This window comes from Anguilla anguilla, chromosome 10 (genome assembly GCF_013347855.1).
Source record: "Anguilla anguilla isolate fAngAng1 chromosome 10, fAngAng1.pri, whole genome shotgun sequence".
NCBI lineage: Eukaryota > Metazoa > Chordata > Actinopteri > Anguilliformes > Anguillidae > Anguilla > Anguilla anguilla.
The window spans coordinates 24,172,848-24,244,936 of record NC_049210.1 but is presented as its reverse complement, the minus strand read 5'-3'; the positions used below and the strand labels follow the sequence as shown (position 1 = coordinate 24,244,936).

The 72,089-nt window shown below is 41.7% G+C and overlaps 1 protein-coding gene across 3 annotated transcripts; it reads left to right on the top strand.

Moving 5' to 3' along the window:
* The first annotated feature begins 39,286 nt into the window (after positions 1 to 39,286).
* On the top strand, positions 39,287 to 42,300 carry LOC118237502. Of its 3 annotated transcripts, none has more exons than XM_035436265.1 (4): positions 39,287 to 39,537; positions 39,746 to 40,024; positions 40,162 to 40,657; positions 40,797 to 42,300. In XM_035436265.1, the coding sequence occupies exons 1-4, from the start codon at positions 39,427 to 39,429 to the stop codon at positions 40,904 to 40,906; spliced, it is 996 nt and encodes a 331-aa protein (XP_035292156.1). In that variant the 5' UTR covers positions 39,287 to 39,426; the 3' UTR covers positions 40,907 to 42,300. The 3 variants fall into 3 exon arrangements, with proteins under 3 accessions (XP_035292156.1, XP_035292157.1, XP_035292155.1); XM_035436266.1 differs by lacking the exon at positions 40,797 to 42,300 and having other exon boundaries at positions 40,162 to 40,260; positions 40,416 to 40,460; XM_035436264.1 differs by having other exon boundaries at positions 40,162 to 42,300.
* Positions 42,301 to 72,089: the final 29,789 nt, after the last annotated feature.

Genomic DNA, 72,089 nt, shown 5'->3' with positions numbered 1-72,089 from the left:
CCAGGTATAACAGCACGTCTATTTTTGTTTTTTTAATATCGTTTTTTTAGGTCAACCGAAAGCTATGTCATCATGTCATAGAACGTATTCGCTCTTTGTTAGCACTAGCATGCAAATACGCAAAGTCTGGCTTGTTTGAAAATTCGTTTATTCAGTAGCTGAGAGCATAAGCCTTCTAACCAGGTATAACAGCACGTCTATTTTTGTTTTTTTAATATCGTTTTTTTAGGTCAACCGAAAGCTATGTCATCATGTCATAGAACGTATTCGCTCTTTGTTAGCACTAGCATGCAAATACGCAAAGTCTGGCTTGTTTGAAAATTCGTTTAATCAGTAGCTGAGAGCATAAGCCTTCTAACCAGGTATAACAGCACGTCTATTTTTGTTTTTTTAATATCGTTTTTTTAGGTCAACCGAAAGCTATGTCATCATGTCATAGAACGTATTCGCTCTTTGTTAGCACTAGCATGCAAATACGCAAAGTCTGGCTTGTTTGAAAATTCGTTTATTCAGTAGCTGAGAGCATAAGCTTTCTAACCAGGTATAACAGCACGTATATTGTTGGTTTTTTAATATCGTTTTTTTAGGTCAACCGAAAGTGCTCTCATTATCGCATGAAAGCCATTCACTGTTTGTTAGCACTAGCATTCTAAGACGCTGCATGTGACGAAACGTCGTCAACGAATTAGCGTAATGTCTCGTGAAATACTATTATTATTGAGGACTTCTGGGTATGCCTAACCCATATGTTTGTTGATATACCTAGCTGACAGCGTTTTCATTTGTAATTTTTCAGTTGTAATACCGTTTTACCCTTCACTTCCGAAATCAGCTATTTCCTATCCTGCCCGCTGAGACCACAGATCTGACCGCATCACGTGCGCAAAGCCGACCAATGCTGTAACTTCACCGTTCGCATATGAATGACGTCACCTTCTCCATTCATCTCTATGGGGAAAAATTGGGCATAAAAATTAATATTTCTCAAAAACCGTACAGCGAAACTTTCCACAAAGTAATAGCACACGATTCCCAAAGAAGCCGGTCATTTTGACATATGGCACGTGTATGTGGTGTGAAAACTCTGGGAGGAGTAGCGGTCCAAAAAATGGGTGGAATAATAATAATAATAATAAATATGTGCGATAATAATAGTGTAGTTGCCCTAAGGCAACCACACTAATAATATGTGCAATAATAATAGTGTAGTTGCCCTAAGGCAACCACACTAACTAGACAATTCCTGCAGAAATTGTGATGTGTGGTTGCCGCCAACGCAAAGTCAACTTTGTGCTGAACGGAGCGAACAGTTTCTGTAGCATGAGCAGAGACATAGTATGGTATACATGATATAACATCACGGCAACGAGTTCATTTGCAACACACGTATTCAGAGCTAAATTAACCCTTCATCAATACTTGAGATCAGCGATTTACTCACGGTATGCTGTGACGAGTGACGGCGAATCATAAAGCTAGCTGGCCACTTCAGAGGGTCTTGGAAAAACGTTATATCTGCACTGCACAACCGCTCCATTTTAAAAAGCAAGACAGGGCTAGGGAGATTAATGTGATTGATTTATGGTTTTACGTTAAGTTCAGCTCATTTTTACCATTCAAATAAAAACATTTAACTGTGCTGCAATTCAGAGTTTAATCTGTTACCTTAGATACGAACTCACAGACACAGGATAGCCTACTACGTGTTAGCCGACCCAAATTTCTGGAGTTAGACCGGACCTGAAGCTGCTGCACACGTGCTGTTGACGGCGTTGTTGTACTTTTTAGTAAAGTCTGGCTTGTTCGAAAATTCGTTTATTCAGTAGCTGAGAGCACAAGCTTTCTAACCAGGTATAACAGCACGTCTATTTTTGCTTTTTTAATATCGTTTTTTTAGGTCAACCGAAAGCTATGTCATCATGTCATAGAACGTATTCGCTCTTTGTTAGCACTAGCATGCAAATACGCAAAGTCTGGCTTGTTTGAAAATTAGTTTATTCAGTAGCTGAGAGCATAAGCTTTCTAACCAGGTATAACAGCACGTCTATTTTTGTTTTTTTAATATCGTTTTTTTAGGTCAACCGAAAGCTATGTCATCATGTCATAGAACGTATTCGCTCTTTGTTAGCACTAGCATGCAAATACGCAAAGTCTGGCTTGTTTGAAAATTCGTTTATTCAGTAGCTGAGAGCATAAGCTTTCTAACCAGGTAGAACAGCACGTCTATTTTTGTTTTTTTAATATCGTTTTTTTAGGTCAACCGAAAGTGCTCTCATTATCGCATTAAAGCCATGACTGTTTGTTAGCACTAGCATTCTAAGACGCTGCTCCATAGACAGTGAATGAGGCTCTGACTTTGTGAGGCCATACAATGTCTATGTGAGCTCTAATACCCAAAATACATTTATAATCTAGCATTGCTAGAAGGTCTGAACCAGAATTGAATCCTCATTTGGGTGCAAGAGCTCACAAACATTTTATAGCCTCATAAACTCAGAGCCCCATTCATTGTCTATAGAGCAGCTCCAGATTTTACATCCCAATGACATCACCAATTGGAGGGTTGTCTCTCCAATTTCTAGTTTTAGGAGAGAGTGGTGGGTGTTCACATACTGACTGAACTGTCCTGGGGCACAGTAACACATGTGAATTCTTAAAATGGGTAACATTCACCTTTAAAATAATTCAACAAATCTAATATAGTGAATCTCTATAAGATAGCTATGGTAAGGACGTTGACTTATATCCAGTTATAATTTTTGCTATCTAGCTAGCCAAGTTAAGATAAAAGCACAACTATAACGTCCTCATAAAAGCAAACTAGCAAGCTAATGTTATCGATAACATTGCCTTATGAAAGCAAACCTCCTAGCTAGCTAACGTTACCTAGCTAGCTAAATGAATATAACCAGACATAATCTAAAGGCACTCTAATTTAAGTGAACCTAACGTTAGTCAAATATTTGTAATGTCTGAACAGCAGGACAGTGTGTCCTGTCATATTTCTTTGCGGGGCGTGGAAATAGGAGTGGTTACTGTATTCGTGACGTAGCAAAATGACAACTTTCTCAACCGGTTGAAAATAGGACGATGAATTTAAAACGCATGTTTCTCCAAAAATACAGAACGGACATATTTAATACATTGCTCATTGTGTTTCTTCAATGCCTCTTGTGCAAATAGCACGTAAAACCGAGAAAGTGTGAAAATCACCATGGTACTCCTTTAATTAAATGATTTTAACTGAAAATAATATAATGAATCCGCTCGATCGCCGCCGTAGAAACATCCAGTTAAATGAATTCACACAATAAAATTAACCATAATATAATTAACACGGGCTTACATTTTCTGAACCTCGGTGATATAGTGGTGTAAGTAGACTTCTAGCGTTAACCAGCGGTACGTTTCTATCAACACAACGGGCAGCACGCTGATATGCACTTACAGCTAGCCACCGCTACAGCATTTATGTATGAAAACGAAAGTCTTAGCAAACCTTCTGCCAAAGGACACATCTCTAATCACTACGAATAAATTAGTTGTTCAGTCCAGTTGTTCGCCGGGCGTTAGCCAGAACGTTAGCTAACGTAGCTAGCTAATAGGTAGAGCTAACGTGGGCTACCTAGTTAGCTAGCGTTAGCTAACGCAGCACCGGGAGTCTGCCAACTAACGTTACCACCGTCTTTTCTGTCTTACCTCGACAATATTAAATGTATGTATGAAAACGAAAATCTTACCAAATCTTCTGCCGAAGGACAATATGAAATACGAGCAAAATAGATTAAAATATAAAGATTTGTATCGTAGGCTTTTGGTTACACAACCGTCTCTCCTGGAATACCAAGTGAATTGGTGACCTGATATTGAACTCTCAGAGTTTTTGTACATTGCGGCACTTCGATGAGAGATCAAGGTGATTCCGTTTGTTTTGACTGGCGCGGTTTTTATTTTTTAACTGGACTCAACTTTTGTTTGGACTGTAGCCTATATTCCACTTCTGTGTGGTGGACTACATTGCAAAAAAAAAATGTAAGAAATTATTTTATGGAAAGAATAATAAAATTCATTTTCCGTCTTCAAGAAATTGTCAGGTGTTACAGGAGGATTCCGACCAAGGCGCGAGAGAGAGAGCGAACACAGCTGGCAGTAGCTAGCAGTGCGTGCCTCTGTTCCAGCGAGAGGAGGCACTGGCAAGCCAGGGAGACGCTAGGCTACTTGCGGTGCATCGGTGCATGATTAGTGATTAATAAATAGACAAAAACAACAAGAATTCATACAGGCTATTTAACATGTTTAACTACGAGTTTATTGAAATGCCTGGTAAAATGTATAATTATTCACAATTACATGAAAGTTCAGATTGTTGAGGCACATGATTTACTTTTCACACTGAAAATATCACTGTCTGTAGACTACTTCATAATTACATTAACATGCGCGCTTTTTTATGTGTGTGCCATTTTCTCCCCCAATTTACTTCTTATGCCAATTCTCCGTGTGTATCACAGTCCTGGTCGATGCACTGTCCTCTGTCAGTCTGGGGACTTTCACTGGTAGAGCGTAACGCGTGCGGAGGTTCACGATATCTCCCCCAGATCCCCTCCCTACTGAACAGGCGCCCCGATCAACCAGTAGGCTAATGCAACGATCAGGACTCATACCCTCACCGGCTTCCCACTGCCAACTGTGTTCGTAGGGACGTCTGATCAAGCCGGAAGTACCGCTGCCGGGGATTGAACCCGTGTCTCTGCAGTGGTAGGCGAGTGCTTATACCTATGCACCTTCCCAGACCAGCGGTACGTTTTTATCAACACAACGGACAGCACGCTGATATGTACTTACAGCTAGCCACCGCTACAGAATTTACGTATGAAAACGAAAGTCTTAGCAAACCTTCTGCCAAAGGACACATTTCTAATCACTACGAATAAATTAGTTATTTAGAACATTTGTTCGCCGGGCGTTAGCCAGAACGTTAGCTAACGTAGCTAGCTAATAGGTAGAGCTAACGTAGGCTACCTAGTTAGCTAGCGTTAGCTAACGCAGCACCGGGAGTCTACATGCGCGCCGTTTACAGGAATAATGCTATTTTTTAAAAAGTGGGTGGCTCTTAAAAGAGCCTTTGGGGCGTTACAATAAGACCATCATCAGAGCGCTAAGGCCAGGGCTTTGCTAATGTTTTTCAGAAGCAACCGGTTACCCTCTAAATTTAGATGTGTCCCATCCCTGTCTAAATGATTTAAGCGAATGTTGGGATGCATAATGCAACCCATACCCATGTCTGACATAAAGCCAAACATGGCCCCGTTTAGCCTTCGTCTGGTCCTTTCAAGGCCATATCCGCTAGGCGCGGTCTGGCCCCGCCAGTTCCAGCGAGGGAGGATGTCGGAAAACATCAATTTAGTATTGGGAAATAGCAAATTGATTTCCCTGATATCTGCCTTCATTTGTCGCAACAGAGTAATCCTCGAATTTCCATATGTTCCAATACTGTTCCCACCGAGGTGAATCACCATCACATCTGGGTCGTCGCGGGTGGCAGCCCGTTTCGAGCGGAGAAGAGGCATTAAGTGCTCCCACCTTCTGCCCCCTCTGCCATCCCAGGTGATCTGGCAATTTAGCCCCAAGTTCGGGTCCAGTCCAAAAGCTCCTAAATGAGCCTGCAGCCTGGCGATCAGCGAGCTGCCGATGATCCAAACGCGTGGTGACGAATCAGTCATAATGCCGACAGGAATACAAAACTATAAATGGCGCAAATAGGCTACCTGTCTTAATTTATAGCCTATACCTACTAAGCATATAGTTTACACAAACAACGCAACATTATTGGCAAATGATCCGTCGCATGATTCCGCCCTCTAGTTGTGAATGGCCGACAGCATTTCACGAACAAAAGCCAATAGGATTTAATCAAATGTATTAAATACCCCCGACAAATTTAAAATAAGTGAGAAGTATTAGCAATCGTGTAATAAATTTTGATGCCGCCGGACCGCATGGTTTGGAACTGAGACGTTTTGGCAGGTGTAGGCTAGTGTTTTGGCAGCACACATTTTTTCAATTCCGCATCGTAGCCTATAACAATAAATATGAGTAAATACGTTCAGTATATTAGTTTTACTGTACGAATACCACAAAATATTGGTTCACGTTGTTGGATTAAAAAAAAAAAACCCACCTTCAAAGTCGCACAGGCGACGATGCGTTTCCCACCAACGCGAGTGATTAGCTAGCTACACAGAAAAGCGGCTAATTTAAAAAAATCTTAGAGAGTAAACAACCGTTATTTTCTGGCAGGTTAGCGATTTATGTGTTATTATTTCATTATACGGTAGCACGTATGACCTTACATATGAAAAATAAACTGTCAAAATATGTTTTTAGAAAAATCGCCAAAACGGGTTTGACCTCCCTATCCCTGGTCCCCTGGTAGGCCTACGATCTGGGAGCTGAGCTGGAATCAGCGAGCGGCGAGGTGCGAATCTCTTTGGTGAGAGCAGGGACGAGCGAGCAACGAGCAGAGGTGGGTAACCAGGCTTCAAAGAGTAAAAAGAGTGACCATGTATTTGCTCCACCACCATGCACTAAACCAGCTGATTCTAATTAGCATAACTCTTCAGCATGATAGGAGAACTAATTATTGTAATCAGCTGGTTTAGTGCATGGTGGTGGAGCAAATACATGGTCAGTCTTTTTACTCTTTGAAGCCGGGTTACCCACCTCTGGCAACGAGGTGGGACGTCCGAGTTCAAGCTGCGATGTGCGACCCCGGATCAGCAAGCTGGGAGCTTGGAGCTACGAGCACACAGTTCACAATTGAGGATTGAACTTTTACTGCCCTGCGGTAAAATCAAAAGACGCAGCAACAAGAGCTGGAAGCATTGGCGATTTTAGACTCTTTTTAGGGGTGCTCAAGCACACCTACATTTCATCTCAGCACCCCTAAAATAAAAATAATAATAATAATTATTATTATTTTCTGAAATCATTTTTAGCCCTCTCTAACGTTAAATTTTGCGAATTTGTATGAGGGCTTAAATGCTTGTAAAATCACTGATTTAATCAGCACCATTCTACACTTCCTACGCACCCCACCCCTAGCTAACAGCTAACGTTAGATCATCTCTGAGCTAACTTGCTTGTAAATTAATTACAGATTTTAAATATGGCAGTGCGTGAATGTCATTTGCGTTGGTACTGTTAAAGTTAGTTAACGTTGTTATGTTATAGCAAAGTCGATTTAATACTTAGAAAGTCTCTGGTTATAGTTCCATGGTGTGAATAGTGTCAAAGAATGTTAGCTGACGTTGTTCGCTAGCTAGCTAACTCAAAGATTTTCGGCTAATGTTAGCTATCTGAGTTAGTCCTTATGGTACATTTACAGTACAGGTTTGCCAAAGTGAAAAGGGTTGTTGAATACTTTCTGGTAGAATACTCATATAGTAATTCATTAAAAGTATTGTTGTAAATATCATGTTGTGACGATCCTTGGTCACACATGAGGCAGAGACAAGATTTTCGTGCTCGAATCGCTCCAGCCGAGCTTCGTTTTATTCGTCAAAATTAAGCAAGCAAGCAATGTACAGTACCATGTATTCAGCTCTTCTCTCTTCATTTAGCAGATTCACTCTCCCTCTCCCACACTCAAAAACAGTTTTATTCCCTCCCCGTATGCAAGTTACACACGACTTCCCCATCATGCATACGTCACAGTCAACCAATCAGACAACGGACATCGAGCAAGCAGTGACAGAAGGGGCGGGTGACAACACAGCACGGACACAGAGAGGGAGGGGGAGCCTTAGCCGCAAGCTAACACAGACACTCATTCATGCTACAGTGGCTATCTACAAGTGCGTTTGAACACGATTATTTACATGACTACTCTACAAAATCCCACTGACTGTTTGCAGTTAAGCACCGCTATGTACACGCTAACAGTTTGACTATTTACAACAATTATAGACATTTTATAACCCCCCCCCCCCCCCCGACTTAAGCGACAGCCCCACTAGCCAGCTAGCTAGTCTTTGCCAGGATCGCCACAATATATAGAGAAATATTGATGTATTCATTGTTATTCAATGAAATTAGTGATTTAGCAGAGGGGTTAAACACTTTTGCAAGGCACTGTATGCATGTCACATTCTCATTCTGAGCATTCTGAGCCCCCCTAAACGTCTGATCCTGGAATTGCCCTTGGCTGGAAGGCAGGCCCCCTGCTTCAGTCACACAGCACCGTTTTTTTGTTGTTGTCATCCAGACTACTAAAACCGTTTCCGATGCTGTTTCGATGTAAATACGACCAATAAACAGTAATAAGACTATTCATGTGTATGGTTTGGGGGTGTTTGGCATGATGTGAAACAGATCATGCAACACTGTTGGGCATTGGTAGCTAGCTAGTGAATCTGTCGCAAATCAACTTGTTGCCGTGATGTTATAGCACATACACTACTCTGTCTCTGGTCACGGTTCACTCTGTTCATCACAAAGTCAACTTTGCATTGCCCGCAACCACACTTCACAATTTCTGCAGGAATTGTCCAGATATGAAGTAGTCTACAGACAATTATGTTTTTTTCAGTGTAAACATTTGTTTTGTGATTACTGCCATCTAGTGGATTGTGTCCTGAACTCATACCATATTCTTGACCAGAAAACAGATGAAAAGGTAAATGATGTGCCTCATAATATGAACTTTCATGTAATTGTTAATAATGATACATTTTACAACTTAAACTATATTAAAATCATAATCAACAATATGATTCAAAAGCTAGGGTGTTGCTAGGGTGTTGTATGCGGTAGCTACGTTGTTCTAGGTGGTTTCTAGAGTGTAGCTAAGTAGTTGCTATGGTGTTCTACACGGTTGTTAGGGTGATACTAGGTATGGTGTTTTACATGGTTGCTAGGGTATTCTAGGTGGTAGCTAGGGTGTTGCTTTAGCATTCTAGGCAGTTGCTAGGGTGTTACTATGTAGTTGATATGGTGTTCTATGCAGTTGCTAGGGTGTTGCTAGATGGTTGCTATGGAGTTCTAGGCAGTTGCTAGAGTGTTGTAGGTGGTTGCTAGGTGGTTGCTAGGGTGTTGCTAGGTGGTTGCTATGGAGTTCTAGGCAGTTGCTAGCAGGTTCTAGGTGGTTGCTATGGAGTTTTAGGTGGTTGCTAAGGTATTCTAGGTGGTTGCTATGGAGTGCTATGCGATTGCTATGGTGTGGCTAGGTGGTTGCTATGGAGTTCTAGGTGGTTGCTATGGTGTTGCTAGGTGGTTGCTATGGAATTCTAGGCGGTTGCTATGGTGTTGCTAGGTGGTTGCTATGGAGTTCTAGGCGGTTGCTAGGGTGTTGCTAGGTGGTTGCTATGGAGTTCTAGGTGGTTGCTAGGGTGTTGCTAGGTGGTTGCTATGGAGTTCTAGGCGGTTGCTATGGTGTTGCTAGGTGGTTGCTATGGAGTTCTAGGCGGTTGCTAGGGTGTTGCTAGGTGGTTGCTATGGAGTTCTAGGTGGTTGCTAGGGTGTTGCTAGGGGGTTGCTAGGGTATTCGAAGTGGTTGCTAGGATGTTGCTAGGTGGTTGCTATGGAGTTCTAGGTGGTTGCTCTGGTGTTGCTAGGTGGTTGCTATGGAGTTCTAGGCCGTTTCTAGGGTGTTGATAGGTGGTTGCTATGGAGTTCTAGGCGGTTGCTAGGGTGTTGCTAGGTGGTTGCTATGGAGTTCTAGGCGGTTGCTAGGGTGTTGCTAGGTGGTTGCTATGGAGTTCTAGGTGGATGCTAGGGTGTTGCTAGGGGGTTGCTAGGGTATTCTAAGTGGTTGCTAGGATGTTGCTAGGTGGTTGCTAAGGTGTTGCTATGGAGTTCTAGGCGGTTGCTAGGGTGTTGCTAGGTGGTTGCTATGGAGTTCTAGGCCGTTGCTAGGTGGTTGCTATGGAGTTATAGGCGGTTGCTAGGGTGTTGCTAGGCATTTGCTATGGTGTTCCAGGTGGTTGCTAGGGTGTTGCTAGGTGGTTGCTAGGGTATTCTAAATGGTTGCTAGGATGTTGCTAGGTGGTTGCTAAGGTGGTTGCTATGGAGTTCTAGGCCGTTGCTAGGGTGTTGCTAGGTGGTTGCTATGGAGTTCTAGGTGGTTGCTAGGGTGTTGCTAGGTGGTTGCTATGGAGTTCTAGGCGGTTGCTATGGTGTTGCTAGGTGGTTGCTATGGAGTTCTAGGCGGTTGCTATGGTGTTGCTAGGTGGTTGCTATGGTGTTCTAGGCCATTGCTAGGGTGTTGCTAGGTGGTTGCTATGGAGTTCTAGGTGGTTGCCAGGGTGTTGCTAGGGTGTTGCTAGGTGGTTGCTATGGAGTTCTAGGCAGTTGCTAGGGTTTTGCTAGGTGGTTGCAATGGAGTTCTAGGTGGTTGCCATGGTGTTGCTAGTGTGTTGCTAGGTGGTTGCTATGGAGTTCTAGGCGGTTGCTATGGTGTTGCTAGGTGGTTGCTATGGAGTTCTAGGTGGTTGCCATGGTGTTGCTAGTGTGTTGCTAGGTGGTTGCTATGGAGTTCTAGGCGGTTGCTATGGTGTTGCTAGGTGGTTGCTATGGAATTCTAGGCGGTTGCTATAGTGTTGCTAGGTGGTTGCTATGGAGTTCTAGGCGGTTGCTAGGGTTTTGCTAGGTGGTTGCAATGGAGTTCTAGGTGGTTGCCATGGTGTTGCTATGGTGTTGCTAGGTGGTTGCTATGGAATTCTAGGCGGTTGCTATAGTGTTGCTAGGTGGTTGCTATGGAGTTCTAGGCGGTTGCTAGGGTTTTGCTAGGTGGTTGCAATGGAGTTCTAGGTGGTTGCCATGGTGTTGCTAGTGTGTTGCTAGGTGGTTGCTATGGAGTTCTAGGCGGTTGCCATGGTGTTGCTAGTGTGTTGCTAGGTGGTTGCTATGGTGTTCCAGGTGGTTGCTAGGGTGTTGCTAGGCGGTTGCTAGGGTATTCCAGGTGGTTGCTAGGGTGTTGCAAGGTCGTTGCTAAGGTGTTCCATGTAGTTGCTAGGGTGTTGCTAGGCAGTTGTTATGGTGTTCCAGATTGTTGCTAGGGTGTTGCTAGCTGGTTGCTATGGTATTCCAGGTGGTTGCTAGGGTGTTGCTAAGTGGTTGCTATGGTGTTCTAGGTGGTTACTATGGTGTTGCTAGGTGGTTGCTATGGCGTTATACCCAGTTGCTAGGGTGTTGCCAGGCATTTGCTATGGTGTTCCAGGTGTTTGCTAGTGTGTTGTTAGGTGGTTGCTATGGAGTTCTAGGCCGTTGCTAGGGTGTTCTCGGGTGTTGCTAGGGGGTTGCTAGGGGGTTGCTATTGAGTTCTAGGCGGTTGCTACGTCTTTACTGAGTCCAATGACGCGACCCATAGTTCTCTATGACAAACGGATCAAAAGATATGGAATATCAAACATCGGCCAATCAGGAAGGGGGGCGAGGCTGATCTACACCAATGGACATGGGACTCTCTACCATGGCCAATGAGGCATTGCACAATTTGTGGACATTTTTTCCCTATAGAGATGAATGGCAGAATGTTCAAATCTAGAGAGAGACCAGAGTACTGCTGCTAGAAGACAGACCATTGTGACATCACAAGGGTGAGAAGACAGAGCATTGTGACATCACAAAGGTGAACATTCCGCCATTCATTCTCTATGGGAAAAATTGCCCACAAAAATTCAAATTTTTCAAAAACCGTCCACTCAAACTTTCCAAAAAGTAATAGCACACCATTCCCGATCAGGCCGCTCGATTTGACATATTGCACGTGTATGTGGTGCGAAAACTCTGGGAGGAGTAGCGGTCCAAAAAATGGGTGGAATAATAATAATAATAAATATGTGCAATAATAATAGTGTAGTTGCCCTAAGGCAACCACACTAATAAAGAATATGTGCAATAATAATAGTGTAGTTGCCCTAAGGCAACCACACTAATAATAATAAAGAATATGTGCAATAATAATAGTGTAGTTGCCCTAAGGCAACCACACTAATAATAATAATAATAATAACTAGACAATTCCTGCAGAAATTGTGAAGTGTGGTTGCCGCCAACGCAAAGTCGACTTTGTGCTCAACGGAGCGAACAGTTTCTGTAGTATAAGCAGAGACAGAGTATGCTATACATGCTGTAACATCACGGCAACCAGTTTATTTGCAACACACATATTCAGAGCTAAATTAACCCTTCATCAATACTTGAGATCAGCGATTTACTCACGGTATGCTGACGAGTGACGGCGAATCATAAAGCTAGCTGGCCACTTCAGAGGGTCTTGGAAAAACGTTATATCTGCACTGCACAACCGCTCCATTTTAAAAAGCAAGTCAGGTCTAGGGAGATTAATTTGATTGATTGATGGTTTTACATTAAGTTCAGCTCATTTTTACCATTCAACTAAAAACATTTAACTGGGCTGCAATTCAGAGTTTAATCTGTTACCTTAGATACCAACTCATAGACAGAGGATAGTCTATTACCTGTTAGCCTCAATGCAGTTATAAAGAGACCAAAGTTTCCAACTCGCTGGAATATAAAACGGTACTACAAAAGTAAAATGTGACATATTATACATAGTTAGAAAGCTTATTCTATCACCTGTTGGATCGATGAAGTGTAGATAAAGGCAGTTTGTACTACAAAGTTACAGAACACTCAATGCAGTATGTGTGGTATTACAAGCTGACGTCTTTTTCTGGAGTAAGACCGGACCTGAAGCTGCTGCACACGTTTTGTTGACGGCGTTGTTGCACTTTTTAGTGAAGTCGGGCTTGTTTGAAAATTCGTTTATTCAGTAGCTGAGAGCATAAGCTTTCTAACCAGGTATAACAGCACGTCTATTTTTGTTTTTTTAATATCGTTTTTTTAGGTCAACCGAAAGCTATGTCATCATGTCATAGAACGTATTCGCTCTTTGTTAGCACTAGCATGCAAATACGCAAAGTCTGGCTTGTTTGAAAATTCGTTTATTCAGTAGCTGAGAGCATAAGCCTTCTAACCAGGTATAACAGCACGTCTATTTTTGTTTTTTTAATATCGTTTTTTTAGGTCAACCGAAAGCTATGTCATCATGTCATAGAACGTATTCGCTCTTTGTTAGCACTAGCATGCAAATACGCAAAGTCTGGCTTGTTTGAAAATTCGTTTAATCAGTAGCTGAGAGCATAAGCCTTCTAACCAGGTATAACAGCACGTCTATTTTTGTTTTTTTAATATCGTTTTTTTAGGTCAACCGAAAGCTATGTCATCATGTCATAGAACGTATTCGCTCTTTGTTAGCACTAGCATGCAAATACGCAAAGTCTGGCTTGTTTGAAAATTCGTTTATTCAGTAGCTGAGAGCATAAGCTTTCTAACCAGGTATAACAGCACGTATATTGTTGGTTTTTTAATATCGTTTTTTTAGGTCAACCGAAAGTGCTCTCATTATCGCATGAAAGCCATTCACTGTTTGTTAGCACTAGCAGTCTAAGACGCTGCATGTGACGAAACGTCGTCAACGAATTAGCGTAATGTCTCGTGAAATACTATTATTATTGAGGACTTCTGGGTATGCCTAACCCATATGTTTGTTGATATACCTAGCTGACAGCGTTTTCATTTGTAATTTTTCAGTTGTAATACCGTTTTACCCTTCACTTCCGAAATCAGCTATTTCCTATCCTGCCCGCTGAGACCACAGATCTGACCGCATCACGTGCGCAAAGCCGACCAATGCTGTAACTTCACCGTTCGCATATGAATGACGTCACCTTCTCCATTCATCTCTATGGGGAAAAATTGGGCATAAAAATTAATATTTCTCAAAAACCGTACAGCGAAACTTTCCACAAAGTAATAGCACACGATTCCCAAAGAAGCCGGTCATTTTGACATATGGCACGTGTATGTGGTGTGAAAACTCTGGGAGGAGTAGCGGTCCAAAAAATGGGTGGAATAATAATAATAATAAATATGTGCGATAATAATAGTGTAGTTGCCCTAAGGCAACCACACTAACTAGACAATTCCTGCAGAAATTGTGAAGTGTGGTTGCCGCCAACGCAAAGTCGACTTTGTGCTGAACGGAGTGAACAGTGGTAGGTAGTTGCTATGATGTCTGAGGCAGTTGCTAGGGTGTTGCTAGGTGGTTCTATGGAGTTCTAAGTGGTTTCATGGAATTCTAGGCGGTCGCTAGGGTGGTGCTAGGTGGTTGCTATGGAGTTTCAGGTGGTTGCTATAGAGCTCCAGGTGGTTGCTAGGGCATTGCTAGGTGGTTGCTAGGGTATGCTAAGTGGTTGGTAGGTGGTTGCTATGGAGTTCTAGGCGGTTGCTAGGGTGTTGCTAGGCAGTTGTTATGGTGTTCCAGGTGGTTGCTAGGGTGTTGCTAGGTGGTTGCTATGGATTTATAGCCGGTTGCTAGGGTGTTGCTAGGCATTTGCTATGGAGTTATAGGCAGTTGCTAGGGTGTTGCTAGGGTATTCTAGGTGGCTGCTAGGATGTTGCTAGGTGGTTGCTATGGAGTTATAGGTGGTTGCTAGGGTGTTGCTAGGGTGTTGCTAGGTGGTTGCTAGCATGTTGCTAGGTTGTTTCTATAGTGTTGCTAGGCAGTTGTTATGGTGTTACAGGTGGTTGCTAGGGTGTTGCTAGGTGGTTGCTATGGTGTTCCAGGTGGTTGCTTAGGGTGTTGCTAGGTGGTTGCTATGGAGTTCTAGGTGGTTGCTATAGTGTTGCTAGGTGGTTGCTTTGGAGTTATAGCTGGTTGCTAGGGTGTTGCTAGGCATTTGCTATGGTGTTCCAGGTTATTGCTAGTGTGTTGTTGGGTGGTTGTTATGGAGTTCCAGGTGGTTGCTTGGGGGTTGCTAGGGTATTCTAGGTGGTTGCTATGAAGTTATAGGCGGTTGCTAGGGTGTTGCTAGGCAGTTGTTATGGTGTTCCAAGTGGTTGCTAGGGTGTTGCTAGGCAGTTGTTATGGTGTTCCAAGTGGTTGCTAGGGTGTTGCTAGGTGGTTGCTATGGAGTTCTAGGCAGTTGCTATGGTGTTGCTAGGTGGTTGCTAGGGTGTTGCTAGGTGGTTGCTATGGAGTTTTAGGCGGTTGCTATGGTGTTGCTAGGTGGTTGCTAAGGAGTTCTAGGCCGTTGCTAGGGTGTTGCTAGGTGGTTGCTATGGAGTTCTAGGTGGTTGCTAGGGTGTTGCTAGGTGGTTGCTTTGGAGTTCTAGGTGGTTGCTAGGGTGTTGCTAGGTGGTTGCTATGGTGTTCCAAGTGGTTGCTAGGGTGTTGCTAGGCAGTTATGGTGTTCCAAGTGGTTGCTAGGGTGTTGCTAGGTGGTTGCTATGGTGTTCCAGGTGGTTGCTTGGGTGTTGCTAGGTGGTTGCTATGGAGTTCTAGGCGGTTGCTATGGTGTTGCTAGGTGGTTGCTATGGAGTTCTAGGCCGTTGCTATGGTGTTGCTAGGTGGTTGCTATGGAGTTCTAGGTGGTTGCTAGGGTGTTGCTAGGTGGTTGCTATGGAGTTCTAGGCGGTTGCTATGGTGTTGCTAGGTGGTTGCTATGGAGTTCTAGGTGGTTGCTATGGAGTTCTAGGCAGTTGCTATGGTGTTGCTAGGTGGTTGCTATGGAGTTCTAGGCAGTTGCTATGGTGTTGCTAGGTGGTTGCTATGGAGTTCTAGGCCGTTGCTAGGGTGTTGCTAGGTGGTTGCTATGGAGTTCTAGGTGGTTGCTAGGGTGTTGCTAGGTGGTTGCTATGGAGTTCTAGGCGGTTGCTATGGTGTTGCTAGGTGGTTGCTATGGAGTTCTAGGCGGTTGCTAGGGTGTTGCTAGGTGGTTGCTATGGAGTTCTAGGCGCTATGATGTTGCTAGGTGGTTGCTAGGGTGTTGCTAGGTGGTTGCTATGGAGTTCTAGGTGGTTGCTAGGGTGTTGCTAGGTTGTTGCTATGGTGTTCCATGTGGTTGCTAGGGTGTTGCTAGGCAGTTGTTATGGTGTTCCAGATTGTTGCTAGGGTGTTACTAGGTGGTTGCTATGGTGTTCCAGGTGGTTGCTAGGGTGTTGCTAGGTGGTTGCTAGGGTATTCTAAGTGGTTGCTAGGATGTTGCTAGGTGGTTGCTATGGGGTTATAGGCGGTTGCTAGGGTGTTGCTAGGGTGTTGCTAGGTGGTTGCTATGGAGTTCTAGGCGGTTGCTAGGCCGTTGCTAGGTGGTTGCTATGGAGTTCTAGGTGGTTGCTAGGGTGTTGCTAGGGGGTTGCTAGGGTATTCTAAGTGGTTTCTAGGATGTTGCTAGGTGGTTGCTATGGAGTTCTAGGCGGTTGCTATGGTGTTGCTAGGTGGTTGCTATGGAGTTCTAGGCCGTTGCTAGGGTGTTGCTAGGTGGTTGCTATGGAGTTCTAGGTGGTTGTTAGGGTGTTGCTAGGCGGTTGCTATGGAGTTCTAGGCGGTTGCTAGGGTGTTGCTAGGTGGTTGCTATGGAGTTCTAGGTGGTTGCTAGGGTGTTGCTAGGTGGTTGCTATGGAGTTCTAGGCCGTTGCTAGGGTGTTGCTAGGTGGTTGCTATGGAGTTCTAGGTGGTTGCTAGGGTGTTGCTATGGTGTTGCTAGGTGGTTGCTATGGAGTTCTAGGCAGTTGCTAGGGTGTTGCTAGGTGGTTGCTATAGAGTTCTAGGTGGTTGCTAGGGTGTTGCTAGGCGGTTGCTATGGAGTTATAGGTGGTTGCTAGTGTGTTGTTAGGTGGTTGCTATGGAGTTCTAGGCCGTTGCTATGGTGTTTTAGGTGGTTGCTATGGTGTTGCTAGGCGGTTGCTATGGAGTTCTAGGCGGTTGCTAGGGTGTTGCTAGGTGGTTGCTATGGAGTTCTAGGTGGTTGCTAGGCTGTTGCTAGGGGGTTGCTAGGGTATTCGAAGTGGTTGCTAGGATGTTGCTAGGTGGTTGCTATGGAGTTCTAGGTGGTTGCTATGGTGTTGCTAGGTGGTTGCTATGGAGTTCTAGGCGGTTGCTAGGTCTTTACTGAGTCCAATGACGCGACCCATAGTTCTCTATGACAAACGGTTCAAAAGTTATGAAATATCAAACATCGGCCAATCAGGAAGGGGGGCGAGGCTGATCTCCACCAATGGACAAAGAACTCTCTACCATGTCCAATGAGGCATTGCACAATTTGTGGGCAATTTTTCCCCATAGAGATGAATGGCCGAATGTTCAAATCTAGAGAGAGACCAGAGTACTGCTGCCAGAAGACAGGGCATTGTGACATCACAAGGGTGAGAAGACAGAGCATTGTGACATCACAAAGGTGAACATTCCGCCATTCATTCTCTATGGGAAAAATTGCCCACAAAAATTCAAATTTTTCAAAAACCGTGCAACCAATCTTTCCACAAAGTAATAGCACACCATTCCCGATCAAGCCGCTCGATTTGACATATTGTACGTGTATGTAGCGCGAAAACTGTGGGAGGAGTAGCGGTCCAAAAAATGGGTGGAATAAATAAATAATAATAATAATAATAACTAGACAATTCCTGCAGAAATTGTGAAGTGTGGTTGCCGCCAACGCAAAGTCGACTTTGTGCTGAACGGAGTGAACAGTGGTAGATTGTTGCTATGATGTCTGAGGCAGTTGCTAGGGTGTTGCTAGGTGGTTCTATGGAGTTCTAAGTGGTTTCATGGAATTCTAGGCGGTCGCTAAGGTGGTGCTAGGTGGTTGCTATGGAGTTTCAGGTGGTTGCTATTGAGCTCCAGGAGGTTGCTAGGGCATTGCTAGGTGGTTGCTAGGGTATGCTAAGTGGTTGGTAGGTGGTTGCTATGGAGTTCTAGGCGGTTGCTAGGGTGTTGCTAGGCAGTTGTTATGGTGTTCCAGGTGGTTGCTAGGGTGTTGCTAGATGGTTGCTATGGAGTTATAGCCGGTTGCTAGGGTGTTGCTAGGCATTTGCTATGGAGTTATAGGCAGTTGCTAGGGTGTTGCTAGGGTATTCTAGGTGGCTGCTAGGATGTTGCTAGGTGGTTGCTATGGTGTTATAGGCGGTTGCTAGGGTGTTGCTAGGGTGTTGCTAGGTGGTTGCTATGGAGTTCTAGGCGGTTGCTAGGCCGTTGCTAGGTGGTTGCTATGGAGTTCTAGGTGGTTGCAAGGGTGTTGCTAGGTGCTTGCTATGGAGTTCTAGGCGGTTGCTATGGTGTTGCTAGGTGGTTTTTATGGAGTTCTAGGCGGTTGCTAGGGTGTTGCTAGGTGGTTGCTTTTTAGTACTAGGTGGTTGCTAGGGTGTTGCTAGGGGGTTGCTAGGGTATTCTAAGTGGTTTCTAGGATGTTGCTAGGTGGTTGCTATGGAGTTCTAGGCGGTTGCTATGGTGTTGCTAGGTGGTTGCTATGGAGTTCTAGGCCGTTGCTAGGGTGTTGCTAGGTGGTTGCTATGGAGTTCTAGGTTGTTGCCAGGGTGTTGCTAGGGTGTTGCTAGGTGGTTGCTATGGAGTTCAAGGTGGTTGCTATGGTGTTGCTAGGTGGTTGCTATGGAGTTCTAGGCGGTTGCTATGGAGTTCTAGGCCGTTGCTAGGGTGTTGCTAGGTGGTTGCTATGGAGTTCTAGGCCGTTGCTAGGGTGTTGCTAGGTGGTTGCTATGGAGTTCTAGGTGGTTGATAGGGTGTTGCTAGGCGGTTGCTAGGATGTTTCTAGGGTATTCTAGGTGGTTGCTAGGATGTTGCTAGGTGGTTACTATGGAGTTATAGGTGGTTGCTAGGGTGTTTCTAGGGGGTTGCTAGGTTATTCTAAGTGGTTGTTAGGGTGTTGCTAGGTGGTTGCTATGGAGTTCTAGGTGGTTGCTAGGGTGTTGCTAGGTGGTTGCTATGGAGTTCTAGGCCGTTGCTAGGGTGTTGCTAAGTGGTTGCTATGGAGTTCTAGGCGGTTGCTAGGGTGTTGCTAGGTGGTTGCTATGGAGTTCGAGGTGGTTGCTAGGGTGTTGCTAGGTCGTTGCTATGGTGTTCCATGTGGTTGCTAGGGTGTTGCTAGGCAGTTGTCATGGTGTTCCAGATTGTTGCTAGGGTGTTCCAGGTGGTTGCTAGGGTGTTGCTAGGTGGTTGCTAGGGTATTCTAAATGGTTGCTAGGATGTTGCTAGGTGGTTGCTATGGAGTTATAGGCGGTTGCTAGGGTGTTGCTAGGCATTTGCTATGGTGTTCCAGGTGGTTGCTATGGAATTCTAGATGGTTGCTAGGGTTTTCTAGCTGGTTGTTATGGGTTGCTAGGTCGTTGCTATGGAGTTAGAGCTGGTTGCTAGGGTGTTGCTAGGGGGTTGCTATGGAGTTCTAGGCGGTTGCTAGGTCTTTACTGAGTCCAATGACGCGACCCATAGTTCTCTATGACAAACGGTTCAAAAGTTATGAAATATCAAACATCGGCCAATCAGGAAGGGGGGCGAGGCTGATCTCCACCAATGGACAAAGGACTCTCTACCATGTCCAATGAGGCATTGCACAATTTGTGGGCAATTTTTTCCCCATAGAGATCAATGGCCGAATGTTCAAATCTAGAGAGAGACCAGAGTACTGCTGCCAGAAGACAGGGCATTGTGACATCACAAGGGTGAGAAGACAGAGCATTGTGACATCACAAAGGTGAACATTCCGCCATTCATTCTCTATGGGAAAAATTGCCCACAAAAATTCAAATTTTTCAAAAACCGTGCAACCAATCTTTCCACAAAGTAATAGCACACCATTCCCGATCAAGCCGCTCGATTTGACATATTGCACGTGTATGTGGTGCAAAAACTCTGGGAGGAGTAGCGGTCCAAAAAATGGGCGGAATAAATAATAATAATAATAATAATATGTGCAATAATAATAGTGTAGTTGCCCTAAGGCAACCACACTAATAATAATATGTGCAATAATAATAGTGTAGTTGCCCTAAGGCAACCACACTAATAAATAATATGTGCAATAATAATAGTGTAGTTGCCCTAAGGCAACCACACTAATAATAATATGTGCAATAATAATAGTGTAGTTGCCCTAAGGCAACCACACTAATAATAATATGTGCAATAATAATAGTGTAGTTGCCCTAAGGCAACCACACTAATAATAATAAATATGTGCAATAATAATAGTGTAGTTGCCCTAAGGCAACCACACTAATAAAGAATATGTGCAATAATAATAGTGTAGTTGCCCTAAGGCAACCACACTAATAATAATATGTGCAATAATAATAGTGTAGTTGCCCTAAGGCAACCACACTAATAATAATATGTGCAATAATAATAGTGTAGTTGCCCTAAGGCAACCACACTAATAATATGTGCAATAATAATAGTGTAGTTGCCCTAAGGCAACCACACTAATAATAATAATAATATGTGCAATAATAATAGTGTAGTTGCCCTAAGGCAACCACACTAATAATATGTGCAATAATAATAGTGTAGTTGCCCTAAGGCAACCACACTAACTAGACAATTCCTGCAGAAATTGTGAAGTGTGGTTGCCGCCAACGCAGTCAACTTTGTGCACAACGGAGTGAACAGTTTCTGTAGTATAAGCAGAGACAGAGTATGCTGTACATGCTATAACATCACGGCAACGAGTTCATTTGCAACACACATATTCAGAGCTAAATTAACCCTTCATCAATACTTGAGATCAGCGATTTACTCACGGTATGCTGTGACGAGTGACGGCGAATCATAAAGCTAGCTGACCACTTCAGAGGGTCTTGGAAAAACGTTATATCTGCACTGCACAACCGCTCCATTTTAAAAAGCAAGACAGGGCTAGGGAGATTAATGTGATTGATTTATGGTTTTACGTTAAGTTCAGCTCATTTTTACCATTCAAATAAAAACATTTAACTGTGCTGCAATTCAGAGTTTAATCTGTTACCTTAGATACGAACTCATAGCCACAGGATAGCCTACTACGCGTTAGCTGACCCAAATTTCTGGAGTTAGACCGGACCTGAAGCTGCTGCACACGTGCTGTTGACGGCGTTGTTCCAGTTTTCAGTACAGTCTGGCTTGTTTGAGAATTCGTTTATTCAGTAGCTGAGAGCATAAGCTTTCTAACCAGGTATAACAGCACGTCTATTTTTGTTTTTTTAATATCGTTTTTTTAGGTCAACCGAAAGCTATGTCATCATGTCATAGAACGTATTCGCTCTTTGTTAGCACTAGCATGCAAATACGCAAAGTCTGGCTTGTTTGAAAATTCGTTTATTCAGTAGCTGAGAGCATAAGCTTTCTAACCAGGTATAACAGCACGTCTATTTTGTTTTTTTTTATATCGTTTTTTTAGGTCAACCGAAAGCTATGTCATCATGTCATAGGACGTATTCGCTCTTTGTTAGCACTAGCATGCAAATACGCAAAGTCTGGCTTGTTTGAAAATTCGTTTATTCAGTAGCTGAGAGCATAAGCTTTCTAACCAGGTATAACAGCACGTCTATTTTTGGTTTTTTAATATCGTTTTTTTAGGTCAACCGAAAGTGCTCTCATTATCGCATTAAAGCCGTTCACTGTTTGTTAGCACTAGCATTCTAAGACGCTGCATGTGACGAAACGTCGTCAACAAATTTGCGTAATATCTCGTGAAATACTATTATTATTGAGGACTTCTGGGTATGCCTAAGCCATATGTTTGTTGATATACCTAGCTGACAGCGTTTTCATTTGTAATTTTTCAGTTGGAATACCGTTTTACCCTTCACTTCCGCATTCAGCTATGTCCTATCCTGGCAGCTGAGACCGTAGAGCTGACCGCATCACGTGTGCAAAGCCGACCAATGCTGTAACTTCACCGTTCGCATGTGAATGACGTCATCTTCTCCATTCATCTCTATGGGAAAAAATTGGGCATTAAAAGTCATATTTCTCAAAAATCGTGCAGCGAAACTTTCCACAAAGTAATAGCACACGATTCCCAAAGAAGCCGGTCATTTTGACATATGGCACGTGTATGTGGTGCGAAAACTCTGGGAGGAGTAGCGGTCCAAAAAATGGGTGGAAAGAATAATAATATGTGCGATAATAGTAGTGTGGTTGCCTTAAAGCAACCACACTAACTAGACAATTCCTGCAGAAATTGTGAAGTGTGGTTGCCGCCAACGCAAAGTCGACTTTGTGCTGAACGGAGTGAACAGTTTCTGTAGTATAAGCAGAGACAGAGTATGGTATGCTATAACATCACGGCAACGAGTTGATATGCAACACACATATTCAGAGCTAAATTAACCCTTCATCAATACTTCAGATCAGCGATTTACTCACGGTATGCTGTGACGAGTGGCGGCGAATCATAAAGCTAGCTGGCCAGTTCAGACGGTCTTGGAAAAACCTTTATATTTACACTGCACAACCGCACAATTTTAAAAAGCAAGACAGGGCTAGGGAGATTAATTTGATTGATTTATGGTTTTACGTTAAGTTTTGCTCATTTGTACCATTCAAATAAAAACATTTAACTGTGCTGCAATTCAGAGTTTAATCTGTTACCTTAGATACGAACTCATAGACACAGGATAGCCTATTACATGTTAGCCGACCCAAATTTCTGGAGTTAGACCGGACCAGAAGCTGCTGCACACGTGTTGTTGACGGCGTTGTAGCACTTTTTAGTACAGTCTGGCTTGGTTGAGAACTCGTTTATTCAGTAGGTAAGAGCATAAGCTTTCTAACCAGGTATAACAGCACGTCTATTTTTGGTTTTTTAATATCGTTTTTTTAGGTCAACCGAAAGTGTTCGCATTAGCGCAATACATGCATGTGCTCTTTGTTAGCACTAGCATGCAAAGATGCTGGACCTGACGAAACGTCGTCAACGAATTTGCGTAATATCTTGTGAAATACTATTATTATTTAGGACTTCTGGGTATGCCTAAGCCATATGTTTGTTGATATACCTAGCTGACAGCGTTTTCATTTGGAATACCGTTTTTTGTCGTGTTTACTTCCGCATTCCCCTATATGCTTAGTGATGGCTGGTGAGGACGAACAGCGGTCCGCATCACGTGTGCAAAGCCGACCAATGCTGTAACTTCACCGTTCGCATGTGAATGACGTCACCTTCTCCATTCATCTCTATGGGAAAAAATTGGGCATAAAAAGTCATATTTCTCAAAAACCGTGCAGCGAAACTTTCCACAAAGTAATAGCACACGATTCCCAAAGAAGCCGGTCATTTTGACGTATGGCACGTGTATGTGGTGCGAAAACTCTGGGAGGAGTAGCGGTCCAAAAAATGGGTGGAAAGAATAATAATATGTGCGATAATAGTAGTGTGGTTGCCTTAAAGCAACCACACTAATAACTAGACAATTCCTGCAGAAATTGTGAAGTGTGGTTGCCGCCAATGCAAAGTCGACTTTCTGCTGAACAAAGTGAACAGTGGTAGGTAGTTGCTATGATGTTTGAGGCAGTTGCTAGGGTGTTGCTTGGTGGTTCTATGGAGTTCTAGGTGGTTTCATGAAATTCTAGGCGGTTGCTAGGGTGGTGCTAGGTGGTTGCTATGGAGCTCCAGGTGGTTGCTAGGGCATTGCTAGGTGGTTGCTAAGGTATTCTATGTGGTTGCTAGGATGTTGCTAGGTGGTTACTATGGAGTTATAGGCGGTTGCTACGGTGTTGCTAGGGTATTCTAAGTGGTTGCTAGGGTGTTGCTAGGGTATTCTATGTGGTTGCTAGGGTGTTGCTAGGAATTTGCTATGGTGTTCCAGGTGCTTGCTAGTGTGTTGTTAGGTGGTTGCTATGGAGTTCTAGGTGGTTGCTAGGGTGTTGCTAGGGTATTCTAAGTGGTTGCTATGGTGTTGCTAGGGGTTTGCTATGGAGTTCTAGGCGGTTGCTAGGTCTTTACTGAGTCCAATGACGCGACCCATAGTTCTCTATGACAAACGGTTCAAAAGTTATGAAATATCAAACATCGGCCAATCAGGAAGGGGGGCAAGGCTGATCTACACCAATGGACAAAGGACTCTCTACCATATCCAATGTGGCATTGTACAATTTGTGGGCAATTTTTCCCCATAGAGATGCATGGAGAAGGTGACGTCATTCATATGCGAACGGTGAAGTTACAGCATTGGTCAGCTTTGCACACGTGATGCGGTCCGCTCTACCCTAATGCAACCACACTAAAAATATGTGGGATAATAGTAGTGTGATTGCCTAAGGCAACCACACTAAAAATAAAAATAATAATACCAATACACCGCACTGACTTGGACCAGTCTGCACCCAACAACCAACCAACCCATAATGATGGTGGTAGCCGAGCTTAAATAGCTTCTCCTCCCTTGGACCCTACCAATTACCAAGAATTAAATACAATTCTACCACAGCTTAAAATTACCCATAACAAATACAATCAATAATTAACACATGTAAATAATCAATATATTTCATTTAAGTAATTCAGTACATCATAGACCACATTATTTACCATGGACTACACAACCCCGGGAATACTAGACTGTCCCAATCAACCTGGCGGCAACTAAAAACTACAAAAACTAGTAGGAAGTTGCGTCCTTTTGTCCCAGCGTGATGATGCAACCGGGAAGCCTGCTACACCACGCGGTATATGTATATATTGGCTGCATTAGATATATATATATATATATATCAATCAATTTTATTTGTATAGCGCTTTTAACAAAGGAGCTTTTTCACAAAGCAGCTTTACAGAGAACCGGTCCCCAAAGAGTAAGCCTAGGGCAACAGTGGCAAGGGAAAACTCCCTGACTGATAACAGGAAGAAACCTTGAGCAGAACCGGACTCAGAGGGGGAACCCATCTGCTGCGGGCAGGCACCGGTTTGTTATGGAAAATAAACAGTGGCAGGAGGCGGAGGTGCCCAGCTGGTCTAGGGCTGGAGCTATATATACACAGTGGCTTCAGAAAGTATTCAGACCCCTTCACTTTTTGCACACTTTGTGTTGTAGATTAAATTTTAAATGGATAAAATAAAATTTTTTGCCCATTACAATTTTTGCCCATAAATCTACACTCAATAACCCATAATGACAAAGTGAAAACGTTTTTAGAAATTTTTGCAAATTTATTAAAAATCAAATACTGAAATCTCATTTATATAAGTATTCATATCCTTAATTAAGTACTTTGTAGAAGCCCCTTTGGCAGCAATTACAGCTTCGAGTCTTCTTGGGTAAGTCTCTACAAGCTTTGCACACCTGGATTTGGGCAGTTTATCCCATTCTTCCTGGCAGATCCTCTCAAGCTCTGTCAGATTGGATGGTGTCTGTGAACTGCCATCTTCAGGTCTCTCCATAGATGTTCTATGGGGTTTAAGCCCTGATATATTATTGAAGCTGCACTTCCCTGGCATATTGTCGGGACAGTAGGGCTTACGTTTACTAACTGTTACATTAGCAGAAGCGTGCCTGTTGGGCGTGCCTGTAAACAGACTGAGCCAGACCGAATTAACTTCTCACACCACCAAAATACCGCGAAGGTTATGTGCCAATTTACGTTTTATTACTATACATACTATTTTTATGATTGGATTAATTAATAATTATATTTGACGCAACTTTAGCTGTGTTTCCATTACTTTTCCAAAACTTTTCAAAAAATATTATTTTCCATAACTTTTCCAGGGCCTGGAAATTGCATTTTAAATTTCAATGACTTTTCCAGGTTTTTCATGACGGTACGAACCTTGTCTTTTTATATTTTTCCTTGCTCCTTCTTTCCTTTTGTAGCATTTCTTTCAGTTTATCAATTTCTCTCCTGAACTTATTCATAGACTGTCTGACCCTCCTCTGACCTTACACTCTGAAACAAAGTTAGCAAGCAACATACTGTTGTAATGACCTGTCAATTTACAAATTTAAAGGTTCCTCTCTGCCTGTTTAATTATTCACACTGCTGCTCGTTCATTGGTTTTGGGGGGACAGGAAGTTAGAAAGAAATGCTCAAATCGCTTACAGCACCTTTAACACGCTGACAATTATTATTTATAAACTAAATGACATCTTGGACTTGCAATTTAACTCAAGTTCTGTATTATGACTGTCTATAGCATCAAAGCACCCTTATTTAAATGAACCTTGATGGCCCTGCCATTGGAGCATCTTGAAGTAATTAGGGTGGGAGGTGGGGTAATAGCTGCACCTTCAGCTGCCCTAGCTTTGATTCTCCTTTTACTCTCTCTCCATTTCTTCCTTTGGGCATGCTTCTTTCTCTCACTTAAATCACCTATTTTCTTTTTCCCCCCCCAACTCTGTCTCTTCTCCATTTTTCTTTCTCCTTTTCCAGATATTTTTGCTGTCTCTCTGGATCGGCATCTTGGTGCACTCTGTATCGCCACTGCATTTCAGCAGCTGTCAATGGTGGCGCCATTCCCTAAACGCACAGAAAATATGTTCAGTTTCCTTTAAAATACACAGTATATGCTGTTTTGTTAGATGTACATATTTTTTACTTGCAGATGAATTACATATATTTTTAAGCAGTGAATTTAAAGAGGCACTCCAGCAGTTTACTAGCATTTTCCACCCTGTTAGGATGAAGCTATCTAACAGGGTGGAACCTAACAGGGTGGAAACATGGAGGCTGAATTAGCCATACATCTGTGTCATTGTGCTAAGCATGCTAACTCAATGAGTACCTTGAAGCTCTATATGAATATTGTGCTCCATATTAATAAAAAAATGTATGTATATATATGTATATATATACATTGATTTCCCATGTAATTGTGCTAACAGGGTAGAATGTACATGAGTACAAGACGGCTATGATGATAAAACATAAAATATCTCAAATTAAGAAGAGTGATAAGACTTACCAGGCTGTCCCAGCTGAATTTCCCTCCAAATGTGATGTCCCATACAAAAAGTGATGTCATAGGGGGTTTGGCTAATTTCTTAAATAGGTTAGTGGTATTATATAATGTGGATACACACTGTAGTGTTTTTGTGATGCAGCAGTGATGACGAGAGTGGTGGAACATTGCCAAAACGTGGTTGACAGTTGAAAATTGTTTTCATATAGTCCCATCCCCATCCGCCATTATTCTGAGATACAGCTAATCCATTTATATTGATAATATTTGAGTTTCTCTACAAACGCGCGAAAACACGCTGGTATAATAAAACAATGACGGTCAATATAGCCTATATATATAGTCCGCTTCGTTCCGTTGCTACCATAATATAAAAAACTTTCTTGTGTAGCTGCAGTTTCTCGCTGCAATTACTAATATTGAATATAAACAAAAGATGCAATTTATGCTGTAGTCTGCCAATGTCTAAATAAATGATAAGGTAGGCTACTCTGCCCGCAGCTCACAGGGATGGCTAGTTGATATTTCGTTTTTTGTTTCGTTTTTTTTTCAATGTCGTATTTATTATTTGAAATATGTATTATTATTCTGTCTCTGAGGCGCTCTGAAGTGTGCATTCTCTGCTATTCTGAGCAATGGATTGGAATATGTGTCTGACGTAGTGTTGCACAGTATACTGAAACTTCAGCACTTTTTTGGTACTTCAAAAAAAAAAAAAGAAAAGGTTCGGTATTAGAATTTTCCGACGTTCGGTAGTTTTGTGTCAAATATAAAAGCCAGGGAAATGTGTCTTCCACATTACTGATTGAGAGGATGAAAAGTGTAATTTGTCAGAATCTTCACTAGATGGCAGTAGCAACTAAGGTTGCCAAGTGAGGTGACGTTGCGCTTGTGCACTCACTCCTTGACACAGCGTAAGCTTCGACTCAGTTCACTTCAGTAGTAATAGGTGTTCTAATTTGTAAATATTTTATTATAGGAAGATGCTGTATTGTTATTAAAATATGCTGTTTTTAGATCTATTTAAAAGTGAAAGACCTGTTTAAAGATTATTTAGTTTACAATTGTTTAATTTTTAAAATATATTTAATATATTTTTCTATTGTTTAGTGTTGTAACACTATAGGCCTATGCTTATTAATATGTTGAGCAGGCTTCAACTTAAAGATTGTTAATAAACCTCGAAATTCAAAAATACGGTCAACACTTGTGGACATTATGTTTTTGTTCTCTTAAGGTGATTTAAGTTTCGTTAGGTACCGAGTATCGAATCAGTATCATTTAAGTTTCAAGTATCATTTCAGTATCGAGTATTGTGATACTAAACCTGGTATCGGTATCAAAGTCAAAATTTTGGGATTGTGACAACAATAGTCTAATGCCTTTTTTAGTTGCGGTGCGGAAGCACTGCAGCTCTACATACACGCCAGGCCATCTAAGTGTTACGACATGCCATCTAAGTGCTACGACGTAGTAAAGGCCTTTACGGCAAGCGGCCAGGACACATCCATGGCGAAGCAACTAAGTATTCCGACAGCGTCTCTTAGCACAAAATTGGCCATAAGTCATCAATATTTTATACAATCATCATGATATTCAGTAGATATGTTGGGTGAAGGTATATGATCATGAAGGCAAAACCATTTTAAAATTGCTCCATTGGGGGCGCAATAGTACCAGTGCTTGGACCCCTCCCAACACCGCTTGCGGCTTTAATTAGGGGTCCAAGCAGCAAAGCTGGTGGAACCCTATTGTATCTGTTAGGATTATTAGGGGTCCAAGCAGCGAAGCTGGTGGAACCCTATTGTATTTGTTAGGATTATTATTATTAGGGGTCCAAGCAGCGAAGCTGGTGGAACCCTTTTGTATCTGTTCGGATTATTATTATTATTAGGGGTCCAAGCAGCGAAGCTAGTGGAACCCTATTGTATCTGTTAGGATTATTATTATTAGGGGTCCAAGCAGCGAAGCTGGTGGAACCCTATTGTATCTGTTCGGATTACTATTATTATTATTAGGGGTCCAAGCAGCGAAGCTGGTGGAACCCTATTGTATTTGTTAGGATTATTAGGGGTCCAAGCAGCGAAGCTTGTGGAACCCTATTGTATCTGTTAGGATTATTATTATTATTAGGGGTCCAAGCAGCAAAGCTGGTGGAACCCTATTGTATCTGTTCGGATTATTAGGGGTCCAAGCAGCGAAGCTGGTGGAACCCTATTGTATCTGTTTGGATTATTATTAGGGGTCCAAGCAGCGAAGCTAGTGGAACCCTATTGTATCTGTTAGGATTATTATTATTAGGGGTCCAAGCAGCGAAGCTGGTGGAACCCTATTGTATTTGTTAGGATTATTATTAGGGGTCCAAGCAGCGAAGCTGGTGGAACCCTATTGTATTTGTTCGGATTATTAGGGGTCCAAGCAGCGAAGCTGGTGGAACCCTATTGTATTTGTTAGGATTATTAGGGGTCCAAGCAGCGAAGCTGGTGGAACCCTATTGTATCTGTTAGGATTATTATTAGGGGTCCAAGCAGTGAAGCTGGTGGAACCCTATTGTATTTGTTAGGATTATTAGGGGTCCAAGCAGCAAAGCTGGTGGAACCCTATTGTATCTGTTAGGATTATTAGGGGTCCAAGCAGCGAAGCTGGTGGAACCCTATTGTATTTGTTAGGATTATTAGGGGTCCAAGCAGTGAAGCTTGTGGAACCCTATTGTATCTGTTAGGATTATTATTATTATTAGGGGTCCAAGCAGCAAAGCTGGTGGAACCCTATTGTATTTGTTAGGATTATTAGGGGTCCAAGCAGCAAAGCTGGTGGAACCCCATTGTATCTGTTAGGATTATTATTAGGGGTCCAAGCAGCGAAGCTGGTGGAACCCTATTGTATCTGTTAGGATTATTATTAGGGGTCCAAGCAGCGAAACTGGTGGAACCCTATTGTATTTGTTAGGATTATTATTAGGGGTCCAAGCAGCGAAGCTGGTGGAACCCTATTGTATTTGTTCAGATTATTAGGGGTCCAAGCAGCGAAGCTGGTGGAACCCTATTGTATTTGTTAGGATTATTAGGGGTCCAAGCAGCGAAGCTGGTGGAACCCTATTGTATCTGTTAGGATTATTATTAGGGGTCCAAGCAGTGAAGCTGGTGGAACCCTATTGTATTTGTTAGGATTATTAGGGGTCCAAGCAGCAAAGCTGGTGGAACCCTATTGTATCTGTTAGGATTATTAGGGGTCCAAGCAGCGAAGCTGGTGGAACCCTATTGTATTTGTTAGGATTATTATTATTAGGGGTCCAAGCAGCGAAGCTGGTGGAACCCTATTATATTTGTTAGGATTATTATTAGGGGTCCAAGCAGCGAAGCTGGTGGAACCCTATTGTATCTGTTAGGATTATTATTAGGGGTCCAAGCAGCGAAACTGGTGGAACCCTATTGTATTTGTTAGGATTATTATTATGGGTCCAAGCAGCGAAGCTGGTGGAACCCTATTGTATTTGTTAGGATTATTAGGGGTCCAAGCAGCGAAGCTGGTGGAACCCTATTGTATCTGTTAGGATTATTAGGGGTCCAAGCAGCTAAACTGGTGGGACCCTATTGTATTTGTTAGGATTATTATTAGGGGTCTAAGCAGCGAAGCTGGTGGAACCCTATTGTATTTGTTAGGATCACCTATGTCGGCGGTAAAAGGCCATAACGGTCCTGCGTAAAAGGCCATAACGCCCACACCGTAAGTCAGATCAACACAAAACTTAATCGACCGATGCATCTGAATGTGCTGTACAACTTTGCTATTGGGACCACCTATGTCCACCATATTGTTTGCCCGCCATTTGGACTTTTTTTATTAGTTGGGGTGCGGAAGAGCTTGAGCTCCAAATCTAAGTGTTACGACATCTAGTAAACTTCTTTATGGCAAGCGGCTAGAAGACATCCATGGCGACGCAACTAAGTAATCCGACACCGTAGGGTCTAGTTTTTATCAGTGAGGGGAGGGTCTGAACTTCATAATGGACAATATTATCAATGTGGGCATTCATAAAAATATTCTTTCACCACTCAAAAATTGTATTCCCTCATAGCAACAAGATAAACCCGATAATAGCCCTAAGATATGCCAATACAGCAGTGAAAACGCTGCTCACTGAGTAACAAAATAAACGAGACAACGTGCATTTGTGATGCCTGAGTTCCAAAATAGCTGTGCGTAATACCACACCTGCTGTTTATGGTGTTGTCGCCCTTTTTATTCAGTAGGTGAGAGTATAAGCTTTCTAACGATGCATAACATGTCTGATGTTGCTTTTGGAATAGCGTTTTATATGTGAGCGTAACCGAAAATTTTCTTATCATCGCATTCACTTGGGCATTCAGTCTGTTTGAGTCTGTGGTAGCAGTATAGAGGCTGCGACTAACGAAACGTTGTCAACGATATTGCGTAATTTCTTGGGAAGTACTATTATCATTGAGGACTTCTGGGCATAGCTAAACCATATCTTTCCTTATCTGACATCGTTTTTTGGAGATAAACAAGCGGCCATGACTCTTTCATTGATTTACTGTCTCTGTGTCTATCTGCTGAACACAGGTAAAATGGCATCATTGCTATGTATTACTGCTCAAAACATTTCGGTTATATACGTCATTTTTGAAATTGAGTTTCTTTAAATACGTTAATGGTATTATATAATGTGGATATTTCACACTAATGTAGGCTACGCGTTAGTTAGTTGTGTAATTGCTTACTTTTTGTGACGCATTGGCAAAACGTGTACAGAATTTTGTGACAATATTTCGAATTATTTTAAATTCTGATAGCGATGTTCCATGTTAAACCTTCATGGGGGACTTATTTATATGCTTTACAGTGGACAACAAGTGTTATATTACTTTTTGGACAGATTTTGGAGTTCATATCCCTCTGAATGTACATGCTCCGCTAAGCTGTAAGCGAAAACCCGAGATATAGACAGCTGCTACTCAGAAAAGTATAAACAAAGCATACTGGTAGATGTAAAACAAAGTGAAAGGCAACGGTGGGTATGGGCGTAAATGCACATGCATTGCTTCCCACAAACTTATGCCTTCCATATTAATGCAACAAATAAAAGTATCGGAATGATGCTGAAGAAAAGATGGTATGCAGCAGCATAGACTAGCTTCATAGTTCGGCTATAGGTTTTGGCATCGGTTAGCAATTTTCATTGCTCGCGTGTCTGAAAACTATGGGATAAATGGGAGTGAATACATCTGGCCGTGCAGTTATGAAAAGTCGATACTCAGGAAACGCAGGAGATATTTACACAGTTTGGAGGAGAGACTCACACGATTGAAAAGAAACGTGGGACAAATAATTTAATTGTTATTAACATAATGTGCACGCACATATGTACACGAAATGAGTGCTGCGGCTTCACCAAATGGTGCTTGCTTGGTTGGGGGCACATAGGAATACAGTCCGTATTTGTATTTTGTGGCCTCCGTCATTCTGGCAGTTGGTTGTAAGTAGGCTCGCTGTCTGCGCTTGCATCAGCTTCTTCTTCTACATATGCACAACCCGTGGTCGCCATTCTGCGATCTAAAGGAATACATTAATTGAACCGTTATTTATTGTCAGGCGATCGGTGTTTGCTTTAACATGACAAATACGTGATTTCTCCTTCAGAGTAGCAACGTACCATCAAGCTGCAAAGCCACGGTCGCTTGGAGCTTTGTTACTTCCAACTCAGAGGCCTGTAGCTTGTGCTGCGCATTGACCAGTCGCTTGTGCAGATGGCGACTTCGTTGGTTGGCGGCGCGGTTCTGCCGCTCCAATCTCACTATAGTGGCCGTGTGGCCGACTTTAAGGCCTCTGCTGCAAATTCGTCCCGACTGGCAGACTCGTCTCGGCAGGCGTACTGTAATATGACATCAAAATATAAACCGTCACTGTACACCCTGATTGAAGTATTGGTTTGTGTTATTTATACCGCCACCTATATGCCATTCAACAGTTGTATACTCTTAATGTAGCCTACTGCTGATTTTAGTATATAGGCTTGCACTTACAATAAGTAGCTGGAATTTTTCCCGCAGCTGTTTCCCCTCTTCGCTGTGTACCGTTGGTAACTTGGATGGTGATGCATGTTGAGGTGCTCCTTCAGCCATTGTATTATTTGTGTGGCCCAGCTCCTCGCGCTCATTATTAAGTACTCTGCGACCTTTTGCCATTTGTAATGTCATCAGGTAGTCTCGTCACCTTAGAACCATTGCTGACACCTAACAGCCACTGGCGTCGGATTCTACCACGTAGTGGGGGGACACGAAGGGAAAATAAAAAACCAGGCTTTTACGCCGTGAAACTGTATATACATTGTTTTAACATCAATGCAAAATGTTTGTATTACTCATAAACTGTTCATTTATTTAACTGTTTTTGGATTATGCGCCAACAGCGTTTCATATCTGTCATCCTCAGTCAGACAGGAGAGCACAGTGGCCAGCATCATTACTTTACATAAGATTCAACTTTATTGTCATTGCACAGAATACAAGTACTGGGAGAACGAAATGCAGTAAGCATGTCACCTGAAGTGCAAAAGAAGCAGTAAAGTCCAATGCAGTGTATGTACATATGTATTATATATATAGCCTATATAGAATATGAAAGGTATGAAAAGGAAAGGTATATACAATATGAACAATATTGACAGGATGTACAGTATAAACAGAGTGAGTATAAACGCTCAAACAGAATGACAACAACTGAGTAAAGTAAAAGGCAATGTTGAGTATCTCCGTAAATGCGCGTGCATTGCCTTGTACAAACTTATGCCTTCCCTATCAATCCAACAAATAAAAGTATCGGAATGATGTTGAAGAAAAGATGGTATGCAGCAGCATAGACTATATAATAGCTTCATAGTTAGGCAGCTTGCCACTGAGCGGTGGTACCCAGACGTGTCAATGTCTGTCCTCCGGAGCGGCCAGACGTGTGAATGGCTGTCGTGTGGAGCGGAGATCTGGCGCGTTCATGCATTCACACGCAACGATGACCACTTTGCATTAAAAGCGCCCACTTATATTAACAATAGTGTGATGATGAATATGTCTTTAAAACAGCAGCGCCAATATACATTAGGACGCAGGATGAACAATCAAATGCTTGTCCTCACATTATTCTCAGAGACAAGCAGCCACACTTACTACGCAACAACAAATAGGCTGGAAATGTTCACACATGTCAGAGACTGTAGTTCTTATGTGCACAATGTCGGTGGATACAAGCGTATCTCACGCTTCTATATGTCTGCGCGAATCATTTGTGGGGGAAAACCGAGATATATACACCTGATACTCTGAAAAGTATAAGCAAAGCATACTGGTAGCTGTAAAACAAAGCGAAAGGCAACGGCGGGTATCTGCGTAAATGCGCGTGCGTTGCTTTCCACAGATATATGCCTTCCCCGTGAAACCCGCAAATAGAAGTATCGGAATGATCTTGAAGAAGAGATAGTATGCAGCAGCATAGACTATATAATTGCTTCATAGTTAGGGTATAGGTTTTGCCATCGCTTAGCATTTTTAATTGGAAAAATGGGAGTGAATACATCTGGGCGTCCAGTTATGTTAAATCGGTACTCTGAGAAAAAGCATCAGATATTTACACAGTTTGGAAAAGAGACTTATACGATTATAATAAATGTGGGACAAATGCTATTTTATTGTCATTAACACAATGTGCAGACACATATGTAAACGAAATGAGTGCTGCGGCTTCACCAAACGGTGCAGGGGGGGGGGGCACATAGAGACATATATAGCATAAAATACATAGGTTTACAGATAAAAATACAAGAATATGAATATATTTACCAACTTGCATTGAATGAGGTAGTACAGATGTATGGACACATGGAGGACAACAAATAACGTTGCAGAGGTGAGGACATTCCATAGCTAGGTAGCTATGAGTGAAATGGAGAGGATTTGATGACATCTATAGGGTGAAGTGCGTGAAGATTATTTCTACAATCAGCTTCTACCTTTTCCTAGTTTGCTAGTCAGTGGCGTCTGGGGAAAAAATCCCAGCATTCTCAGCGTCGATAAAAGCCCAAAGGCTTCCTGGCCGCCATTTCACTTTTGCGTAGCTATTTAGCAAGCGCCTTCGTTTGAGGTAGTTTTTATTATGAAACCATTATATCGCTCATCGTTGAATTAAAAAGGAAATAATAAACATTGATAGTCTAATTTATATTAAAACATTTGTTTATTGAGGCAATTGGAATCGGCACGTTAACAAACGACCACAGTTTTAATTGAAGACCAGCGTTGACAATCCAGGCCTGGGGTAAGTTTCTCTTCTTCATTGTTTGCCGAATAGCTTGCTACCTTGGCTACGTGTTTTGCAACGAATGTGCTAAAACTCACTGTAATGAACTGTTTATGCAGCTATCTTTGCGCCGTTCGCTAATGTACTCTTTCAGATCATATAAAATTGTTGGTTAATGTTAACTTGGCTGCTAGGCCCCGTCCAGACGTATCATTACACCGCCGCCCGCAGGCAAACAAATATATTGCGCCCAACAGTGTAATTCACCTCTCAGTACACGGTTCAAAGTGCTGACTTTAGCCGCGTTTCCACCGCACAAACTTCCCCTGGGAACTAGGAACCTTTTGAGGAACTCAGTGCATTTCCACCGCAGGGACCACGGTCTAAATTCAGTTCCGGGCACATTATTTTACCCCCCAAAAAGTCCCTGCTCGGCGGGTAATACTTTCCAAAAGAACAGGAATGTTGGCGGTGGGCCTTAAAGAGCTGAACATTTCTGACTTTTTGTTATAGCCTGCCAACTTCTTGGAACAGATTAGAAATTAAGATTGAGGATTATAACATGTATGCTGTTCTGTTTTTTTCTTGCTTTAGCATTAAGTCTGTTTTATAAAATATTAAGCATTCGTGCTCGGACAGCATATTACGTACCAAAACGTTTTAATTCAGTTGCTGAATATTTCCATCCGGATTTTCTTTGTTAGCCCATTATAATTGACTGAAAACGTTTCAGGTATGCGGTAGTTCTGCGTAATTTACATTGGGGATACAGTAAATGCAAACAGGTAAAAATCGCCTTCCGCACTTTTTGTCAGGGTAAAATAACAGGTTAATTCTAGTAATCGTCCCTTTTGCTTTTTCAAACTACCATAATTTAACTCTGTGATTCTTCAATTCCACAAAAAGTCCGGTAAGACGACTCTAATTTATGCTGCATGGTTCGCATCTGTATTTAACTGCTCTGCTAGCAAGTATTTAGCTGCTCCGCTAGCAGTAACTTTGAAGGAATCTAGAAGATGAAAGCAAACGGTGGCTGTACCACTGCAATATTAATTAAAAATGTCACGCAATTTCGAGTTTTCATTGTATTTATTCTTGTCATTTTGCGATTATATGGAAATGACGATGAGAGTCAAATTACTCAATTCAACAGCAAATTGTTTATGACGTGTTCATGTTTTCTGCTATAAATGTTGTTGCCAGTTATTTGTGGAATGTGAATGCATTCAGTCGCCTCGGATGTCAAGACATCAAAGTGAATGTTCGCATAAAAACATAATGTGTTTGAGGGGATATATAAAACAGTTACAATCTATTAGCCTGTTATATCATGCTTGTTGTTCTTGTCAGGGTAAATCAGTTCAGATACAAGTCTTATCACTTATAACTAAGGTTGGGTACCGAAAACCGGTACCTTAATGGCACCAGTTGCTCTATGGTCAGCACCGACCAGACCGAATCACTGCACAAATTTCGGTGCCACTTTTTAGTCCCTCCACGAAATCGCGATCTTGCTATGCTATAGGCCAATTCATGCAAATTCAACCAACGAGACAACGTTTTAAGAAATTATACTATGCCATTCTATAGTCAATATCTGCGACTAAATATTGAATGCACATTGGTTTTACGCATAGAGATGTCCCTTTTGAGTCTGAATGGTCATATATTGTGTTGGACAATCCGTTTGTGAAATATACGCGCATTTGTGATGCCTGGGTACCTTCCAAAATAGCTGTGCATAATGCCACATGTGTTCTTTACGGCATTGTCACCCTTTTTAGTACAGTCTGGTCGATTGACAATTTGTTTCTTCAGTAGGACAGTATAAGCTTTCTAACGATGTATAACATGTCTAATTTTGCTTTTGGAATAGCGTTTTATAGGTCAGCGTACTCAACAATTTTCTTATCGCATTCACATGCACATTTACTCTGTGGTGGAAGTAAATACCTTGCATCCAACGAAACGTTGTCAACGATATTGTGTAATTTCTTGGAAAGTAGGCTACTTATTATTGAGGCGTTCGGGGCATAGCTAAGTCATATGTTTGCTGATACAACTATCTGAAATCGTTTTCTGGAGAAAACCGAACCGGATAGAACTGTCATTGATTTACTGTCTCTGTCTCTATCTACTGAACACATTATTGCTATGTAAGTATTACTGCTGAGAATATTTCGGGTATGTACGTTATTTTTGAAATTAAGTGTGTTTAAATAGGTTAGTGGTATTACATAATGTGGATATTTCACACTGTAATGTAAGCGTTACTTAGTACTGTAATCGTTTTTGTGACGCATACAACAGTGATGAGGAGAGTATTGGAACATTGCCAAAACGTGGTGGTGTTGTAGTCTGTATTCCCGGTCACTTGTCTCCCCAGTACTGTCTCTGTGTCTGTGTTCCCTGAGCTGCTTCACTCCCCTGTACTTGTGTGATTTCACTATTCGGGTGGTTCCGGGTTTTCGTGGTTTCCCCCCTTCTTTCCAGTCTCGCTTTACTTACTTCCTGCTTATTTCTAGTTTTACTAATTTCTACTAATCCCTACTAATTTATAGATTGTAAAGTACTAACCTCACTAATATACTAACATGTGAATATTACTAATGGACTAACACACACTAGTTTTGGGTTTTTGATAGTTTAGATCACTATACTAATACATTAACCAGTCTCCCCTTTTTCCATGCTGTGCTGTAGCTCCGCCCCTTTTCTTTCTAGCCTGCTCTAACGCTGAGTTCTGCAATTGCCTGCACCTGTCTCTTGCTCTGACTGCACCTCTCTCTCTCTGCACGTGTTTTACCTGCTTCACCCAGGCCGTCTATTATCATTGTTGTCTATGTGATTCCAGTCCGCGTTTTGTCAGTCCCCTGTCATTGAATTAGTTTTCCTAATGTTCTTCACCTGGATGTTGTTTGTTACTCCTCCCTCACTCACTTAACCCCTCCTTGATTGTTATCTTCCCCAGTGTATAAATGTCAGTCTTTTCCACCTGTTCAGTGTCAGAACGTTGATCGAATTCATTGTGCCGATTGTTAGTAAGCCTTTGTCTATCGAGATTCCTGCGACACCCCTTTGTACGACTTCGAGTTTGCCTGCCCCTTTTGGTTTTGTTTGCTTCTGGTTTGACCTTCGCTTTGCCTTGACTTCTCTTTTGCCTGTCCCTTTGTACCTTCGCCATTCTGATCTCCTAGTTTTTGATTTTTTGCCTGTTTTTTCACTATTCTTTTGGAAACTCGATTCGGCACCGTCCTCTCTCTGATTACCTGGCTTCGAACCTCGGACTGAATAAAGACAACGTTTTTTGGATTTCCCTGGTCTGCGTGTGGGTCCTTACACAGAACATATCAGGTGGACGGTTGAAAATGGTTTTCATATCGTCCCATCCCCATACAAGAAAACATACGAGAGTAGAGTACAGAAACACATACAAGAGTTAATTATTACACATATGGGTACTGTTCAGCATTGTGTGACAATATTTGTGCATTATGTTTAAATCTGATATCAATGTTTCATCTTAAAGCTTCATAAGGTTTTTTTTTTTCATTATATTCCTTTTTGGAGAGGTTTTGGATTTGTTTCTGGACCCCTAGCTATTTTAGACCATTGTACTGACAGAAAGCTTGTAATTACCACTTGAAAATGATGCACATTGAGTTCCTTCAGTAAAACAGTTGATTTGTAGTGAAATATGTGAATTTGTTGTGATTTACAGCAATGCATAGTTCAGACATTTTGTGTAGATTTGTCTGACGCTGGGTACACTGCTTAGTTTTTGCTTCTTAGATCTGTAGTACTTCTACATATGCACCTTTACATTTTATGAACTTGTGGTCAAGAACTTTTTGGTATACTTTAACCTGCTGCATATATGCAATCTCCCAGTATTTCATTGCGAACTAAAAAAAGAGCAAATTAATTTTAGATTTTTTGCCTAGACAGTTGCATTTGTGCCACTTTATTTCTTCCAAAATTATGAATATAAAGTCATCTAAGCTAGTATTGTAGATGGTACAAATGTCTTGCTTCATTTAAACCTTTTTTCAAGTGTCTGTGGTGTTCAAATCTGGGGTTACAAAGCTTTAAATAAGGTACCCCTAAATGGCCAAGGATTGGCCAGATTTGGCATGTGCGCCAAGTGGTGAAAGTTGTTTGCTCTTTATTTTAAAGAAGCTATAAAGCAGATTATGAGATGAATTGAAGGTCTAAGTGGCCTCCATGTTCATGGCAAAAAGATCATCACAGTGTGAACATGTAACAACTAGGTGTGAATGACTTTGACGTGCAAACAACAAGTAGCAGCAGTAATGCTATGTTTTTTTTTGTGGCATCAAGTTAATATAGTTCTTCCTGTTAAGCCATGGCAGGGTGTGGCTCACGTCATAAAGTCCGTCAATGGCCTGTGTCAGACATCAGTGGGCATCAGCACAAGACTGTGTTTCCTGACAAATGTCACACCAATGAGAAAGAGGTGATGTATGCAAAAGTGCCTTATGTAGTCTATAGCATCTAATACTGTGTTATGTACTGTATAGCATGTCATACAATATAATTGGATACATGCAAGGTTGTTACATCGCTTAGTGTTGTAACAACATTCACTAGCGTATTTATTAACATATTTGATTTATCTTTTGCTTTCTGTAGTAACATGTTTGATTTGTGTTTTCTTTATGTAGTTTGTGTTCGTTGTTGGCGATTCACATCTCAGATCTTTTGCTGATGGAGTTGTAAACATGCCAGAGGGTCGGCTGTCCTTTGGTTTTATGGCCACACCTGGAGGAGATGCAACAGCGTTGCGTTTGGAGATCTCCCATCTTGGTGATACTCCACGTACTCCAGATGCAGTGTGCCTGCTTGCTCCGGGGAACAACATGACCTCAAGTCGCACTATTGAGGAGGCTGCCAGGGCCTTTGGGACTCTCCTCAGTGTTGCATTGCAACACTGGCCGAACAAGGTATGTGTCAAATCATAAACACACTCAGACAAAGGCAATAATGTCCTTTAGTAGAATGTGTTCACAAAGGGAGTAGTAATAGTCACAGAAATTAAGTAGGTTTTATTTTAGTGCTAATAGCAATTTGTTATTTCTAGGTGTTTGTGGTGGATTTCCCCATACGACATGTACATGCAACACTGGAGTACCAGCTTCTGCTAAAGCAGGAATATCACCGAGTTGCAGCAAAGATGGGGGTGCGGTACTTCTCAACAGACAATGTTTTCCAGCCATCCAAAAGGTATATTCCAAGAAGTTGTGGATACAACATCACTGTTCTTGGAGTACATAGTACATTCTTATGCATGTTTCTCTGGGACTTAATTATTATTGTCATTACTTTTTGTTTAAGGCATCTGTGGTGTCAGGATTTGGTACACCTAAGTGATGACGAAGGTATGCCTCTCCTTGCTGACTTCATTTGGAACACTTCATACAGCATCCTGCACATCCCTGTCAATCCTGTACCACTTAGAGTGCATCCTACACTCAAACGATGCTTTCACAAAAACAAGAAGGAGCATGGTACTTCATCACAGCCACAGCGTGTTGATCGATCTCAACGCTTAGCAACATCCTATCGGCCCTTTCCAGGTAATAACTGCTCTGTGTGTTACATAAAATTGTCCATTGTTAGTGGTGTCCAATGTTTGAACAATGTTCTGTCTCTGTTTTTTTCTTCTTTTTTTTTTGGTTTTTTTAAACCCATACGTCTGTATATTCTTGTGTGCAGCTGTTAAAATGAAGTATGTTGACCATGACCAATGGACACATCTGGTGCCTACTGTTCCAGGTAATTCTTGCATGCCAATGTGTCTGTGTCCCGATGTGTTACTGTTATAGTGGAGACCCATATTTAATTTAAGTCATGTTGTTTGTGCTTGTTTCTAGATGTGAGGATGCAGGTTCGGGACCGGCGTCATTGTATATGTCAGCATGCTGCCAAAGGATTGTTTGTTGACATACAGCAAGTACGTTTCTGTAGATGTATACACTTTGTTGAACTGTTCAATTACGTTTTCTAAAAAGTATTCTGTAAGTATTTAACGTAATTAACACCTAACATCAACTTGTGTTTACAGCGAATTGTCAGCGGGGGTAGGATGGAACGCATCTTTGACACATACGTCCTATGTTACCCTTCGGCCTAACGCCAGAACGCTAAGCCTGTCCATGACCCAGCACCTCAGTCAGTGGCTGAGAAGAAATCCCTGCACATCAAAAAGCTAAGTGCTGCTGGTTCAGGGCATGTGGGTCGTAGGCCTTTGGTAGTAGTTGACAGGGTCAAAGAAGTTTTAGGACAGGAAGATGTTAGGGACAAGGTAGTAAGGAGGAGAAAGATGGGAAACATACACACCAGTGTTACACAGACAGAACAGAAGCAGGAGTTGCCTACTGAGAGAGCACTGAAACAGGAGTTGGGTAGTCAAACAGTACAGAAACAGAAGTTTGGTAGGGATGAAGGAAGTGTTGTTGGTCAGGGGCAAGGGGGTCACATACCTTCAGAAGTAGGCAAACGGCACGGGGTATATAGCTGGGTGATGGTATCTAATTTCTGTGTTCCCTTCCAGCCAACTTTTGAATGTCCCAAAAAGTTTAGTATTGCAGAAGTGCGTGATGACAACACATTGCCAATAGCTTGTAAGCCAAATGGGGTGAAATCATTCGCAAGTAAGACACCAAATACACTGGACAACAAAGGGGGGATGCCTTCTGTGCATGACACAAGTGGGGGAGATTCAGACCATAACAAGACAGTGTGCTTACAGACAGTAGCTCATGCTGATATTGAAAACAAACAAAAGGAAATAAACAGCAGACTAGCTGCAGTACTTGCCATTAAAAAGGGCAAGAACCACATAAGAGGAGGTATAGGTGAAGGCAACTCAATATTTCAGACGGCAATTAGCATAGCAGAGCAGCATGGTATCCAACTTAGAAGTGGCAATCCAAACAAGGCCAATGGTAATTGCTTGTATGAATCCATTATTGATAACATAAATGCAAGAGAATGTTTTCCAGAACATTTGACAGAAAGGCCTGAGCACTATAGAAAGGTCTGGAATACTGTAGGTGAACAGAAAATTAAGGCATCTCCACACTATCCAAACGGATATACAGAACAGCAGTGGAGAGAAGCATGGCAAACTTTGCAAACAACTAACCAATATGACCTTGACTATTTTGGTGATATGGCTATCCTTAGTTGTGCTCATACTACTAAGAAAGATATCCTTGTTTTCAACACACTTTGGAAAACAACGAATGCTCAAGCTCATAGTCCAATATATGTTATATCTGCAGATGCAACAGATCCAGCAAATGCAAGAGATACTCATGTTCCATTGGTGTTGGCATACAGTGGCCATCATTTTGAAAGCCTCATTCCTGTTTCTAATGTTGATGTTGACAAAACAATTGTTTTGGTGGATGCATACAAGACTGGCACCTATAAGACTCCTAGGTCTTTAGCACAAATGTTTGAGCTCATTGGAAATGATTTACACAACACAGAAAGCAATTGTCCCACAACAAATAAAACCATATGTACACAGGCCACAGAAAACCAGAAAAGAACAGAGCTTACAGCTACCACCAGTAATGTCCAGATTCAAAATTACGCTCCTAAATCCCACAGTTTAGATGAAGGCAATAATACCAGTGATACCATAGCAATAACTTTGCCAGATGTATGCAACAGTTGTCAAAAGCCATTTCAAAGTCTGCTGGCACATTTGCGCAGGTCAAAACAATGTCAATTACATTACAACATGCAATCTTCATATCAAGAAGTCATTGTGAAAGACGCACACCAAAAACCTCTATGGCAAACTGCCAAACGTCAAAAACTGCAAAAACAAAAGCAAAGTGAGGTCAATGTAGGCCTAAACCATGTTGACCAACAACCTCTACCATGTCAGAAAGAGAAAGAATCTACTACAATTGAAGCCAGTGCAATACACATGAAAGTTACAAGGAAAAGACAGTTGCAGGGTAATTCTGTAGATGTCATAGGAAAAAATGTTTCACCATGTAATGTAAGTAAAAGCACAGAAAGAGATTGTCCCAGAACAAATGACACAATATGTAAGCAGGCCAAAGAAAACCAGAAAAGAACAGATCTTGCAGCTATCACCAGTAATCTCCAGATTCAATATATAGGTCCTAAATCCCAGAATTTACATGAAGCCAATAATACCAGTGATACCGTAACAATAACTTCCCTAGATGTATGCAAGGGCTGTCAAAAGCCATTTCAAAGGCTGATGGTACATTTGAGCAGATCAAAACAATGTCAATTACATTATGACATGAAATCTAAGAGCAATCCAACAATGCCAAATCCAAGTGCAGATGAAGTTGTTTTCATCAATGAAATGGAAAGCCCATGTCTCACATTCTCTCCTTTCACTGTGCAGCAAAAAAAACCACTTTGTTCAAAAATTAACATCATCCACAACTCACCTGAATATGTTGATACACAAGAACCAGTTCCAATGAATGTCCCAATGAATGATCCTTGTGAGACAAAGGCTATTGTAGATGATGGTAACTGCTTTTTCAGAGCTTTGTCATTTTCTATTAGTGGAAGTGAAGGTCATCACAGAAAAATCTGACTAGCTGTGGTTAAATATATGGAAATAAACGCATCACAGTATGCTCCTATTCTCAGAGATGGATATTTTTCTGTTGAAAACTATTTGAAAGCATCATGCATGAAATATGTTCAAACTTGGGCAACTGAGGTGGAAATACAAGCAGCTGCTGATCTCTTTGGAGTTGATGTTTTCACATACAGTCGCAACAATTGGTTCAAGTATTCCACATCAAATGGAAAGACAATTCACACAGCTATATACCTAAAACACTGCAACGCATCTCATTACGAAGTAGTTACATGCGTGAAGCAACACAATTCTGACCAATGCACTAAACTCTGCAACAAATCCAATGAATGGCCACAGTCACATCAGATAAGGAGTTCTTCAAGTCGACGTGAGCTTGACAGAAAAAACAAGCAATATGAAATAAACAAACAATTTCAAGATGCAAAAAATAAAAGAGGAATTAAAAGATACAATGAAGATGAAAACTACAAGAAAACCGTCAAAGAAGCCAGCATAAACAAATACGGCACTGATGCCCAACACCGAACAAATGTGAAACAATACAGTGCACACAAATATGCCACTAATGAACAACACCGTGCAAATAAGAAAAAGTGCAGCATAGAAAAATATGCCACTGATGCACAACACCGTGCAAGTACGAAACAATACAGCATAGACAAATATGCCACTGATGCACAACACCGTGCAAGTACGAAACAATACAGCATAGACAAATATGCCACTTATGAACAACACCGTGCAAGTACGAAACAATACAGCATAGACAAATATGCCACTTATGAACAACACCGTGCAAGTACAAAACAATACAGCATAGACAAATATGCCACTGATCAACAACACAAGGAAAATCTGAAACAGTACAATATTACCAGAAGGATTGAATCAAAGAAACAAAGACAACAAATGGACTACATTGTTCAGGAATTCAAAGACAAGGTTAGCACTGGTCCCCAATATGTATGCTCCGTATGCCATCGACAGCTGTTTAAACATCAAGTCATACAATGTAAAAAAGACACATATGGAAAAAGAGGGAATGCTATAGCTTCATTAGCCAGTAAATGCATTACTGAAACGTACCTTCACAAATGCGAAAGCACCTCTGTAAAACACTGTACAGATCCTAATAGTACACTGTGGATTTGTTACACATGTCACAGAAAACTTCTTCATGGCAGAATGCCTCCAGAAAGTGTTGCAAATAATTTGGTTTTGGATCCCATTCCACCACAGCTGAAGAACTTAAATTCGTTGGAACAACATTTGATTGCAATAAACATTCCTTTTATAAAGATGCTTGCTTTACCAAAAGGGGGACAAAATGGTGTTCATGGACCTGTCACGTGTGTACCATCTAATGTCTCTCAGATTGCAAGTATACTTCCAAGACAAGAGCATGATGATTTAATGATCCGTGTGAAATTAAAGAGAAAGTTAACATACAAAGGCCACTATGAATATCAATATGTAAACACTGCTGCTATTCATAAAGCTTTCTCGTACTTGAAACAACATAACCCATGGTATAAAGATATTACCTTCAACAACAAATGGATTAATCCACTGAACAAAATTCAACAACCCAATGAAAATGATGACATAAATCAGCACACATCTGAACCTCTGTCTTTTGACAATGAAACCTGTGTTGAGATTAATCCAGAAAACGCTAATGATGAAGCATCCACTGAAACAACACCAGATGATGAACACATTGATGAATCAATACATGATACACCGCAACATGGAATGTCCAATGATACATGTTTACAACCTGTTGATATTGTCCAAGAGGTGATGGATCAGCACTTTGATGGAATTTTGTCTCTGGCCCCAGCACAAGACAACGACCCAGTCACATTATTAACCAATGAAGGCAATGAAGCAAAATGCTTTCCTGTTCTTTTCCCCAAAGGAACCGATACATTTAATGATACTAGGGAAGAAAAGTTAACCATATGTAGATATTTTAATAACCGGATACTCAATGCAGATGGAAGATTTGCAAAGAACATGGACTACATTTTTTATGCACAATATTTATCTGAGATTAACCAAGTGGTCTCAAATGTATCTATTGCACTAAGAAAAGGATGTGACTCTGGCAGAAAAATTACATCAGACATGCAAATGAACAAAGATTTGCTACAAAGAATTCTCCATTTTGACGAGGGATACAAATTCATGAAACCTATCAGAGGCACACCTGCTTTCTGGCAAAGTGTTCAGAAAGATCTTTTTGCTATGGTCAGACAGCTTGGAATCCCAACATGGCTTTGTTCATTTTCTTCAGCTGACATGCGATGGAAACATTCGAATGATGGAGACATTGCAAATTTTCCTCCAGATAGAAGGCAATCATATAAATGCTGATGATCTGGACTGGTCAGAGAGATGTGATCTCTTGAGAAAGAATCCCGTAACAGCTGCCAGAATGTTTGATTATCGCTTTCATTGTTTCCTTAAAGATGTCATCATGTCACCAGCTCAACCAATTGGAAAAATTGTTGACTACTTCTACAGAGTGGAATTTCAACAACGAGGTTCACCTCATACTCATTGTCTATTCTGGGTTGAAAATGCACCTCAAGTTGATAAAGCTGATGATGCAGATGTTGTAGCATTTATTAATCAATATGTGACATGTGAAATGCCACCTCTTCATGATAAGGAAATGCACGACATTGTCTCTACTGTGCAACAACACAGCAAAAGGCATTCAAAGAGCTGCAGAAAAAACAAAACTGTCTGTCGCTTTAACTTCCCGCGGCCACCATCAAAAAACACTTTCATCATAAGGAATAAAATTTCTGAAGAAGAAATGCACCACAATAGTGAGCCTAACCAAAAACAACCTCAACAACAAACCAATCATCCAAGGCTTTCAATGGAACTCGCAGGACAGATTATGGAGAGAGTACGGCAAGTAGTCATGAATGCTGACATATCTTTTGACTCTGCAGATTCCCTCTTTTCATCTATTGGTATATCCCAGGAGCTGTTTGAAGCTGCATACATACGCATGACAAAAAAAAAACAATGTTGTTTTACAGAGAAAACCATCTGATGTTTGGGTAAATCAGTATAACACACAACTTCTCCGATGCTGGAATGCAAATATGGATATTCAGTATGTTGTTGACGCCTACTCTTGCATTGTGTATATAATATCTTATATATCTAAGCAAGAGAGAGAAATGGGATTATTGCTACAACCAGAAGATGCATGGGCGCTAATTTGCCCAGAATCAGAATTACAACGTCTACAGTGTCTGGAAGCAATGACCAGTCATGTAACAAACACAGAGGAAACTGATGAAATCCTTCCCAATCTGCAGCCAGATAAAAGCAACACTTTCACTATCGAACCTAGGTTCTGTGGGTTGCAAAAGGACACTGCAATGTGTCTCCTACGGTCACTGTTACGACCCTTCTAGGGGTTAAGGGTGCAATATTTTAAATTATGTTTGATATTTGGCACCAGGAGATGTAACTAAATATATATAAGCTTTCTTGTGAGAATAATGAGAGACACACAAGGCGGACTACGGTGAAAGGGATTTTACTGTGTGGGGGGGGGGGGCTATTTACAAGTATTTACAGACATTTCCAAACATAAAACACGTCAAGACACACGACCGAGACCAGTACAAAAAAAAGGGAGTGGTGCCGAAAATAACAAACAAATACCCTAACTACGATTTTGCAATATAACTAACCTATTAACAATGCAGAAAACAAACTTGTCTAACTAACCTAACTGCGACCCGCAGTCATAAATACAGGAGGCGACACCACCACTAAACTAATGTATTTAGACAGAGCCCTTACCCTACGTGTCAACACGTGTATAGGGGCCCCCGGAACTTACCTAACACTGGTCTCTGAAGCGAAACAGGGAGGACGAAATTTTAGACCACACAACTCTCTCAATAACACACACAACCTAGCATTTGCCCAAACACACAGCACAAATGAGGAAACGGAAGGCTCCTGCAGGAACGAAATGGGGATATTTTAAATTGAGAGCTGAGGCATGATTGGGGGAGACATGATTGCAGGAGGGAGTTGATTGGCGGATGGGGGGGATGAGCGGGAGAACTCTGATGATGGACAGCGGGGATGACCAATGGGAATAACGAAGGGCGGCACACGGACTCCTGCGGAAATGACAGCAACCGAGAGAGAGCAGAACGGAAGAGGGGAGAAAAACGCACGCCCGCATCCCACACGCGAACGTAACACTCCCCCACACAAGAACGAACTAAAGTTTGTTCAATACAGGATGACAGGGGAATACAATACAACAGTATACAAATCCCAAATCTAGTATCATGCACCCACTAAACACGAGATAGCGCATCCGCTACCACATTGTCCTTCCCCTTCTTATGTTTAATCACAATGTTGTAATTCTGTACAATCAGAGACCAACGCATGAGGCGCTGGTTCTGGTTGTACTTCCTATACAAAAAAACCAATGGGTTGTGATCCGTGTAGACGTCAATGGGCACAGAACTAGAGCCAAGATAGACTTCGAAGAACTGCAATGATAATAGCAGCGCAAGCGCCTCCTTCTCAATGGTGGAATATCGTATCTGGTGCTTATTAAACTTCCGGGAAAAAAAACAGACAGGGTGATCAACTCCTTCCGCATCTTCCTGCAGAAGCACGGCACCAGCTCCCAGGGCACTCGCATCAACCTCTAACTGAAACGGTAGTGCGAAGTCTGGGGCAGCGAGCACAGGGGCACTACATAACAACGCCTTAACACTTTCAAAGGCGTGCTGACAATCTGGGGTCCATTCAAAATGTCTAATCACACTGAGGGCACTAGTCAAAGGGGCGACAACCACAGAGAAGTTTCTACAAAAACTTCTATAATAACCTGCCATTCCGAGAAACCGGCGTAGTTCACGCCTTGTGGTGGGCGCAGGAAACTCAGCGATGGCAGCAACCTTCGCTTCCACTGGACGGACCTGACCTCGACCCACCTGTTTCCCCAGGTAGGTTACGGTCGCTTTACCAAATTCGCACTTGGCCAGGTTCAGAGTGAGCGTTGCTTTGCCCAACCTGTCGAACACTATTCGCAATACTTGAATGTGATCGGACCAACTGTCCGACTTTACAACCAAATCATCCAAATAAGCATAGCAATCAGGTACACCAGCTAGGACTGTATTCACCAACCGCTGAAAGGTGGCGGGGGCGTTGCGAAGTCCAAATGCCAAAACATTATATTGCAGAAAGTCATCTGGGGTGACGAAGGCAGAAATTTCAGAGGCACGGGGTGTCAAAGGAACCTGCCAATACCCCTTAAGTAGGTCGAGTTTAGTCACGAATTTTGCGGAACCAATGTTGTCGATGCAGTCCTCCATCCTCGGCAGAGGGTAGGAGTCTGGCACTGTAATCGCATTTACCTTGCGAAAGTCTGTACAGAAACGTGCTGTACTGTCGGACTTTGGGACAAGAAGACAGGGTGAACTCCAGGGACTGGAGCTGGGCTTAGCCAATTCATTGTCTAAGAGATACTGCACTTCCTGTTTCATAGCATCCCGTTTTACAGCATTGATACGGTATGGATGTTGTCTAATGGGAACCGAGCCATTCACATCAATGTCATGCTGCAAGACAGTTGTCTGAGAGGGGATGTCACCAAATAGTGCCGGATAGTCACCGATTAACTGAACTATATCACCGCACTGATTATCTAATAAATGAGCCAGATGGGAAGACAAGTTTAACAAGGACTCAGAATTTGTTAGTCTAGCGCACTGTTGAGGTGCGTTCCGAAGCACAAGACCATCTTCATCTTCTGCACAACATAGACGGGAGGTTATAAGGGCAGGACTAACAATAGAAACAGGTAATACCTCCTTCCCGTCCTCCGACGGGGGTGTCTCTCTAACATGATATGTTTTGAGCATATTAATGTGGCAAACACGAGACTGGCGCTTGCGGTCGGGTGTTCGGATTACATAATCCGTTTCATTAAGTTTCTCTTCCACAGTGTATGGACCAGAAAAGCGAGCAGACAGAGCAGATCCAAGAACAGGCAGTAACACCAGGACCTGATCTCCCGGCTTGAAAGAGCGCACTACAGCCTTCTCGTCATACCGACGCTTCATAGTCCCTTGTGAGGAATAAAGCGCCTCTTTGGCAAGCAAGCAGGCATCGTGTAACCGCTCTTTAAACTGACTGACACAATCCAACACATTAGACTGGGAGGACGAGTCATCAGACATAAACTGTTCTTTTAAAACCTTTAAAGGACCTCGTACCGCATGTCCAAACACCAGTTCAGCTGGACTGAACCCTAACGATTCTTGTACCGCTTCTCTCAAAGCAAACAATGCAAAGGGCACCGCCTCATCCCAACCTGTTCCCGTCTCCAGACAGTATTTGCGGAGAGCAGACTTGAGTGTTTGGTGCCACCGTTCCAGTGCACCCTGCGACTCGGGATGATACGCACTAGAAACTCGATGCGTAATGGACAGAGAATGTAAGAACTGTTTAAAGTGCTTGGAAAGAAAATTAGTGCCTTGATCTGTCTGAATAATTTTTGGAAAACCAAATATAGAGAAAAATTTGGTCAGTGCTTTAATCACCGTTTTAGCGGTAATTGTACGCAGAGGAATAGCCTCAGGAAATCTGGTCGCTATACACATAATGGTAAGGAGGAACTGTTGACCAGATTTTGCCTTGGGGAGGGGTCCCACACAATCCACAATTACGTGCTGGAAGGGCTCACCCATTACAGGAATTGGACAGAGAGGGGCCGGAGGAATAACCTGATTAGGTTTTCCAGTGATCTGACAAACATGACATGATCTACAGTGTTTCGCTACAGCATTTTTAAGTCCAGGCCAAAAAAAATGCTTTAGCACACGGTTATACGTCTTTGTAACTCCCATATGACCAGACCATGGGTTTTCATGTGCCAAGGATAACACTTGCGGTCGGTAAGCAACGGGCACTACAATCTGATAGGTCACGCCCCACTCCATACCAGCAGCAACAGGAGAAGACCACTTCCGGATCAACATTCCATTGTCCACAAAATAAGCTATGGTCATCTTTTTGGCCGCTTCGGGTGTGACAGCCGCGTCAAAACACTGACGCAGTGACTGATCAAACTGCTGAGCAGAAACAAGATTTTCACGAGTGACAGGCAGTACAAGAGAGGGCAATTCTGACTGTGAATTAAGCGATTGCCTTTCGTTCGCCTCCTCCAGCTCACTCGGTAAGGTCTCAGTTTTAAGCATCTCGCTATGTAAAACTGGAGACTCAGTTTCTGACTCATCAACATCACCAGGGGGTGCTAACACCGATTCCGATAAATTAATATCTTCCCCCTGCTTCCGTGCTTGAGCACGAGTGAGCACGCAGGCCGGAAACACCTCAGACATGTCTTGGGACATAAGACATGTGTTGGGCTGTTCTACAACCTCCGGTAGAGGACGCACTTTACCACCAGCAATATCGTTTCCCATAATAAACGTCACGCCTACGACAGGTAGAGCGGAACACACAGCAACATTAAAACATCCTGAGGCCAACTCCGTGTCAACATGCACTCTGTGTAACGGAAGAGATTTATACCCCATCTCAATTCCCTGAACGATCACATTCGCGCCACTGGAAGTTACTTCGGACACGGGCAACACATCAGCCAGCATGAACGACTGTGACGCACCGGTATCTCGGAGAAACCGCACAGATTTTTGATCAGCCGGCGCACCAGGAAGAGATATCAGACCCTCGAAAAGGAACGGCTCATAGCCAGAGTCAGTTTTCTTTTCAGGGGCAATCAGGGGAGATGTCTGGGAGACTGTTCTAACAAAACCCGTGGGCTTGAGTGCTTGGGATGTTTTGTTTTTGCTCTGCCATGCCCTGCAATCAGCAATACGGTGACCAGGTTTTTTACAAAAGAAGCACAATCGCTCCTCTCTTGGATTTACAAATCCGCTGCCAGTCTGGTTCATGACTGGCGATCTAGAGTGTGCCGAGCCTGTAAGCGTCTCACTCTGGGTATGAGGACTATTTGCACGGGGCCGAAAACCGCCAAAACCATGCTTATGGGTCAGTGCGTAATTGTCAGCCATCACCGCAGCATCCATGGGCTTAAGTACGCCACGCTCGCTCAAGTGAGTAGCGATTTGCTCTGACACAGTGTTTTTAAATTGCTCTAGGACTAACAAATCACAAAGTTCCCCGTATGAAGTGGCTTTGGAGGATTTCCTCCAGCGATCGAACTGGATTACCAAATCTCGCACGAACTCCACATGAGTCTGCTGGTCCCCTCGTCTAAATGTTCTGAATTTTTGCCGGTAGGCTTCGGGGACCAATTCATAAGCCTTCAGAATTGCATCCTTGACTTGCTCATAGGACGCCAGGGTTTCCGTATCAAGGGCGGAAAATACCTCTTGAGCCTTTCCCACTACAACACACTGGAGCAAAAGAATTTTATCAGCCTCCGACCATTCTCGGTTTGCTGCTAGCCTTTCAAAGAGTATAAAGAAGGTATCCAAATCACGTTCATTAAATTTAGGAACCAATTTTAGATTGTGCACAGCGCTACTATGGACAGGTGAATGAGAATCCTCCCCTTCAACAGACAATACAGAGGCATCAAGTTTTCCTTCCGTAACCAAACTCAAGCGCTGATTTCGATAGGCCGCCGCGTCTTTTTGTTTCTCCTCAGCTAAAGCCAATTCTCGGTCTTTGAGCTGTGCCGCATCCTTTTGTTTCACCTCAGCTAAAGCCAATTCTCGCTCTTTGAGCTTGGCATTAATTCTAGCAAGTTCAAGCTGCTTGTCATTTTCTAGCTGTATTTTCTTAAACTCCAATTCAGCGAGTCTTAATTTAAAATCAGCCTCCGTCATCTCTGTGGCCATCGTTTCCACTTTCAAAATCCCTCGCTCCACTGCGAGCTCAGTCAGATGCTGCCGAAGTTCAAAAACACTGTATCGCCCAGTACACAGTTCTCTAGGCTCACCCCAATGACGAGCGAGTAGGACCAATTCCTCCCTCAAAAGAGAACGCAAGGTAGAAAAGGACGGACGAAGCAGAAACTCATTAACGCGTGGATTCTTATGCAACTCAGTGAAGCCTTTGCTACGGCTCGAATACATTCACTTTCACAAATCGGGCACAAGCCAACACCAATAATCCATAAACTAAGAGAGAGCGAGTCATCCACACTAAATCTATGACACAGTAACAAATACCGTTTCCAATATACCAATACGAAATACAAAGTACCAATACAGTTTCCGCCAACAGGTGACAGTAAAACGCCACTACCCAACCAATATATCACAACCGGAGCCAAAACTCCCAGGGAGAAAGAAAAAAATTTATATATATATATATATATATATATATATATATGTATACACTTCCCAGTTAATAGTCACAAGGAATTACCCTCACAAGCTGCTTATATCCCGGACGAGCCCCCAATTGTTACGACCCTTCTAGGGGTTAAGGGTGCAATATTTTAAATTATGTTTGATATTTGGCACCAGGAGATGTAACTAAATATATATAAGCTTTCTTGTGAGAATAATGAGAGACACACAAGGCGGACTACGGTGAAAGGGATTTTACTGTGTGGGGGGGGGGGGGCTATTTACAAGTATTTACAGACATTTCCAAACATAAAACACGTCAAGACACACGACCGAGACCAGTACAAAAAAAAGGGAGTGGTGCCGAAAATAACAAACAAATACCCTAACTACGATTTTGCAATATAACTAACCTATTAACAATGCAGAAAACAAACTTGTCTAACTAACCTAACTGCGACCCGCAGTCATAAATACAGGGGGGCGACACCACCACTAAACTAATGTATTTAGACAGAGCCCTTACCCTACGTGTCAACACGTGTATAGGGGCCCCCGGAACTTACCTAACACTGGTCTCTGAAGCGAAACAGGGAGGACGAAATTTTAGACCACACAACTCTCTCAATAACACACACAACCTAGCATTTGCCCAAACACACAGCACAAATGAGGAAACGGAAGGCTCCTGCAGGAACGAAATGGGGATATTTTAAATTGAGAGCTGAGGCATGATTGGGGGAGACATGATTGCAGGAGGGAGTTGATTGGCGGATGGGGGGGATGAGCGGGAGAACTCTGATGATGGACAGCGGGGATGACCAATGGGAATAACGAAGGGCGGCACACGGACTCCTGCGGAAATGACAGCAACCGAGAGAGAGCAGAACGGAAGAGGGGAGAAAAACGCACGCCCGCATCCCACACGCGAACGTAACAGTCACTAAATGAAAAACAGCTGCAATTATTTTACAAGATTCGGCAATGGTGTTTACAAAAACTCAACAACGAAAACCCAGATCCATTTTATGCATTTATCACTGGAGGAGCTGGCACAGGCAAGTCCCACCTGATAAAAGCAATCAATTATGAAGCATCTCGTATCTTGTCACAGCTATCAGAAAACCCAGATGACACGCATGTGTTACTCACTGCTCCAACTGGTGTTGCTACTTACAACATTGATGCTGCTACAATACACAATTGTTTTTCAATTGGAATAGATGTCTCATTACCATATCAACCACTTGCAGAAGAAAAAATTAATACTTTGAGAGCCAAACTCAACAAGCTCCAAATACTGATTATTGATGAAATTTCAATGGTTGATCATAAACTTCTTACATATATCCATGGATGGTTAAGACAGATCAAACAAACAGGTGACTATTCCTCTTTTGGTAAAGTGTCTATCATTGCAGTAGGAGACCTATATCAATTGCCACCAAAGGAAAACCCTTGTATACACAAACAAGTAAAATGGCTCAAGGACACTTCGACACGCCCAGGGGAGGATCGAACCGGCAACCCTCCGACTACCAGACAACCGCTCTTACCTCCTGAGCTATGTCGCCCCAAGTGGTGTTAACTTATGGCAAAATCATTTTGCTGTAACAGAACTCACAGAAATACTCAGACAGAAAGACACACACTTTGCACAGTTGCTAAATCGCTTAAGAACACACAAGAAAAAGCAACCACTGCAACAACAAGATATCAGCATGCTGAAAAGTCGTGAGACGGGAGAAGGAGAATTCAGTGAAGATCTTCACATTTATGCAACAAACCAACAAGTTGACACTCATAATTTTCAGATGTTGCACAAAATGTGCCCTCATACCACTTCCATTGAAGCTCAAGATTTTGACAGGGATGCTAAAACTGGTCGCTTGAAAAGAAAAATGACACACCATCTCAAAGTTTACAATACTTGTTTGGTAAATACACTGCATCTTCGCATACATGCACGTGTCATGTTACTGAAAAACATTGATGTTTCAGATGGACTTGCAAATGGAGTCTTTGGAACAGTTTCTGACATATGTTACAAGGATGTTGACACTTTCCCATCAAGGATATATGTCACCTTTGGTAATGAAAAAGTCGGAAAAATGGTTCGAAATAAAAAACCATCTTCAAAAGCTGGACTGGAAAAAGCCACACCAATTGAGCCTGAAGAGGACAGAATAACAAACAGTGGTGGTGTGAGACGTCAGTTTGCTCTGAAATTAGCTTGGGCTTGCACTGTTCACAAAGTACAAGGCTTAACAGTGGAGAAAGCTGTTGTCTCTCTGAAAATGTTTAGCTCTGGACAAGCATATGTAGCACTGAGTCGTGTAACATCTCTTGAAGGACTCATCATCGAAGATTTTAAAGCCACTGCTATATATGCTAATGACACAATTCACACTTCAATACAAAACATGCCTGCATTAATTGAGCCACCACTTCAATCCTTCAATACAACATACAGAATTTTTTTGCACAATGTTCAAGGACTTTCTGCTCATATCAAAGACATTCGATGTGATCACAGGTATTTTGCAGCTGACGTCATTTGTGTGACAGAAACATGGCTAAAACAAGAACATTCTACCCAAGACACTCATCTCAACAGCTTTTCATTTCACAGCAAACCAAGGTGCCTTGTATATGATGACACTGAACATATTTTCATGGAACTGAAGAAACAGCAGCATGGTGGTGTTGGAGTTTACTTTAAAAATGATGCAGACTGCAACATCACACATTTGCCATGTCTAAACATTGAATGTTTAACATTCAACATAAAGTCACTGGAAGCAAACGTTGCCATCCTCTACAGACCACCATCCTACAGTTTGGTTACTTTCAGAACAACTGCTGCATTTGATTGATCATCTTGACACATTCTTGGGAACCAAAATAATAATGGGCGACTTCAATGAAAATCTCTTCATTACACAAACTGTTCAAGATTTCATGCAGCAACATGGATACACCCAACTTGTTAAACAAGCAACTACTGAAAAGGCCACCTTAATCGACCATATCTATGTCAAAGATAACACAGCTTATAAAATTGATATTCAAATAATGCAAACATATTTCAGTTTCCATAACTGTATTGTCATTGATGTTTTCCAGTAAATCAATACAAATTCCAGAAAACAAATGCTGAATCAAATTATTGCCTCTCATGCAACCTATGACACAATACCAATGCCATTAGCTAACTGAAGCAAACAATGAACTCTTTCCGATACATTGATTTATTTGTCCCAGCCCGCCACATATTGATTTTCTATTTTTTTACACTTTAAAATGGGTAAAATATTCCACAGCTGCGCACACCACATTGATTCACTCAGCCCCTCCTTGCCCCGCTCTCGCTGTCTCACTCTCTCTCTCACAAACACATCGACAATGGACCCATCTGTGAATAGACCCTTCTCTGTGCACACTCTGAATCAAAACATGATCATGCACAGGAGGAAGGTTTGTTGTTGGCTTTTCCCCCACAGACAACACAGCTGCCCAAATTCCTGAATACGGAGTTCACAAATGGTTTGTCTCATTAACACCTCTGCACACATTTTTCCATAACTGATGCATTCAACTTAACTCTCATAAGTTCCTCTACCTATGTTCTTAACAAAACACTGTCTATCTCCAAGACCCAACTCTTCAAATAAGTTATTAGCAAGCATGTAAGGACCCTAGCTAGTAAGGATAGATATAACTTTACAATACAGCTGGCTTGTCAAGGTTAGCACACTGTCATAAAATTTTCCCCTCCCGTGAAAACGGCCTGACTTGTTTACATTTTGGACAGATGTGGAAGTGACTACATCTATCCCTGTTTCAGTCACAGCACTTTCAACACAAGCAATATCGGAAGCGCTATCCCAAAATTTCTTCTAATCATGAAGAAATTTTGGTATACATTTTGAAAATAGAAAATAAATATGCACCACAATTATATCAACAAATACCATCTTTGGGGAAACAACACTATATTCTGTAAATACATTGCACTACTTATCCCCATTTCCAGTATGAACTGTCAACATGATTTCTTGACGATGAACAGGGTAAGAGCATCACTTTGAAAAGCACAACAAATTATTATGCATTTTCTTTATATTACTGCACTTTCTGGTTTTCCTTTTTTCTTTCCTTTATCCTCAGGTGAAAACAGACCTCCGAAACCAGCTTCAAGGACAACACCTGGCTGCCTACTTCAGCATGTCTTTAAATGGACCCCATCCTGACGCCTTCCCATATGAATGCATTGGAATATTTTTTTCCACAAAGCCCCGTAAAATAAGATGTTCAAACAAACAGTGCACACCTTGCAACAAGTAGGCTGTGCAGCAGTCACTTAAAGTGTAGCAATGCAGCACTCATTGTATATTTTCCCACTTATATTACACAAAGTGTTGCCAGTGGAGCACTGTATATTTTCCCGTTATTTCAAAAACTATTTCACAGTTGAGCACTCACTGTATATGTTTTCCCGTTCTTTCACACAAATTAAAGCTATAGACCACTGTATATATTTCCTTATTTGTTTGACACAACTTAAAGCCATGGAACTGTATATATTCTTCAGTTATTTCTTTCTCACAAAGTACTTCCCAATTCAAATATTTCCAGTGCCCCACCTTATATGGTATTATTTCATAACTCATTTTAAAAAGCATGTGCCTCACCCCCCCCCCCCCCCCCCCCCCCCCCCCAGTCAGCTACCGCTAAAAAAACAATCTAATTCTGTGGAGAGGGGCATACAGGGGATGACCAATAATTGGATGGCCCATGTGCGTTATTTCGTATATTACATTTACATTTATTTTCCCTTTGCATTTTTGTGCTCTCTTGCCATTTTACTTATGATTTTACTCTGTATTTTTTTCTTTATTTATATTACAATTAAAAATTTTTACTTAATCTTTTTGTGATCTCTTGCCTTTTTTATTTGTGATTTTCCTTTTCACATGTTTTATTTCCATAGATTTTCATTGGTGTTTTCTGATCTCTTGCCATTTTGTTCATGATTTTCATTTGTCTTTTCACATTTTTTATTTGCATACATTTTTACTTGGTGTTTTTCTCATCACATGCCATTTTATTTGCGATTCCCAGTCTTTTCTATGTCATTTTCCAAAACACTTTCAAATAAACAATTACTTCTATCCTATTACTGGTTACATTAAATAATACATTTAAATATGCAATTATCCTTAATGACATTGACTGGACTTCTTGGACTAAAAATCACTACATTTTTACCATTCTCACATTGTCTTACGAAAACTTTCTTAACACACTGTACAGACTTCATTTTATACTTAGCCACATTTGTATTTTACAGTCTACCTCAAGCAGGCCCATTTTTTAAGCTACCCTGACAGTAGTGGTATCATATGAAACTACAGATCTTGGATACAAGCCATGTCATGCTACCTCATCTGCAAAGGGAATCAATTTTACTGCCATCTATACTATCTAGTTCTTATTAGGGCTCCAAGCAGCAAAGCTGCTGAAACCCTATTGTCTCTGTTAGGATTATTCTTATTTTTCTTTGCTAAAAGTTTCTCAGACTCAGCAACCATATGTCCTGCACCAACCACATTTGATACATGGCTTCCTATGCTCCCCACTACTCAAGCACTACAAATCACATATGTCGACCAGATGGTGGCGCTATAACAAACGGTCATGCTTAAAAAGCCCATAAATCCCACACCATAAGCCACATCAACACAAAACTTCATTCACCTATGCATCTACAACTTTGCCATTGTATTCTATGACCGCCATATTCTTTGCCCACCACTTTTACTTTTTTGAAACACAGGTTTTTCTACAAGGCTTTTTCAATTTTGCCCCACTCAGCATCAAATCACATACACAGCCTCAGCAAAACAACCTACATAAACGCGATATAAATGGGCCCAGTCACATACACGTTATGCCCGCTGTCAACCAACACACTCCTCTAACATCAATGAAACATGTCTGTTACCACAAAATTGCCCATAAGTCATCAATATTTCCTACAATCATCATGATATTCACTACATATGTTGGATGAACTTGATCATGACAATAAAACCATTTTAAAATCGCTCCATAGTGGCCACAATACTGCCAAAAAACATGTATGCCCAATGCTTGGACCCCTCCCAACGCCGCTTGCGGCTTTAATTAGAGGTCCAAGCAGCGAAGCTGGTGGAACCCTATTGTATCTGTTAGAATTATTAGGGGTCCAAGCAGCAAAGCTGGTGGAACCCTATTGTATCTGTTCGGATTATTATTATTATTAGGGGTCCAAGCAGCGAAGCTGGTGGAACCCTATTGTATTTGTTAGGATTATTATTAGGGGTCCAAGCAGCGAAGCTGGTGGAACCCTATTGTATCTGTTATTAGGGGTCCAAGCAGCGAAGCTGGTGGAACCCTATTGTATCTGTTAGGATTATTATTATTATTATTAGGGGTCCAAGCAGCGAAGCTGGTGGAACCCTGTTGTATCTGTTAGGATTATTATTATTCTTATTATTTTTCTCCGCTAAAAGTGTCTGAGGCTCAGCAGCCATAAGTCCTAGAGCAACCAAATTTGGCAGGTGGGTTCCTATGGCCCCCCACTACTCAGGCACTAAGAATCACCTATGTCGACCAGATGGTGGCGCTATAACAAAGGGTTTTGCGTAAAAGGCCATAACTCCCACACCATACATTAGATCAACACAAAACTTCATCGACCTATGCATCTGAACGTGCTCTACAACTTTGCCATTGGCACCACCTATGTCCGCCATATTGTTTGGCCGCCATTTTAACTTTTTCCTTAGGGCGTGGAAGCTTTCTCCGCTAAAATGTCTGAGGGTCAGCAACCATAAGTTGTAGACTAACCAAATTTGGTAGGTGGGTTCCTATGGCCCCCCACTACTCAAGCACTAAAAATCACCTATGTCGGCCAGATGGTGGCGCTATAACGAAGGGTCATGTTTAAAAGGTCATAACTCCCACACCGTGAGTCAGATCAACACAAAACTTCATCGCCCGATGCATCTGAATGTGCTCTACAACTTCGCTTTTGGGACCACCTATGTCTGCCATATTGTTTGCACATCATTTGGATTTTTTTATTAGGTGGGGTGCGGAAGAGCTGGAGCTCCAAATCTAAACGGATACGACATCTAGTAAACTTCTTTACGGCAAGCAACAACCATGGCGACGCAAGTAATCTGACACCGTAGGTCTAGTTTTTATCAGTGAGGGGACGGTCTGACAGTGCCACCCAGAGTGCATGCTAGGATAGGCTACCAAAAGTTTCTTAGTAAAAGCTTTCTGAGAGGATGAATAATTACTTTTCTTTGGCATGGATCCATTTGAACCCAGTATCGGGTGAGTTCGTTAAGTCTTTAAATCTGTCATTATGGTGAGAAAAAGCTAAACCATTTTATTGGTAGTTTTTTAGTTTCTGTGCAAACGCGCGAAAACACGCTGGTATAATGAAACAATGACGGTAGCCTAATACATATATAGTCCGCTTCGTTCCGTTGCTACCATAACATAACGACCTACAGCTGCAGTTTCTCGCTGCAATTACTAATATTGAATATAAACAAAAGACGCATTTTATGCTGTAGTCTGCCAATGTCTAAATAAATAATACGGTCCATTTGAAGACAATATCGGGTGAGTTCGTTTAGTCTTTAAATCCGTCATTGTGCTGAGAAATCGTATTCTCAATTTAATCTCTAAATTGACTGTAAGCTTAGGGTTGTAACTAGGTAGTTGTTCCGTAGGTGACTTAGTCTTAACTCGTCTTAACTATTGCTTGAATGTTCTCATAGACTGCGTTGTTGCTGTTCTTGTTTGTGTTAGCGTTAATCAGTTTAACCTACTGGGTCCAAGTTGAACTATGCGGTTGTTCCCTGCACTTGGAACGGTATTTCTCTCTAGGGTTTTCGGCACACTTATTCCTGGTTATGGTTATACGCTTTGTTGTACGTCGCTCTGGATAAGAGCGTCTGCCAAATGCCTGTAATGTAGGCTAATGTAATATTCTGTAGCAACAAGATAAACCTGGCGTTAGCCCTGAAATATGCCAATGCAGGAGTGAAAACGCTGCTCACTGAATAACGAAATAAACGAGACAAAGTTTTTTTTAAATTATGCCATGTCATTCTACATTCAATATCTGGGACTAAACTTTGAATAAATATACAATCTTACCACTGGTTTCACGCATAGAGATGTCCCTTTTGCGAATGAGTGGCCATATATTGTCTTGGACAATCCGACAAATTTTCTTATCTGCCAATGTCTAAATAAATAAAACGGTAGTCTACTTTGCGCGCAGCATGCAATTCGCGAGTTGATATTATGTCTTTTTTATCCGTTTTTTCTCAATGTCGTATTTATTATTTGAAATGTGCATTCATGTGTTATTATTCTATCTGTCTCTGTGGCGCTCTGAAATGTGCATTCTCTGCTAAACTGAGAAATGGATTGGAATATGTGTCTGACGTAGTGTTGCACGGTATACCAAAACTTCAGCACTTTCTCGGTACTTAAAAAAAAAAAAAAAAAAAAACGGTTTCGTATTTGAATTTTCCGACGTTCGGTTGTTCTGCGTCAAATGTAAAAGCCAGGGAAATGTGTCTCCCGCATTACTGATTTAGAGGATGAAAAGTGTAGTTTGTCAGAATCTTCGCTAGATGGCAGTAGCAACTAAGGTTGCCAAGTGAGGTGACCTGCGCTTGTGCATTCACTTCCCTGATACAGCGCAAGCTTTGACTCAGTTCACTTCAGTAGCAATAGGTGTTCCAATTTGGAAATATTTATTATAGATAGATGCTGTATTGTTATTAAAATATGCTGTATTTAAATCTATTTAAAGGTGAAAGGCCTGTTTTAAAGATTATTTAGTTTACAACTGTTTAATTTTTGAAATATTTTTAACATATTTTTCTATTGTTCAGTGTTGTAACACTATCGGCCTATGCATATTAATATGTTGAAGAGGCTTCAACTTAAAGGTTGTTAATGAACCATGTTGTTAATAAACCATGAATTCGAAAATGAGGTCAACCCTTGTGAACATTACGTTTCTGATCTATTAAGGGAATTTCAGTATCGTTAGGTACCGAGTATCGAATTAGCATCGTTTAAGTTTCAAGTATCATTTCAGTATTGAGTATCGTAATACTAAACCTGGTATCAGTATCAAAGTAACAATTTTGGTATCGTGACAACACTAGTATGACGCCTTTTTTAGTTGCGGCGCAGAAACACTGCAGCTGTGCATACACACCGGACCATCTAAGTGTTACGACATGCCATCTAAGTGTTATGACATAGTACAGGCCTTAACGGGAAGCGGCCAGGACATATCCATGGCGACGTAACTAAGTCATCCGACAGCGTCTCTTAGCACAAAATTAGCCATAAGTCATCAATATTTTATACGATCATCATGATATTCAGTAGATATGTTGGGTGAAGGCATATGATCATGAGGACAAAGCCATTTTAAAATCGCTCCATAGGGGGCGCGATGGTGCCAATGCTTGGACCCCTCCCAACGCCGCTTGCGGCTTTAATTATTCTTATTATTTTTCTCCGCTAAAAGTGTCTGAGGCTCAGCAACCATAAGTCCTACAGCAACCAAATTTGGCAGGTGGGTTCCTATGGCCCCCCACTACTCAGGCACTAAAAATCACCTATGTCGGCCAAATGGTGGCGCTATAACAAAGGGTCTTGCGTAAAAGGCCATAACTCCCACACCATAAGTTAGATCAACACAAAACTTCATCGACCTATGCATCTGAACGTGCGCTACAACTTTGCTTTTGGGAGCATCTATGTCCGCCATATTGTTTGCCCGCCATTGTGACTTTTTAGTTGGGGCGTGGAAGCTTTCTCTGCTAAAATGTCTGAGGCTCAGCAACCATAAGTTGTAGACCAACCAAATTTGGTAGGAGGGTTCCTATGGCCCCCCACTGCTCAGGCACTACAAATCACCTATGTTGGCCAGATGGTGGCGCTATAACATAGGGACATGTTTAAAAAGTCATAACTCCCACACCGTAAATCAGATCAACACAAAACTTCATCGACTGATGCATCTGAATGTGCTCTACAACTTTGCTTTTGGGAGCATCTATGTCTGCCATATTGTTTGCCGGCAATTTGGACTTTTTTATTAGTTGGGGTGCGGAAGAGCTGGAGCTCCAAATCTAAGTGTTATCACATCTAGTAAACTTCTTTACGGCAAGCGACATCCATGGCGACGCAAATAATCCGACACCGTAGGGTCTAGTTTTTATCAGTGAGGGGAGGGTCTGAACCAAGCGGCCAAAACCAGACTTCTTTTTGAAGCTCATTTCCTGGTGTTGTAGTTCCTGGTTGCTCACTAGCGCCACTACGGATGGCTCCAGTATAGGTGTTTTCATATCCGGTTTCCATGTAAGTCTACGGTACAAATGCGATCAAAATACAAAGTCAATAATTTTTTCTCACAAGAACAAATAGTCATAATAGGTGTATTTTATTCGTCTTATGACTGTCCATGGGTCGATTTCATGATTTATTGCGTCATTTGGGCACAGTGCCAATATTTGTTCTGGACCAATGAGGTACAGCTTGCGTCACTTCCGGATTACTGCAGAGGACTGAGCTACAGTAGGGGCTACAATCTGTGGTCACCGGGGTGGGAGGTGGCGTCTCTTGGCCTTGACATTGCGGCTCCGACCACGGTCCACCTGTGCGAAGTCAGAAAATGCAGGCATCCCATTTTGTAGTGGTTTCATTATAGCGTGTGCTATTTACAGCTGCACTAGACGACCATAAAATAATCCTCCTCTGAAGTTTTGCGGTAGCCGAGTCATATTTACTATTTCCTTTAGCCTACTTAACCAAATAATTCGTTGGCAGAAAGCGTAATCAGCTAACGCTTATTTGCTATATGTGGTAGTCCAGTAGCCTATGCTAAAACAGTTCGCAACTTCGGCTACCAAGCCATTTGACTAGCTAGCTAACCCTAACCGGCAAATATTCCATCTGTCAAACGTATTTGACGGCTTGTCAGTCGTGTACATTCCGTAAATGTCTACCTGGGCTAGGCTGCACGAATGTGACAAAGCTAGAAGCTAGCAAGAAAATAATAATAATTAGAAATTCAATGTACATTATTTTTGTCTTTATGCAACAGGTGGAAAACTTGCTCTTCAAAGTGCGTTGTCATATTTACACGCCTGTAGATCAGTTACTAAAATACTTGGTAGATTTGTTAATCGCCGCTGACAGTGTTCATTTTTATTCGGTAGAAAGTGACTTGCGAACGATCGGTCAGCTAGCGTCACCCAGCAAGTGAACACCACAAACGACGAAGGAGTAGCTAGTAGCAGTTACTGGCTCATTAACTGACTGTGGCGAAAACCTACGACGATAACTTGCTCGGTTAACAGCAGGTCTACCAGACAGTTATACGAAAATGAGCCTAGTCAAATCACCAGTAGCCTACACATCTCTAATTGATTGACTATCATCAGTGTGGTCGATGTTCTTCCCCTGAGGTTCATATTGCTAATGCGTGAGCTAACCACGGATAGCCTACCTAGCTCACTGGCAAGCTGATACGCTAGCTAAGCATATTCGTTTTGCTGAGAAACATAAATTGAAGATAACTGAACATAATTGTATTATTAATGCCATACATATAACGTGATTACATGACACAGTACAGTAACGGATGGAAATTAAACTTCGTAAATATGTGATAATATATTTCAAAACATAACGGCAGACAGTCAGCTAGCCTCAAGTTCGTTCTGCAATCGTTCGTTCAGGTTGATGGGCTTTTCCGCACCGGACTGTCAATCACATTGTAAAAATCACAAGACCGCTTAACTCTATGGTTTTGGCTCCAAATCGAGAACATGGCCGCGCCCGCCATTGAGCTTCAAAACGTGTTTTACAGACCCACGGAGAGGCAATGGGTGACGTCACAGTAGCTGTGTCCATATTTTTTACAGTCTCTGGTCTGAACGTCGGGGAAGCAATGAAAGACAGTGCCACCCAGAGTGCATGCTAGGCTACCAAAAGTTTGTTAGTAAAAGCTTTTTGAGAGGATGAATAATTACTTTTCTTGAGCCTGGATCCATTTGAAGACAGTATCGGGTGAGTTCGTTTAGTCTTTGAATCTGTCATTATGCTGAGAAATAGCTAAACCTTTTTATTGATAGTATTTAAGTTTCTGTGCAAACGCGCGAAAACACGCTGGTATAATAAAACAATGACGGTAATACATATGTAGTCCGCTTCGTTCCGTTGCTACCATAACATAACACACTATCTTGTGTCTACAGCTGCAGTTTCTCGCTGCAATTACTAATATTGAATATAAACAAAAGACGCAATTTATGCTGTACTCTGGCAATGTCTAGATAAATACTACGGTACTCTGAGCGTAGGAAGCAGTTAGCATGGATGGCGAGTTGATATTTCGTTTTTTGCTACTAAAAGTTTGTTAGTAAAAGCTTTGAGCGGATGAATCGTTACTTTTCTTTGGCATGGATCCATTTGAAGACAATATCCGGTGAGTTCGTTTAGTCTTTAAATCCGTCATTATGCTGAGAGAAATCGTATTCTCAATTTAATCTCTAAATTGATTGTAAGCTTAGGGTTGTAACTAGTTAGCTGTTTCGTAGGTGACATTGGTTTTACGCGTAGAGATGTCCCTTTTGTGAATGAGTGGTCATATATTGTCTTGGACAATCCGTTTGTGAAATATACGCGCATTTGTGATGCCTGGGTAGGCTACCTTCAAAAATAGCTGTGCGTAATACCACACCTGTTGCTTACGGCGTTGCCGCCCTTTTCAGTACAATTTGGCTTGACTGACAATTCATTTATTCAGTAGGTGAGAGTATAAGCTTTCTAACTATGATTTTGCTTTTGGAATAGCGTTTTATAGGTCAGTGTAACCGAAAATTTTCTCATCTGCCAATGTCTAAATAAATAATACGGTAGGCTACTCTGCGCGCACCACGCAGGTCGCGAGTTGATATTTTGTCGTCTTTTGTTTTTTCTCAATGTCGTATTTATTATTTGAAATGTGTATTTATGTGTTCTATTATTCTATCTGTCTCTGTGGCGCTCTGAAATGTGCATTCTCTGCTAAGCTGAGCAATGGATTGGAATATGTGTCTGACGTAGTGTTGCACAGTATACCAAAACTTCAGCACTTTTCGGTACTTAAAAAAAAGAAAAAAAGAAACGGTTCGGTATTAGAATATTCCGACGTTTGGTAGTTTTGAGTCAAATGTAAAAGCCAGGGAAATTTGTCTCCCGCATTACTGATTGAGAGGATGAAAAGTGTAATTTGTCAGAATCTTCGCTAGATGGCAGTAGCAACTAAGGTTGCCAATGAGGTGACGTGTGCTTGTGCAGATACAGCGCAAGCTTCAACTCAGTTGACTTCAGTAGCAATAGGTGTTCTAATTTGTAAATATTTTATTATAGGAAGATGCTGTATTGTTATTAAAATATGCTGTTTTTAGATCTATTTAAAAGTGAAAGACCTGTTTAAAGATTATTTAGTTTAAAATTGTTAAATTTTTAAAATAAATTTAATATATTTTTCTATTGTTTAGTGTTGTAACACTATAGGCCTATGCTTATTATTATGTTAAACAGGCTTCAACTTAAAGGTTGTTCATAAACCAGGTTTTTAATAAACCGTGAATTCGAAAATGAGGTCAACCCTTGTGGACATTACGTTTCTGATCTATTAAGGTAATTTCAGTATCATTAGGTACCGAGTATTGAATCAGTATCGCTTCAGTATCGAGTATCGTGATACTAAACCTGGTATCGGTATCAAAGTCAAAATTTTGGTATCGTGACAACACTAGTGTGACATTTTTTCAGTTGTGGCATGGAAGCGCTGCAGCTGTACATACACACCGGGCCATTTAACTGTTACGACATGCCATCTAAGTGTTACAACATAGTAAAGGCCTTTACGGGAAGCGGTCAGGACACATCCATGGCGACGCAACTAAGTCATCCGCCAGCGTCTCTTAGCACAAAATTGGCCATAAGTCATCAATATTTTATACAATCATCATGATGTGAAGGTATATGCTCATGAGGACAAAGCTATTTTAAAATTGCTCCATAGGGGGCGCGATATTGCCAATGCTTGGACCCCTTCCAACGCCGCCTGCGGCTTTAATTCAAATTTGTTGTTGTCCTTGGGAGGTTCGGTGCCTGGAGACTGACAGGCGCTGCTGCAAGGCCTAGGAGCATCAAAAGTCCTTGCACGATAACAGTACCCATTCCCCCCAGGCCATTTTTCAACCACCTGAACACATCCTAAATCCAAGTAGGAGTTTGATGAATTTCCACTACTTCTAATGGTTCAGCCTTGTCTTTTTATAAAACAGCTACAGATACATCTGAAGTCACTCAGATACACTGACCCTGACCTTGGTCAAATCAGTAGAAACACGGCAGAACATAACACAAAATAATGAGGTAGTATTTCAGTCACTGAGACACTATGAACTACTGTTATGGCTGAAATGTCGAATACATCTTTGCTGTAGTTTAAAAGAAAAAGTACATTTCAAACACCTGTCTGGAATTCCAGCACCTTCATAACAAGCATATGCAGAACTAAGACCTGCTGCACTGTGTGGTTGATGAATTCACACCCAGCAATCAGAAATGTTTAAATCCTCTGCATATTTTTTATTTTTTTTATTTATTTTTTTATTTGGTGATAGTGATTCAATCGGTAGCTTCGTTTATGTCTTTGATTATTGTCAGTCAATCCACCTCTGCCTTGGGTTCCGTTAATGCCATGAAGGGGGTCTACAGTCGAGGCTAGTCAGCCAAGACCTCCTACAAAGGAAAGTATGACAATCCCCCATGTCAGTAGCAGAACCGGGTGAAATTGAGCCAGTTTATTTGAACCTGCAGGCATCATTTCAACTGGAAATGGTAAACTATTTGCTCTTAATATAAGTTTTATCTGCTCTTAAATGTAACCACCGTGTTTTGATAATCCGAACGCATCAAATCCGTTTACTCTTTCTTTGTGAGCAATCCACAAATGATTCACAGGGGCCACTCAAATTGTTACTCTCGTCACCATCACCGTCACTGTCACCATCAGTGTCATCCCTAAAAAAAGTGTTCTACTTCAACACAGTCTGTATAAAAATAAAGAGCTGGAAAAGTAATTTGAAATAGTCAGTAACTTATTTCAAAGGGGCTTTTTGGTTTAATTCTTAATGTAGGCCACCCCACTGCACTGTGTAATCAGTTTATAGTTGCTCGAGGTCATCTGCTTCTCCGTCTTCTTGGGCCCGTATCTGCAGAGAAACCTAATAGTTTTAGTTAGATTCACACAATAATTTTGTTCAAGTATCTTCAGTTCAGTTCTTCACCACACATCGCCACTTCATAGGGAGACCTACAAATTAGAAGGGGAAGTTAGTGGGTTCTGGCTCAGTTCGTATTAGCTCCAGGTCAACACCCAGTTCCTGTTAAAACAGAGGAAAGATGATCTGTTAATTTCTAGTCAACTGCTGTAACAGTGAAAAGTTGTGCGCAATCATTTTTGTTATATAGCAGCACCTTTTCTTTTCTTTCCATGATCTGTGCAGTCATTTTACTCCATTTACAAAGTATCCCTCAAATCATGTTTACATATTCGTGACCTTCTCAGACACCTGTGGCAAGCTTCTTATCTCCCTCTTTGTACCAAAAATTGTTGCAGTTGAATCTTGGCGGGACGCCCAGAACTTTATCTATCTGACTCCCTTAGCTCATCCACATATCTTCTTCCTCGAAGGTTGCTCATTCCCAGTATCTTTCCATTTTGCACAATTAGTTACATACATAGTTTTGTTATAAACACATAAAAATACATTTCATATAGTAAAACACAATAAGCAGGTTTGTTTTCTATCACACTTCACCCTTTTGTTCACCCTTTTTTACTGTGAGGTTTTAATTTCATTCTCATCATTCCTCTACCTCCCTCCTGTTTTTTCATTGTGCTTCCAGAGCCATCCTGGAAGCCGTGATTCATTGTTCCTGCACATAATTTGGTGTAATGCCAAATGAATATCTGTTGCGTTCTATGTCGATACATCTAACATAGGATAAAAGTCATTTTGCTTGAGAAAATCACTATTTGTTTTAGATGCATATTTAACAGAGGAAAATTTATCAGACAACTGCAATCATTTTGTATCCTGGTTCTTATTGAGTTCCACACATTTTTAAAGAAAGGAATTCTCCACTTATGACGGAACTCCTCCAAAGTGCGCTCAATTTTTACGGATGTTTGTACTTAATTTAGTCATTTCACCTGACCATATGAACTACAGAAGATTTTTTCTGACAAAATATCAAGAATACCGTGAGGCACGACAATTTCCACATCTAGTGTTCCTATCAGTGGCAGCACTTGCCTTAGAGCGTCCGTAGCCCCGTCTACTGTCTGTAAGCATCCAGCCTGGATGAAAAATAGGCAACCAGCCAGTCCCCGTGCTTCTGTGTGAGCACCGCAGACATATGCCCCCCCCAAGCCATGAGTGAACAAAGTGAACGGCCACACAGTTTTTGCTTCAAAGTGCGAACGCCACCTCACAGTTCGACATCCACTCAATTACATCATGGGGCCCTCCTGCCCCTTGCAATAAATCATTCAGTGGTTATACAATTTTAAAGTAATTTGAAATATGCACCCCCAAATAGTGTTTGGGCGATTGGTGCTTATTGCCTCAGTGAGGTCAGCAGCCAGTTTTGTTATGCCCCTGTGAAATTACATATCCCAAATATACAACTTCCTCTGTGCAATTTGTGCTTTGTGAGGATTACACTCTACCCCTCTGTTAGCCAAATGCTGCAGGAGTATCCCAAGGTCCTGCATGCGAGTCTCCTTGTCAGGAGATGAGATAAGCAAATCATCAACATATTGAATCCCCTCAGATTCTTGCCCTGGGCATCGATCCAACACATCAGCCACTGCTGGATTAAACAACGTGTAAGTTATGGAATCCTTGACTTAGTTCTGTATTATTTTCCCCCACAGTGAAGGTAAACCAAAACTGGCTGTCCAGGTGCACTGGAACAGAGAAAAAACCATTGGACACATCCATAACCAAACAATTCTGCACTGCCTTCTCCTGACACTGCTGCATGACCTGCTGTATTGCAGCCTCATAGCTCATCACAATACACATTACTGCATATTTCTCCTTTAACATACTGTGCAATGTTTAAACTGCATTAATGTGGACACAACGTAAACTAATCTGTAGATTGATTGATCACTGCACAGTCACCCTACACTCCTCTCACATATACAGAGGTAATTGCACATGTATAATTTGCACATGTATAATTAGAGATTCAGTTTCAATCAGGCTAAAACAGTTTACAGACGCAAGCGCGCGTGTTCGAACACTTCTAGCATCAGACACACCCATACAGTCCACACCACTCATATGTACACAGTGCTATTCTCTAAGGCACTGACACTCTATCCACAATGTACAAAAGTTATTTTGTTTCCATAAAATACAAATATATTAAGATGCTGATTAATTTTTGACAGCAGTTCATTAACATAATCTATTTTATAATCTCAATTGTTGTAGACATATTTTGTTTATTTAAAGAGAAACATATGATGGCACCTTATTTTTATTCGGGAACCACTGCTTACACCACTGTATAAAGAACTATTTAATGTTGTTCATATAATTTCAACTGTTATTACTCTTTCTTAACTCGACCCACTAGTTGCCTAACATTCCACTCCTAATGATCAAACCACAAGCTTTGAATACCCGGGGTTCTCGCTTTTCAGTCACTCTTTTCATGGGGAAGGATTCATTTAAGCATTTACTCACACTATTAGCTATGAACTCCTTCACTTCTTTCAACATAGCTGGGTCTATAGGCTCATTTTTCTTTCTTCACACCACCTCTCTCCTACTTTACTCAACGGCTCCAGAGAGCCAACTGTCGCCATCACTACAGTTATTACAATTATAGTTATATAATATAAAACAATACTTGTTACTGTTATGCGGACGATACTCAGATTTATATTTCAATGAAACCTGGCGAAGCACTGCCGCTTTCACGGTTAGAGGCCTGTATTGTAGATATCAAGGTTTGGATGCTTTCAAATTTTCTGCTCTTAAATTCAGATAAGACTGAAATGTTGGTTTTAGGTCCCAAAATATAAGGGAGAAATTGTTTACTCTCACCTTAAACTGTGATGGTTGTTTGGCTGAACCTAATATGGTCGTTAAAGACCTTGGTGTCACCATTGATCCTGATCTTTTGACACCCATATAAAAAACATATCCAGAATTGCCTTCTTTCAGCTACGCAATATAGCTAAAATTAGACATTTCCTGCCAGTTGGGGATGCTGAAAAATCTATCCATGCGTTTGTTACGTCTAAGTTAGATTACTGTAACGCCCTGCTTTCTGGCTGCCCTAATAACTCGTTAAAGAGTCTCCAGCTTGTGCAGAATGCAGCTGCTCGTATCTTGACCAGAACTAAGAAGTATGAGCACATTACACCAGTACTAGCGTCGCTTCACTGGCTACCCATTAAGCATAGGATAGATTTCAAGGTTTTGTTCCTGACTTTTAAAGCTCTGCATGGATGTGCACCTATCTAAGCCCACAAGGTCACTCCAATCCCAAGACGCAGGCTACTTGGTAGTCCCAAGAATTTCCAAAAACCCAAAAGGTGGTAGGGCTTTCTTCTACAGGGCCCCACTACTGTGGAACCAGCTTCCAAAATTTATAAAGGAGTCAGACTCAGTCTCAATATTTAAATCTAGATTAAAAACGCAGCTCTATGCTCAGGCTTATAATCAGTTGTAGTCTGGAGACAGGGTGCGAGAAGCCTGTAGTCATAGAGATTTGTAGGTGGCAATCCTTTCCTTACTTTACATGGGCTGGCTCTTGATAGGCGGGTATGGTTGTCTACCCCTCATGACT

Bases quoted from the DNA above. Each gene is read 5' to 3' on its own strand.
- LOC118237502 (XM_035436264.1), top strand. From the start codon at position 39,427: ATGGCAGGGTGTGGCTCACGTCATAAAGTCCGTCAATGGCCTGTGTCA. The intron at 39,538-39,745 runs GTGATGTATGCA...TTCTTTATGTAG, and splicing joins GTCACACCAATGAGAAAGAG to TTTGTGTTCGTTGTTGGCGA. The intron at 40,025-40,161 runs GTATGTGTCAAA...TGTTATTTCTAG, and splicing joins TGCAACACTGGCCGAACAAG to GTGTTTGTGGTGGATTTCCC.